We start from the raw sequence: 72,089 nt of genomic DNA on the forward strand, positions 1-72,089 counted from the left end.
CAGCACACAGTCAGAATCTAGAAAACATCTGCTTCACGTGTTGCAGGAGAGGGCTGAGTATCAACTGCTTGACATGGTGGAAAACATGGATGAAGGAGTCAAACAATATCATGCCGAGGAGGTGGTCAGGATGATAAAGATTGGAGCTTGGTGTTTGCAGATTGATCAGTCAAGAAGGCCTTCCATGTCTATTGTGGTTAAGGTTTTGGAGGGATTGATGGAGGTGGATATAAGCATCAACTACAACTTTACATATGCAACAGCATCTTCTTCGACAGTCAACAACCATGCTTCCACAGCACCACCAGCTTCAGCTCTTTCTAATCCTCGATGAAAGCAGAAGTTAAGGTAACCAAATAACTTATGTAATTCAGTTCTGAATTTTGATTATTTGGACAAGTTGGACTAGGTTACATGGGACTATTAGTCCATGATTAAATGTTCTTTGATTACCAATCCTTTAGGATTATATGTTCTATCCCATGTCTGGAATGCTCCTGGATTAAGAAGCGATTAATAGAATCATGTCATAACCCATGTTCATTTGAAATCACTAGACATGGATTACATGGTGTAATGACTATAATTTGAGGATATTTGATATTTTAACCGCTAACTCTAGACCCCTGTCAATCCCCCGTTTTTGTATCCCACCATCCTTTAGGGACTCAATAGTCCCTCAAATGGAGGATATACAATCTGGGAGGACTGTTAATCCAAAAGTCCACTTTTATATCTTAACGTGAAAATTCAGTATTGACCAGGATATATAATCCAGTCCAACACTCTTATTCCTCAGAACAAACACAACAAAGAAGTTCTACAGCTACAACCTGTTTGGACCATTGCTAGTCATATGAACCTATTTTAGAGTATAAAACAGGATAGCCATTACAAGTCATAGCCTTCTTAAATTACATTAATATGAGAAAAGTTGTTGATGTAGGATATGTCGAGACAACTCTGGATTTTGAAAACATAGGTTATTTGATGGCCTAAACAATGAGCAATTTAGGGTTTTGAAGGGTTAAATTGAAGGCTAATAGGTAGAGAAAGGGATTAGGGTTGATTTGGGGATGATTGGATGGGGTTTTGAGGTTGAAAATCTCACTTTCAGAGGACTGTGAATAGTAATCCGAAAATAATAAATTGAAAAAAAAAAAAAAAACATGAAAAGGATAGGTCTAGAAATTACTCTTAGAATCCTTAGGCATTACACTCGGGGTTTGATTGCATCACACAATCCATGAAGAAGCTTCAAAAGCTTTTAAAATTCTCTTTAATATTAACTCTAATTATTGGATTTATTACACTTTCTATCCCTGAACTATAGTCAAATTGTCTATTTAATTCTTAAACTATTGATTGAGTCTACTAAGTCCCTAAAGTATATATGAATCAAAATATGTCGATTAAATTTATTAAGTCTCTAAAATATTTAATTCAAGTCTATTTAGTCCCTGAAAAAATTATAAAATTAAAATATATGCCCGTAAGTATTATAAATTAGTAAAAAAACCCTAACTAATTTAAATTTTATTAAAAAAATTTAAATTTTTTATTTTATCTTTAAAAATTATTTTATTTAGTTGTGTGTTTAAATTAGTATTATAGTCTAATTTCTCAGTATTGCCTATAAAATTATATGAGTATTAGATATACTGAAAAAGTAGAATTAGATAGTTTAAATAATAACATTTTGTTACAAATAATAATAGGAAAAATAATATATTAATTAAATTATATAAAAATAACTTAGCGAAAAACTTAAAAATAATCAATTAGAAATTAGTTCTGACATATAATACCAGATAAAGGTAAGCACACATGGCTATTTTAGAATATAACTAACAAAATACTATAGATAATTACCTTTACCCTTATAAAGGAAATTCATCATAAGAGCTAATGCCTACTTTTTAAAGACGGAATAAAAATTAAAGGCTTTTTGAAATAAAATTTTAACTAGGTAGGGTCTTTTACTAATTTATAATGTTTATGAGCTTATATTTTATTTTTGTTACATTTTCAGGGACTAAATAGGTTTGATTTAAATAATTTAGAGACTTACTAGATTCAATTGATAGTTTAGGGACTAAATAATCTATATGCTTTAGGAACTTAATAGACTTAATTGATAGTTTATAAACTAAGTAGACAAATAAGCGATAGTTGAGGGGTATAGAGTGTAATAAATCCTAAATTACAAGCATTGCATAGCTTTATATAGAATTAGGAGACTTTCTAAACCAACTAAACAAAAAAAAAGAAAAAAGAAAACTACTACAATATCTTTGACTTCCAAAATCAATTTAAGACCAAATAAGAAATATAAATAAAATCTAATTAAATAAATTGACCTACAAGACAACTTATGGGCGACCCTACAACTCATGTCAGTAAGTATAAAATTACCAAAATACCCCTGATTTAAAAATTCAAAACAATATAAAATAATCATAAAATAAGACTCTAATAATACTAGAAACATAATTATAAATGGCTCCTATCAATTTTTCTTTTAAAGCATGTCAATTTCTAAATATCGCCACTTCTTTAAATTTACTCTTCCTTGAGTTTCTTATACTCTACATCAGTTGCATGCATGCTTGAGACAAACTAAAAACATTAAAGAAGAGGGGGGGGAGTAATTAAAGCATGGGATAATATGACATAGTTGTTGAGTCGACAAGGATCTGCAAGTCCATCAGACCTCAAGTACCTAGGAGAAGAGAAAAACTAATTAAAATGTCAAAGAGTAAGATGAGAGATGATAAACAATTAAAAGAAGACACAAATGTAGACATCACACCTAATGACGGGACACATAATACTCCAAATCAAATATATATTTTTTTATATTTTAATATGTGGATCCATCACTAAGCTCAATGTGTTGATCCACTCTTATCAATTAAATTTAAATACTTGCAAATCACTTAGTCATAAGTATATCATTTAAGTAATGACAATCAACAAAAATCAAAACTCAAAATGTCCTAATTTACTAAGTTACCATGCAAATTATATACATTTCTCGCCAAAATTATGCAATTGATAAAACTAAACTAGTGTTTCGAATCTAGTTGATTAGTTTATTCGTTTCAAATTGTTCATCCATTTTCACTATTCTAGACATCTAAAAAATTGTCAATATTTTTTAATTTATTAGTAATTTTTTGTCACGCCCCAACATTTTAACTAATCGGAAACATTACCAGAGCCTGTAATTTAGGCCCATTTTTTTTTAATTTTTATATCTATTACCCTTGGGTGATAGAAACATAATAATACATATTCTCTCTCTCATTGAAAACAACAATGTAATAATACATGCCAAGCTTCTACTGCGAAGCTACAAATGAATAATTACAAACCACAAGATACATTTTTCATTCCTTTATGAAATGTAATTTTCCTCAGTTCCCAGACATTCCTCTTCAGTCGGTGGTCAAACATGATTGGAGGTCAAATATGATTAGAGGATTGGATTATTATTCAAGTTATCGGAATGGTTTTCTGTTGCTGTAAGATGCAATGAGATTCGCAGTCCTTTTGGATTAAACTTCCTTTATTTATTGCACTGTGATAAGGTCAAGACTTTTCTGATGATGCCAACTCTCTATACTTAAAAAACAATTGAGGATGAAATTCCATTACTGTTGAGATTGTTAGTATGTTTGAATTATCCAGGGATATTGTCTGCTTGCAAGACCTTATCTCAAGGTCTTTTTACAGTCATCTCCTTTAAAATTTTGAAATCTCGCTTGATTAATAAAATAGAGATATAAAATATTGGTAGAAATAAACTTTCAATTTAGTTCCATATTTAATGTCACAATGGTGTTTGCCTAAAATATCATTTGATGTAAAAAGACATTCAGTTCGCTCCCATTTACAACATGGTCCGGGGGAGTGAGTAAGTAGGTAGCCTTAACCCACTTTTTTATGGTGAGGATGATTCCCGTGATTTGAACTAGCGCCATAATGTTAGAGGGGGTTGGTACTTGACATCGTGCTAGGTCGCAACCTATCTAAAATATCATTTAATGCTATCACTATTAAAAATATTTTATTTTTCGGACCTGCTTTTGTATGATAATAGCACAAGAATATTTCAGACATCACACCACAAGAAGAATAAGAGAGAGACAATGGAAATAAAACATTAAAAAAACAAAACAAAACAATTGGTTTGGATATTATAAGCTGTGTAAATATCTACTCATCTACTCTGTAACTCTGCCTATCTCTTCAAACTTTGCATTTTATAACTGATTTCTATTCGTTATTTATTCTACACAATCATTGAATGCAAAAAATTTGTAGTGGATAGCAGTAGTTTTTGTCAGAAATAATTTTAAACGAAGTTCTTTATACATATGTGTATATTTTTAATTCACTTTCACTTAATTTGTCATGTCCACTTTCCAGCACCTTGTTCCAGGTGATAATACTGTAGATGGCAGCATCATCAGCATGCCTAGTGGGAAGTGGTTTATCTACCCACAGTACTAAACCAAGTTTGGGCAAAGAGATCTATGGCAGGCGCCTTTTTCCTTCCTCTAGCCTTCTGTCATTGGGCAAGTTATTAAAAAAAAATTATGTAACAGCATCTCTGGACCAAAGGCACCATGAAGGAAGAAGAGGCTTTTTGAAGTTGTTACTCAGAAATGCGGGACTTAGTGTACCTGCCTTGGTGGTGGGAATGCATATGCTGATGACCAAGGGGTTTCTTCCTCCAGGATGTCTTATTCTAGGTTCTTGGAGTACTTGGACAAGGACAAAGTGAAAAAGGTAGATTTATTTGAGAATGAAACCATAGCTATTGTTGAGGCTGTTTCTCCAGAATTGGGGAATCGGGTGCAACGAGTTTGGGTCCAACTCCCTGGACTCAGCCAGGAGCTCCTTCAGAAATTCAGGGAGAAGAACATTGACTTTGCTGTGCACAATGCTCAAGAGGACTCAGGTTCTCTATTGTTCAACTTGATTGGAAATTTGGCCTTCCCACTAATCTTAATTGGGGGTCTGTTCCTTCTTTCAAGGCGGTCATCTGGAGGAATGGGAGGTCCTGGTGGACCTGGATTTCCTCTTGCCTTTGGTCAGTCAAAAGCCAAGTTTCAGATGGAACCTAATACTGGAGTGACATTTGATGATGTTGCTGGTGTAGATGAAGCAAAGCAAGATTTCATGGAGGTGGTGGAGTTTCTGAAGAAGCCTGAGAGGTTCACTGCAGTTGGAGCTCGTATCCCTAAAGGAGTGCTTGTTGTTGGTCCTCCAGGAACTGGGAAGACCCTTCTCGCCAAGGCAATTGCTGGTGAAGCAGGCGTCCCATTTTTCTCCATCTCAGGTTCAGAGTTTGTGGAGATGTTTGTTGGTGTTGGTGGCCAGGGAGAATGCTCCCTGCATTGTCTTTGTTGATGAAATTGATGCTGTCGGCAGGCAAAGAGGAACTGGAATTGGAGAAGGGAATGATGAAAGGGAACAAACCCTTAACCAGCTTTTGACAGAAATGGATGGTTTTGAAGGAAACACTGGTATCATTGTAATTGCAGCAACTAATCGTGCAGATATTCTTGGCTCTGCCTTATTAAGGCCAGGAAGATTTGACAGACAGGTAACACTACATCACTTATTGCATATTTGCTCTTTTAATATTGTGGGAATGCTTAATTTGAAGCTTTGTGCAGGTTACAGTTGATGTTCCAGATATACGGGGTAGAACAGAGATATTGAAGGTTCATGGTAGCAATAAGAAGTTTGATGCAGATGTGTCTCTTGAAGTGATAGCCATGAGAACCCCTGGTTTCAGTGGGGCTGATCTTGCAAACCTCTTGAATGAGGTAGCTATATTGGCTGGACGACGTGGGAAATCTGCAATCTCATCTAAAGAGATTGATGATTCAATAGATAGGATTGTGGCTGGAATGGAAGGAACGGTTATGACAGATGGGAAGAGCAAAAGCTTGGTTGCATACCATGAAGTGGGCCACGCAATTTGTGGGTAAGTATCAAAATATCCTTTGCTTTTGTCAGTAATTCTGGACGTTCTTCATTTTAGGGTTCTTGGTCGAGCCAAAGCATGGTTGTTTACAATGTTTTTATGATATCGTTGTGCTTTATTCTTCAGTATTCAGCTAATGATGTAAATGAATGTGAGTTGGCAAGGTTCATCCTCATCATGTTTGTTGGACTTGCATCTAGCCCTTTTGGCAAGGGATCTTCTCTCTGACTTCGATGGTGGCAAAACATTTTTGTGCCTGTGATTTAATTTTTTTTGAATGGTATAAAGATGGCATTGTCACAGGGCACTTATGCTTTGTACAGAGAAATGTGTATAAATTATTCAACCCTCAGTCCCATCCCTTCAGGCCCTTTCTTACAAATGCCGTGCCAACACGTTTTTACTACTCTGCTAGGTTTGGTCTTTGTAGTCTGAGGTTAGGAGAATTATAATGCTTAAAATGTTTTAATGTGCGTTGATGCTAGCAATAATAACGTTTTATGACCTACTTATGTATATCATAAATTGTTTCTTGTGGACATTATTCATAGTTGATTTCATTATGTTGTCTTCATTTTCTGTTTATCTACTCCGCCACTGTTGGATCTCTGTGTTTTCTCCAGTGAGATACAGTCTCTGGGGATGGGCATCACTGAATAACTTAAAGTTCTCTTGTTTACCTTGGTGGACTTCTTGTCTGCCATTCTCTTGTAATTTTTTTCGGTTCGCAATGAAATTTGTTATTCTAGTACTCTCGCTAATTGATTGGTTTCTTTTCCATGCAGGACCCTTACTCCAGGGCACGATCCCGTTCAAAAAGTCACCCTTATTCCACGAGGTCAGGCCCGAGGTCTTACATGGTTTATTCCTGCAGATGACCCAACCTTGATCTCAAAGCAACAACTATTTGCAAGAATTGTTGGTGGACTTGGTGGAAAGAGCTGCCGAGGAAGTGATCTTTGGTGAGCCTGATGTGACCACAGGTGCAGCCGGTGATTTGCAACAGATCACTGGTCTGGCCAAACAGGTAAAATCATTAAACTGAGGTTTTTAGTTTCAAAATGAACGTCAATTTCACCCCAGCCATATTTGAAAGCAATCCTCATCAAAACACTGAAATGAAATCCGTAAACTTCGTATATTTTACAGGGTTTATGGAGAAAATGGGTTTAATTTTTTTTTTCAAGTAAGTTTGAGGTGGCAAAATATATATCAACAGAAATAAAAATAAATAAATAAATAAATAAATAAATAAACTTACACCTTCCAGTAAGAGTTTATTCCAGTCTAATCAGTGATCTGTTTTTTCAACTAATAGCGAGAAAGCAATTGTTTTCCTTGATTAATCCACTTGAAAAAATTCTAGAAAATTTTAGGGGTTTAATTGATCTATATCTGCAGATGGTGACCACATTTGGAATGTCTGAAATTGGTCCATGGTCACTAATGGAATCTTCAGCTCAGAGTGCTGATGTGACTATGAGAATGATGGCAAGAAATTCAATGTCTGAAAAGCTTGCCGAAGACATTGACACTGCTGTGAAGAGGCTTTCAGATAGAGCATATGAGATCACCTTGACCCACATAGGGAACAACCGTGAGGCTATTGACAAAATTGTGGAAATCCTTCTTGAGAAGGAAACAATAACCGGTGAAGAATTCAGGGCGATTCTCTCTGAATTCGTTGAAATCCCAGCTGAAAATCGGGTCCCTTCACCTGTACCATCTACTGTCACTGTATAGGTAGCACAGGTCATAATGCAAATGCAATTTACAATTCTCATACATCTTCATATGTTTCAATGTATAATTTTGTAATCCTCATCATGTGTAATTAGGAATAGCCACTAATTCTATATTTGATCATACTCTCCATTTTCAATGTTATACATTAATACCCAAATGGTTTAATCTGATGTTTCTTGCTTTAATTCTTGAGCTTGCCTTTCTTCTTCCAATTTTAACTACCTCTGACTTCCCAAACTAACTACTGTTGTTGTTAACTATGTTCTACGAACTAATTACTATGGTTAACTTTTGCTCCATTGAGTTAGCTATTAGCTAACTGGGATATCTGTGATAAATGCTCTACAGGCTGAGTAAATGCTATATGTATATAGATTTCTACCTGCGATTTTTTTATTATTTATTATTTATAATTTTTTACATAGGAAGAGAACGAGGGAAGGCAAAACTACATTACACATTAAACAAGATTCAAATCTAGACATCACACCTAATAAGGATACACATAATACTCCAAATCAAATATAATTATTTTTTTTTTATAAATATGTGGTTCCATCACTAAGCTCAATGTATTGACCCACTCTTATCAATTAAGTTTAAATACTTGCAAATCACTTAGTCGTAAGTATGTCATTCTAAGTAATGACAATCATCAAAAATCAGAACTCCATTCTCAATTTCCTAACTTACCATGCAAATTAAATACATTTCTCTGCAAAATTACACAATTGATAAAACTAAACTAGGGTTTTGAATCTAGTTGATTACTCTATTCGTTTCAAATTGTTCATCCATCTTCACTATTCTAGACATCTAAAAAATCATCAAAATTATTTTTTTTAAAATTTATTAGTAATTTTTCAATGATTTTGAAGACTTCATCTACAACAAGAGTGAATCTTTTAATTTATGATTTTTTTAAAAAAATTAATGAAAAATTATTTATTGACTTAAAAAATAGTCTGTATTTTTTGCCATCGGCTTAATCAAAATTATGCATGGTTTGGGAAGAGGGTTTGGGGGTTTTTTTGGTTAAAATAGTCACAAAAAAACAAAAAAAGTTTTTTAGCCTAATAAGACAAAATATCACATCTAACCTATAATCATTACATTTTTTCTCTCACAAAAAAGTTAAAAAAGTCAAAAATTCTTCCCAAACCAAGCTTTTTAGTCCCAAGTTTGTAAGAGGGGCTAATTTGAGCCCACTAAATTATTTAGGCCCAATAGCCCAAGATTAGTGGGCCCGAATTTATCGCAAGTCCAAGAATCGGTGGGCCCAGATTTATTGCCATCAAACGGATTGAATCGTTGTAAGCCTCGAAAGGGTTCGGGTCCACGAACCTAGAGACTTACTCGGGCCCGGACTCGAAAGGGTATTAAGCAAGCCTAGAGATCCGAGGCACTCGGACTCGAAAGGATTCGGACCCACGAATCTAGAGATCCGAAGTACTTGGCTTCGAACGGATTCAGACGCAATCTAGAAGTCGCTCCGTTAATGAGTCCCAGAACACTTGCGGGCTCGGAGCTTTCCGGGATCTACGCACCAGAACCATGGGCGTAATGGAGTTCGAACAAAGGACCCGATCCCGAGGACGGTGAGTGGAGATAAATTCACTCTTCGGTTAAACTAGCCTATACCCGGGTCGAGGTGGCACGACCCCAGGGGGTCCATAAGACTCGGCAATATTTTGCGGCAGGACGTCCTCTGGGACTACCCCTGACCCTTTGGGATGATTGGGGATCATTGGTTAGGTGTGGCTAAGAAGAAGGGTTCGCCGAGGGATTGATCTCCTCTTCGGGGTTTTCTCATCCTCGGAGAAGTCACCTCCTCGGAGAGGTCACCTCCTCGGAGAAGTCACTTCCTCAGAGAGGTCACCTCCTCGGAGAAGTCACCTCCTCGGAGAAGTCACCTCCTCGGAGAGGTCACCCCCTCGGACAAGGTGGTTAGAGAAAATATCCCCCATGTGCCTTGCACATGGGCTCCATCCTACATCATGAGGTGCCTATAAATAGCACCCACCCATAGCTTTACAAGGGATGGATTTTGGAGATTTTTAACTCTTGGGAAAGAACTAATTTCCCTTCTCCATTATCAACCTTGAGAGTGAAAGTGGGAGATCCATGGGAGAGCCTTGCCATTATTCTATTCTCTAGCCATTTTGCCTTCTTCTTCACCCAATCTCTTATCTCCATCATCTCCTTTGTTGTTGTGTTCCTAAGTTGAGATTATTGAAGAATCTAAGCCTCTCATCATTTCTTCTAGAGAATTCGAAGTTGTTCTTCAAGGATCTTTGAAGATCTTTGAATTTTCCAACTCCTTTCTTGAACCCTCTCCTACATTTTGGCGACTCTGCTGGGGAGGCGGATTGGTTAATGGTCTCAACGAGATCTGGAATCCACACAACTCCAACAAGGATGGCGGGAGAAGATGAAGTTCACCAACAAGGATCCTCTAATGGTGGTGATGACAGAACCATGGCTCCAGATCAACCACTTTTGCTTGAAGCCATTCAAGGACTTCAGAATACTCAGCAAGAGATTCTTACCACTCTTCAGAATCTCACTCACACCATGTTGGTGATGAGTTCTAACTTTGCACCGGCGCCAAACGAAAATCAAACTGGTGGTGGAGTTATTCCCGCCGGAGCGCAAAATCAAATCCAAGGAGAAGTAGGCCCCAATCAGCCTATGACTCATGGCAACACGGCCACAGTAACACATGCTCAAACCACAGTAGGCGGCGGCAGTTTGCCCATACCCGGGCTCCATGGCGTGCCAAGCCAAGATCCAATGGTGACTAGGGGAGTCTCTGGTGTAATGAATGGTGCTCTGGCGACTGCTGGTGTCCAGGAAAACATAAGGAGCATGATGGCGCAAAAGGGAGCTATGCCCGTACCTAATCTTGTTACGCCACCAGTGAATGTTACCCAAGCACCAAGCGGGCCTCCTTTGGTGCCGACAACAAATCTGCAAGCACAACCCGGTATAGCGGCGCCGTGTGGTGGATTCTATGGGCCTCAATTCAATATCCCATCACCAACTGGCTTGTCTATAGGCGCTGATGGCCAGTATCGTCAAATGTCCTCACCAATGATGAATTCGCAGCACCAGAATGGCCAAGACGCCCCTAGCTCAGTCTTCGGGTACATAAGCCAAGTCCCGGGAATACCACCATCAAACTCTCTCCCTCAACAGTTTCTCACTCTCGCCGATGTGCAGGCCATGTTCGATCTCGAACGGGGCAAGAGGACCTTACCCTCTTTGCCTGATCCAGACGTCAAGCCGCCTTACCCCATTGAGATGCTGAGTTATCCATACCCTGAGGGGTATACAGTGCCGAAGTTCATCAAGTTCGACGGCAAACAAGGAAATGCCCGAGAACATGTTGTGCGATTCATCGAGACTCTAGGTATTCATGGTTCAAACCACGTCCTCCGACTGAGAGAATTCTCTAAGTCCCTCACCGACCGAGCATATAGTTGGTATGTTAATTTGGCCCCAAACTCTGTCCGAAGTTGGGAGAAAATGGTTAACAAATTCCACTCCAAGTTCTTTCAAGTGGCGGAGAAGGTGACCACACTTACATTGTGTAAAGAGAAGCAACAAGAAAGTGAAGACATCCTTGACTACGTCAAAAGGTTTCAGGACAAGGCCGTGGATTGTCATGAAGCAGTTGAGGAGAGTTATCTGGTTCAAATTTGTCTAGAAGGGGCATTGAGCAGGTATAAAATGTTTCTAGTTAATCACAAGCTACCCACCTTCTCGGCATTAATAGAAGCAGCTCGGAACATTAGCATTCCTCAGGCTCAGGAGTCCGGATTTAAGGCCAGTTACAAGACTAGTTTCAAATCATCTCGTGGACCTATTGTTGCTGCTGCCTCTGCCCCAGATACCCGAAATTCACAAGGAGGAGGTCATAGAGGCCAGAAGAGAAAGCAATATAATGGTGAAAAGGGGAATGTTTCTTATCCATGTGGAATCGAGGAAGTGAAAGCTCTAGTTAAGGAATGGGTGGCCGACGAAGAGCTAAAATTGCCTTATGTCGAAGAAATGCCATCAAAAAAGGACCGCGAGAGCCCTGAATTTTGTGTCTACCATAGTACATTGAAACATCCGACAGAGAAGTGTTGGACTCTCAGGAAAATCTTCAGAGATAAAGTCGAGGCAGACGAATTGAGGTTCAAAAAGCAAGGGACTCAAGACATCCGAGAACAACCATATCCTCAACACCGAGACAAGGGCAAGAATGTTGCTATGATAGCCTATGAAGGCCCAATGATCGAGGCTATCGCTAATCTCGATGACGATGACTATTATCTGGACGACATCCTCGAGCCAGAAAGTGAGCAAGTTTACTATGGAAGTGCTCTCGATCCAGAGGGCAGAACATTTATGACTCATGGCGAAGATCCCTTTGATCCAGAAGGAGGAGAAGAATACTATGGAAGAGGAGGACACCATGTTTATGTGGCATCTTATTTTGAGGAGACCGAGGAGATGGTTAACTACGAGCCTCCAAGAGTGGAAAAAGATCCGGATCACTATGCCAAAACCCTGCAAGACTGTGTAAAGTTCAAGCAGTTCTTTGACCAGCTTGGACTTTCCAGGGAGGCAAGAACGGAAATCACCAAGTCTATCATTAATATAGCCGAGGCACACCATGAGGAATGCATGTCGACTGAGGGGTCTATCCCGAGGAAGGCAAAAGAGCAATCTAGTGCCATTACTTTCTCCGAGGCTGATCGAAAGTATCCTTTTTCTCACAATCGCCCGCTTTACGTGACTGTTTTTATTAATGGGGTTGAGTTCAAAAGGGCCTTTCTAGATAGTGGAGCCTCTATCAACATTATGACTCGCGCTACTCTAGAAAAAGCCGGAATCTCAGAAGAACGCATTGTGAAGCAGCCGATAGTCATCACTGGCTTCGGTGGAGAAAGGAGAGTTACTATCGGATGCGTAACAGTTGATTTAGCCGTTGGAGAGATTCGCTCGGCCACCAAGTTCCATATTATCGATTCTGAGGCAAATTATCACATCATTCTCGGGAGGACCTGGATGCATAGATATGGGGCTGTACCATCAAGTTATCATCAGTGTGTTAAGGCTAAATGGGGAAAGAAGACGGTGACAATTCAGGCTACAGAAAGGCCGTTCGAGATCCATGAAGCTCATTATTCTGATGCCATCTACTTCACCGAACTGGCTGTCGAAGAAGTTCCCACCACCTCTAAGCCTCGAGGGGTCAAAATTCCTCGTTGGGAGGATATCAAAGATGACAAGGAGCCGATGGCAGAGTCAAGTAAGCGGGCGATGTCTAGACCAGAAAGTCCGCCTATTCCTCGGAAGGTGATGAAAGTTCGAGAAGGAGGCAAGATGGTGTACTATTTATGAAGGTGCGGGGAGTCGGTTTCTTCAGTCACCGACTCCGAGTCAAAAGAAGAGCCTCCTGACAATGATATAGTAATAAAACCTGAAGTGGCTCCAGAATGCATGCAAGATGGGCCGAAGCCTCAGCCTGAACAACTTATTGAAGTAGATTTGAGTGATGGACAAGATGCACCGAGGCCGGTATTCGTAAGTTCGAGCCTTAGCCCAGAGAAGCGGGAACAGTTGTTAAAGTTGATAAGCCGATACTCAGATGTGTTTGCTTGGTCATATAAGGAAATGCCCGGACTAGATCCTGACCTAGTCTCCCACTATCTTGATGTGTTCCCAAACTCCAAGCCAATTAAGCAAGCTGCTCGAAAGTATCATCCAGATCTCGAAGAGAAGATTAAGGAGGAGATTGAAAAACTTCAACAGGCTGGTTTCATCCGGCCAATACAGTACCCCACGTGGTTAGCAAACATCGTGCCAGTAAAGAAGAAGAATGGCCAAATCAGAGTATGTGTAGACTTTCGAGATTTGAACAAATCTTGCCCGAATGATGAATTCTCTCTTCCTCACATCGACACCCTCGTAGATACTACCTCGGGACACCAGATGTTCTCACTCATGGATGGATTCAGTGGATACAATCAGATTAAGATGGCTGCAGAGGACGCAGAAAAGATTGCTTTTAGAACACCTCTCGGAAACTTCTTCTATACAGTCATGCCTTTCGGACTCAAGAATGCCGGTGCAACTTACCAAAGGGCTATGACTGCAATCTTTCATGACATGATCCATCATGAGGTGGAAGATTATGTTGATGATCTAGTGGTAAAATCCAAGAAAGAAGAAGACCATCTCCGCGACCTTGAGAAGGTATTCAAGAGGTGCCAGAAGTTCAAAATGAGGATGAATCCTCTCAAATGTGCTTTCGGGGTGACGGCCGGGAAGTTCCTCGGGTTTCTTGTATATAGGCATGGTATCGAGGCAGATGAAGACAAGGTCAAATCTATCAGAGCAATGCCTCTCTCGCATTCTCAGAAGGAGTTAAAGAAGTTCCTCAGGAAGATGTCTTATATTCGGAGGTTTATCCCATCACTTGCAGAGATCTCTACCCCTTTCGGCTCATTGTTAAAAGGAGATGCCAAGTTCGAGTGGAACCAGGAGCACCAAAAGGCCTTTGAGAGAATCAAGGCGGCCTTGACCTCGCCTCAGACCATGATAGCCCCACAGCCCGGGGTGCCTCTAATGTTGTACTTAACTTCAACCCCCAAGTCCATAGGGGCATTATTGGTCCAAGATGTAGATGGAGCAGAACGCCCGGTGTATTATATCAGCCGGAAGATTCGAGGAGCAGAAGTCCGATATACTCCGGTAGAGAGACATTGTTTAGCTTTGGTATTCACTGCCCAAAAGCTCAGACATTACTTCGCAGCACATCAGATTCAGATTGTTACTAGAAGTGATCCAATCCGATACCTCCTCAGCAAGCCTGCTCTAATCGGGGAGGTGGCAAGATGGTTGTTAGCACTGGGTGAATTCGAGATCACATGTGTAGCCTTTGCTGACCTCCTTGCTCAATTTCCAAGTGGTGACTATGAACCAGTGAATGAAGAATTAAGAGGAGAGGTGCATGCAGCTATGGCTTCCGAGGAAAGCTTTTGGACGTTGAGCTTTGACGGAGCAGCAGCCGGAGGAAAAGGAGGAACCGGGATAGTCCTTACAAGCAAAAGTGGGGAAAAGTTATATTTGTCTTATAAACTGGATTTTCACTGTTCGAATAACGAAGCCGAGTATGAGGCTCTTATTTTAGGCTTGATAGCAGCTGAGAAGCACAGTATCAAGCTTGCCTAATTCACAATTATTCAAGGTGAACTTTACTTCCGAGGAGGTACCGGATTCCTAGCCTGGTGTGTTGGCCAACAAAAAACAAGTTTCCGACTACAACAGATTCATGAAAAAATCCTGCGGGGATGGGGATATCAGTCTGTACAGAAAGATCCAAAGACATGGCTATGATGGTATATGACGGCCACAACCCGAGCAGCTAGTGAAAGCTTTCCAAATGATCTTGCAACTCTAGGGGCAAATGTCAACATTCCGTAGAAGAAGTCTACCTATGACATTTACAGTTTGCATTTACTGCATTGTCCATGAAGTTCTATCTTTCTTATGTTATGAAGAAATTTATTTCCTCCATATTATGTATCTCCATTAAAAGTTATTTTTTTTCTACATTGTATATCTTCATTGTGTTATGTTGCTTGAAACAGTTTTCAATTTTTGTTGCCTCTCAAAGAAGAAAAAGGAATGGTAGACTCAGTTACCAACCTGAAGGGAGTTTTCTTGACACAGTAGAAGTATACTTCCACTCGGACCTCCGAAGAGCAGCCATGGCTTCCATCAATGCGAGCCTCAAGGATCTTTCTTGCTGAAGTAGAGTGTGTTCTCCGCCTCAGACTTTCGAAGAACAGATCTTGCTTCTATCAGTGCGAGCTTCGAGGGATAGCCTTTGCTTCCATTAGCTGCCGAAGTAGAAGTGCACATCCACTCGGACTTCCGAGAGATAGACTTGTTTCTGCTCGGACTTCTGAGGGAGAGCCTTCCGAGGGACAACTCTTGCTCTCATTAGTGCGGGTCTGAAGAACAGCCCTTGATTTCATCAATACGAGCTCCGAGGATCTTTCTTTTCAAAGTAGAATGAACTCTTACTCGAACTCCCGAGGGATAGCCTTTGCTTCCATTAGCTGCCAAAGTAGAAGTGCGCATCCACTCGGACTTCCGAGAGAAAGCCTTGTTTCTGCTCGGACTTCCGAGGGACAGCCTTATTTCTGCTCAGACTTCTGAGGGAGAGCCTTGCCTCCTGCTCGAACTCCCGAGGGATAGCCTTTGCTTCCATTAGCTGCCGAAGTAGAAGTGCACATCCACTCGGACTTCCGAGGGACAGCCTTGTTTCTGCTCGGACTTCCAAGAGACAGCCTTGTTCCTGCTCGGACTTCTGAGGGAGAGCCTCCCGAGGGACAGTCTTGCTTCTGTTCAGACTTCCGAGGAACAGCCCTTGCTTTCATTAGTGCGGGTTCTAAGGGCCCCCGAGGTCGTGGATTTCAAACAAGAATTCATTTGCCTGAAATAGCAAAGCCAACAACTGAGACAAACAATATTAATTTCAGATCATGATTCAGGCATTATCAGAATGGGGCAACATCAACAAATAATAATTATCTATTTAAGCTACAACAATTTTATTACTCTGAGCGAGTTCATGAAAATGCAACAATCAAGTTTTTGTCTCTCCGGGCTGGTTCATCTCAAGCCGACGTAAAACTACAACGGTCACACAAAATTTTGGCATCAGCTATGTATTTCTCAAGCATCCACAAGTTAAACAAGCAACAATATATCATCTTTATTATTCAACTAGGTATTTCATCATATCAACAAGTCCTACGATGAATTCTACATCAGGAGTTCGAGCATGATATCTAATATTCTCGGGGTTGCAACAATCAATCATTCGATAACAAAATTCATATTCAACATTACGAGTTTCATTACTGAAATCATTCCATCGAGTATCAATAACAGCAACAACAACAACAACAACAAATTTTTGTTTGTTCTACTCCTTTCAATACTATCAAACATGGAGTGATAAATATATTTATATATTCAACAAGAGGAAGAGGGAGCCGAATTTCATACTCACAAATTTGGGACTGTTAGAGGGGTGAAGTCCGAAGCCGATGTTGGAAATACAAGTTGAAATCAGAAAGGTTTTATAGATTGTAATCAACAGGACTGAGCTAGGCTGGGCAAGACCACGCACGTTGCGTTGAGTGGGCGAACGTGCGTGGTCGGTGTTGGACAGTTGAGGACGAAGGCAGTGTTGAAGACGTAGCGGAGTCGGCGTCGATCAAGATCAACAAGACCGGGCTAGGCTTGGCAAGACCACACACGTTGCGTTGAGTGGGCGAACGTGCGTGGTCGGCGTCAGATAAGTTGAAGCCGGAAGCAACGTTGGTACCACAGAAGAGTCAGCAACCACACACGTTGCGTTGAGAGGGCGAACGTGTGTGGTTTGCATTGGACCGTCGAAGCCGGAGGAAGAAGGTTTTGAGCAAAGATTCAACTAGATCTTGAAATCCAAAGATCAATAAATCTGAAACAGTGAAGGGAATGGAATTAGTTGAGTGAAAATCAAAACCCATATATATATATATATATATAAAGAGCTCACAGATCTGGACAATCAAGAAGATGAAGCCAATCGAATGAAGACAAGCCGAGGAAGAGCAGAACGACACAAGCGCCGCCGGAGTGAGCAAACGTCGAAGTCGGCGGTTCCAAATTGGCGAAGCAGCTGGGCAAACCAACGCCGCGTTGAGTGGGCGGCGTGGTCGGCGTTGGCCAGGAGCGACTGGAAGCGGTAGCGAGGCTGCAAGTGACGGATGAAAAGCACACAGGCCGTACGAGTTGACTGGTCGCGCGCACAAGACAGATCCACATCTGGTTCTCGCATGGAATGGGTAGATCTGCAGAAAATGTTTTGGGCGACGGTGTATTGGAAAACACTAGAAAGATTGGTGTTCCGACGGAGCTACGACAGCATACGGTGTGCAAGCGACGGTAGACTTCAGTGGGTGTGCCTGAATCTCTGAGATGTTGTGTCGTTAAACCAAAGTAAAATACCGACAGCGGCGGCACCCAGAGTTGCAACAACAGGCGGTATGCAGATGGCGATAGTCCTCCGGTATTGTAGAAGCAGAGCTGCTTGAAGAAGAAGAAAGCTGGGTGATCTTAGTTTAGAGAGAGCATGTGCCGAAATGGGTCCTTGGATTGTGATCTACTGTAAAAAAAAAAAAATGTGTTTCGTCGTGGTCTCAATTTTCTCGATTTACAGAAGAGGCGGCGGTGGTCTCCGAAAACAAAGCAGAGCACTGGTATATTATTTATAATAAACAAACCAGCCATTTGTTGAAGGCGTTGACGTGGCCCAAGAATGCATAAGCAATTATTCAGTGCATCTAGGGCTTAACACCTGCACAATCACCAAACCCAGATTGTTTAGATATTTATTTGGAGAAAATTGACCACACTTTTGACTTCGGTGGAGTGGGTAAGGTGCTGCTTTGTTATTATTTACTTGGATTAAAAAAAAATAAATAAATAAAATAAAATAAAATAAAATTTTTGCTTGTCAATTTTTTCTGTAAATTGAAGTGCGTCATCAACTTTATCCATAGACTCTGTCGTGACAAAACGTTTTTTTTTTGGGGAACGTGATGCGAAACAGGGTCGAAGAAATGACAGTATGCATGTCTGAGAAATTTAAAATTTCTCATACACGCAAGGGGCAAATGTAAGAGGGGCTAATTTGAGCCCACTAAATTATTTAGGCCCAATAGCCCAAGATTAGTGGGCCCGAATTTATCGCAAGTCCAAGAATCGGTGGGCCCAGATTTATTGCCATCAAACGGATTGAATCGTTGTAAGCCTCGAAAGGGTTCGGGTCCACGAACCTAGAGACTTACTCGGGCCCGGACTCGAAAGGGTATTAAGCAAGCCTAGAGATCCGAGGCACTCGGACTCGAAAGGATTCGGACCCACGAATCTAGAGATCCGAAGTACTTGGCTTCGAACAGATTCAGACGCAATCTAGAAGTCGCTCCGTTAATGAGTCCCAGAACACTTGCGGGCTCGGAGCTTTCCGGGATCTACGCACCAGAACCATGGGCGTAATGGAGTTCGAACAAAGGACCCGATCCCGAGGACGGTGAGTGGAGATAAATTCACTCTTCGGTTAAACTAGCCTATACCCGGGTCGAGGTGGCACGACCCCGGGGGGTCCATAAGACTCGGCAATATTTTGCGGCAGGACGTCCTCTGGGACTACCCCTGACCCTTTGGGATGATTGGGGATCATTGGTTAGGTGTGGCTAAGAAGAAGGGTTCGCCGAGGGATTGATCTCCTCTTCGGGGTTTTCTCATCCTCGGAGAAGTCACCTCCTCGGAGAGGTCACCTCCTCGGAGAAGTCACTTCCTCGGAGAGGTCACCTCCTCGGAGAAGTCACCTCCTCGGAGAAGTCACCTCCTCGGAGAGGTCACCCCCTCGGACAAGGTGGTTAGAGAAAATATCCCCCATGTGCCTTGCACATGGGCTCCATCCTACATCATGAGGTGCCTATAAATAGCACCCACCCATAGCTTTACAAGGGATGGATTTTGGAGATTTTTAACTCTTGGGAAAGAACTAATTTCCCTTCTCCATTATCAACCTTGAGAGTGAAAGTGGGAGATCCATGGGAGAGCCTTGCCATTATTCTATTCTCTAGCCATTTTGCCTTCTTCTTCACCCAATCTCTTATCTCCATCATCTCCTTTGTTGTTGTGTTCCTAAGTTGAGATTATTGAAGAATCTAAGCCTCTCATCATTTCTTCTAGAGAATTCGAAGTTGTTCTTCAAGAATCTTTGAAGATCTTTGAATTTTCCAACTCCTTTCTTGAACCCTCTCCTACAAAGTTAAAATAGTCAAAAAAAAATTAAAAAGTCAAAAAGTAATCCCCTTCCCAAACCATGCCTTAAATAATTTTTTTTTTTTCTCAAAATAAATATAATGAATAAATGACTCCAAATACTAGTAGAACAGAACTTCAGTTTTATTACACAGGTCATTAAGCCAAGCCAACCCAAATGTATGGGTCTGTCAAGGTCATGTGTGAGGCCTCTCACTCCAACCCCTCTTCGCTTTCTCTCCACAAACACCTCCAAAACTCCAAACGAATTCACCAACCCCTGCTCCAAAGGCCGCCTCAAAGAAGCATTTGAATCATTCACATCAGAGATTTGGTTCGACCCATCTCTCTTCTCTCACCTCCTCCAACGATGGATTCATACCCAATCTCTCTCACTCCTCAAACACCTCCATTCTCTGATCATCACATCTGGGTCTTCCTCAGAAAAGTTCGTATCCAACCACCTAGTCAACGCCTATGCCAAAATCGCAGAACTTTCAACCGCCGTTACACTGTTCGACGTAATGCCCAGGAAGAACATCATGTCTTGCAACATTTTGATTGGTGGGTTCATTCAAAATGGTGATTTAGAGAGTGCACGTCAGGTGTTTGATGAAATGCCGGAACGAAATGTTGCGACGTGGAATGCGATGGTTGCGGGTATGACCCAGTTTGAGTTTAACGAGGAGGGGTTGAGTTTGTTTTCCCAAATGCATGGTTTGGGGTTTATGTTGGATGAGTTCACTTTGGGTAGTGTTCTTCGAGGTTGTGCGGGTTTGAAAGATTTGAATGCAGGCATGCAGGTTCATGGGTATGTGGTGAAATCTGGGTTTGAGTTCAATTTAGTTGTTGGGAGTTCTTTGGCTCACATGTACATGAAGTCTGGAAGTTTGGGAGAAGGAGAGAGAGTGATCAAAGCAATGCCAATTCGCAATGTGGTTGCTTGCAACACGCTTATTGCGGGTAGAGCTCAAAAAGGGTTCTCTGAGGGTGCTTTGGATCAGTATAATATGATGAAAATGGCAGGTTTTAGGCCTGACAAGATTATGTTTGTGAGTGTAATCAGTTCATGTTCGGAGTTAGCAACACTTGGACAAGGCCAACAGATTCATGCGGAGGCAATAAAAACTGGTGCAAGTACTGTTGTTGGTGTTATTAGTTCATTGATTAGTATGTACTCTAGATGTGGGTGTTTGGATGAATCTGTAAAAGCTTTCTTGGAAGGGAAGAAGCCGATGTTGTCTTGTGGAGTTCAATGATTGCTGCATATGGGTTCCATGGGAAGGGAGAGGAAGCCATCGAGCTGTTTAATCGGATGGATCAAGTAGGGTTGGATGCAAACGACATTACTTTTTTAAGCTTGCTTTATGCTTGTAGTCATTGTGGATTGAAAGATAAAGGACTTCAATTCTTTAATTTGATGATAGAAAAGTACGGATTGGAGCCTCGGCTAGAACATTATACATGTGTGGTTGATCTGCTTGGGCGGTCTGGCTGTTTGGAGGAGGCAGAATGTTTTATAAGAACTATGCCTGTAAAGACAGATGCTATTATATGGAAGACTTTATTATCTGCCTGTAAAATCCATAAAAACATAGATATTGCTAAAAGGATTGCTGAAGAAGTTCTTAGGCTTGATCCTCAGGATTCGGCTCCTTATGTGCTGCTGTCGAATATTCAAGCCTCTGCTAAAAGATGGCAGGATGTTTCAGAAGTGAGGAAAGTGATGAGAGATAGGAGGGTGAAGAAGGAGCCAGGTATCAGCTGGTTTGAGGTGAAGAACCAGGTTCACCAGTTTTGTATGGGTGACAAATCTCATCCACAATCAATGGAGATTGATATGTACTTGAAAGAACTGACTTGGGAAATGAAACTGCGGGGTTACGTGCCTGACACCGGCTCTGTTTTACATGACATGGATGCTGAGGAGAAGGAACACAACTTGGCACACCATAGCGAAAAGTTGGCAATTGCTTTTGCTCTGATGAACACCACCCCCGAGGGTGTTCCAATCCGGGTGATGAAGAATTTGCGTGTCTGCAGTGATTGCCATGTTGCTATCAAGTACATATCGGAGATAGAAAACCGAGAAATTATTGTACGAGATGCTAGTAGGTTTCACCATTTCAAAGATGGGAAATGTTCTTGTGCTGATTACTGGTAGGGAGATTTTACACTGCTTTGGCCGATTATGGCATCATTTCTTTGTTTTATGTTTTGAACAATGGGATTTTTCTCATTTATTTATGTAACATGATTTTAACTCATCTCATATATGGAAAGAGATGAATTTGTTTTTATACAGACTTGTTGAAACTTTTTGTTAGTATTTTTCATGTGTTTTACAATAACAGAATAATTATTTTAGTTGCATCGACAACATTCCATTGTGTCAAAGGTGTGGTGTGATTCCGAAAATTTACTTAAAAAAGGCACTAGCTAGTGGCCTTCTGAGCCATTCAATTAACAAAGTTTCATGATTGCATGCTACATTGCCACGGCAGTAAGAAAAGTTTGTAAGATTTATTAGTTTGTATTGTATTTTTTCTCTTGTTATATGGTCCACATGACACGAACTATTGATAGCTTCTGTTGACCATTAGTGCTTGGCCAAAAGTAAGAGTAGACTTGGAATTATCATTGGCCATTTAGTTGATTCTCATTCTTTAGAGCCGAAGTCTAAAAATTTGAAGGATGGTTAAGCATTAAAATCTGATGGAAGTTTTGAGATTCAAATTTTCATTAAATATTGGGATTGCAGTCAAAATTTTTGTCAGCAATAGGAAATAAAAAATCAAGGACTAAATTGGTTTTGAAAATTCTATCTTAAATACACTCAAATGCTTCACCAATTTACATTTAGTGGCGAATCTAAAACTTGTCTTGTGGGGAAGAAAAGGTCTCACCATCCCCTATCCTAAACTACTTGTCTTACCTTTAAATTTATCTTTTAAACTGATTGTTTAGATTTTGTATATTAACAAAATTCAAAATTAAGAAAACCTGTATTAGTTGAAAAATTGGGAAGTAAATCATATTTTAACTTCTCTTATTTAAAAACAGAATTTTTTGGATTGTGTCAATTCTAAAGACTTACATATTCATTAAACTGAGTGTTATTTAATTTCTATTTAATTTAATTTTTATTTTAGTATTATTTTTTTGCATAATGGACAAATGGTGGGTGAGAAACCAAGAATTTGTTCCAAAAATACAAATATCACTACGTCCATGGAATTAAACCATATAAAAGTACCAAGAATGTACACTTTAGCATGGTCGGGCCTATCAGAGGTATCCTTAGCCTCATTATTTTCTCCAGAGGTAAGCCCCATTGTGTATTATTTTTTATTTTTTTGTTGTTTAATTCAGTGTACATAGACTTATTCTATCCATCATTACACACATGTATACATATATACCTCTCTGTGTGCAGGCATGCTCATTTACTTGGAAGTTATGATACCCATTGACATTCACATGGGCTCATTGGTCAATCTCTGCCCACAGAACCTGTGAAAAATTGCTCCACCTCCTTTATGAGACTTGACTTGTGATGACTTTTGTTCTCCCACCCCCAAGTTTACTCTGGTTACTCTTTATAAAGCTAGCAACAAAAGAGCGATAAAAGTAATTCATCAGAGATCATGGCTGGAATAATCATATTCTTGTTCTGCTCATTTGTTTTCAGTGTGTGTTTAGCTCATTTCCCAAACTTCTGTTGAGGCGGCTGGATCTTCTTCCTTACCTCCATCATTTGGTCCCATGTTCTACCTCAATTCAAGTTTTCCCTCAATTTGGTACAACAATGATTCTAATGGTAGGAGTCTCGTCAGTGAAGACAGCTCAACAACCGTGAGAGCCATCTTCTCAAGAAGGGGTAGTGTTGAGTTTGTTTGTGGATTCTACTGCTTCGGCAGTTGCACCTATTACTTGTTCTCAGTTGCCATTGTTGGTGGAGGCAATCACAGTGTAGTTTGGTCAACAAATGTAGGCCATCCTGTGAAAGAAGGTGCGACGCTACAACTTACAGAAGATGGAGAATTAGTGCTGTGAAATTCAGATGGAGACCACGTGTGGTCAACCAATACATAGGCAAGTCTGTGGTGGGAATGAACATGACAGAATGGGGAAATTTGGTTCTATTCAACAACGAAGGAGAAATTGTTTGGCAGTCTTTTGATTACCCCACGAATATATTGCTTGTTGGGCAGCGGTTTATATGAGGATCAAAAACTCATTTCCAGTTCCTCAAACTTATGGGCTCGTGGTTTGTACTTTGCCACATTGAAATTGGCTACAGGTTTTGCTACATACATAGGAGGTAAGGGTCAACCACAAATGTATTATCAGTTGGTGCCAGATCAAACCTCAACCACTAGCAGAGGACAATACTATGCAGAGCTTCAACAAGGAGGTTTCCTTGTGAATTTTGGTACATCTCAATCAATGTTTAAAATAAATCCCATCAATTTTCCTCCACTGTTAGCACTGAATATATAAAATTAGGTAGTGATGGGCATTTGAAGATATTTCGTCACAGTAATGCCAATGGGTGGAGGGAGATTGTTGATATGATTACCCATGATTTAGGTGAATGTCAACATCCTCGCCACTCTGGTGAATATGGCTTATGCAGACAAGGCCAGTGTAGTTGTCCAATAGGCATTGATAGGGTTCGATATTTTGAGCAGACACAGAGCCAAAATGGAAAACATCAGCAACAGACTCAGCTTCAAATACCCTATATGGGTTGCTCTAGGATTACTTCTTTGTCTTGCCCACCTCCCTTTGAGCAGAAGCATTATCTTGTTGAAGTTCGAAATGTAAGCTACTTCAACCTCATCGACGAAGATGCTGCATTTCCAAATATCAGTGACATAGAGAGAAGCAAAGAGATCTGTTTGCTAAATTGTTCCTGTGGTGCAGTCTTTTTCAGGTACAACAATAATGTTTCAGGTACAACAATAATGTTTCAGGGCAAATCCCAAACCGCAGTTTTGCATCTGCAACATTTGCCAAGGTCCAAATTCCCTATAAGGCAGCAAACGGACAAGTAAAGGGACTGTGCCTGACACATCTCCACCTGCTTCACATTCAAGAAATCGAAGAAATTTAAAAGCAATAATAGCATTGTTGTGTGCTGGTGCCCTTTTAATTTATGTTGTTACAATTGTTACATGCTTTGTGATGTTGGGCCCAAGCTGCTCAGAGGACGGGGAGGACTGTATGAAGCAAGTTCCAGGAAGTCTAGTGAGGTTTTCATATGAACAGCTATGTGTTGCAGCAGAAGATTTTAAGGAGAGATTGGGAGTGGAGCATTTGGAACTGTGTTCAAAGGGATGTTGGAAGATGGCACTCAGATTGCAGCAAAGCGTTTGGATAAATTGGGTCAAGGGATGAAGGAATTCTTTGCTGAAGTTGAGACACTTGGACACATACACCATGCTAATCTTGTGAGGTTGATTGGGTTTTTTGCAGAAAAAGCTTGCAGGCTTCTAGTATACGAGTATATGACTAATGGCTCTTTGGATAGCTGGATTTTCTGGAATAACGAGAGACCTTGCCTCAATTGGCAAGCTCGGAAGAAGATTATACTTCACATAGCCAAAGGGCTGGCTTACCTGCATGGAGAATGCCGGCAGAGAATAATTCACTGCGATATAAAGCCACAAAACATTCTCTTGGATGAAGATTTTAATGCCAAAAATCTCTGATTTTGGGTTATCCAAGTTGATAAACAGAGACGAAAGCCATGTTCTGACCATAATGAGAGGAACTCCTAGATATATTGCTCCAGAGTGACGACAAGCAAGAGTCACCATCAAAGCTGACATTTATAGCTTTGGAATTGTTCTTCTTGAGATAGTTAGTGGCCAGAGAAACTTTGACAGCACACAGTCAGAATCTAGAAAGCATCTGTGTCAAGTGTTGCGGGAGAAGGCTGAGTATCAACTATATGGTGGAAAACATGGATGAAGGAGTCAAACAATATCATGCTGAGGAGGTGGTCAGGATGATAAAGATTGGAGCTTGGTGTTTGCAGAATGATCAGTCAAGAAGGCCTTCCATGTCTATTGTGGTTAAGGTTTTGGAGGGATTGATGGAGGTGGATACAAACATCAACTACAACTTTACATATGCAACATTATCTTCTTCGACAATCAACAGCCATGCTTCCACAGCTCCACCAGCTTCAGTTCTTTCTAATCCTTGATGAAAGCAGAAATTAAGGTAACCAAGTAACTTATGTAACTCAGTTCTGAATTTTGATTATTTGGACAAGTTGGACTAGATTACATGGTACTATTAGTCCATGATTAAATGTTCTTTGATTACCAATCCTTTAGGATTATATGTTCTATCTTACGTCTGGAATGCTCCTGGATTAAGAAGCGAGTAATAGAATCATATCATATCCAATGTTTGTTTGAAACTAGACATGGATTACATGGTGTAATGACTATAGTTTGAGGATATTTTGATATTTTAACCGCTAAATCTAGACCCCCGTCAATCCCCCATAATCATATCTCACCGTCCTCGAGGGACTCAATAGTCCCTCAAATGGAGGATATACAGTTTGCGAGGACTGTTAATCCAAAAGTCCACTTTTATATCTAAACGTGAAAATTCAGTATTGACCAGGATATATAATCCAGTCCCACACTCTTATTCCTCAGAACAAACACAAAGAAGATTATAAGTTCTACAGCTACAACCTGTTTGGACCATATGAACCTATTTTAGAGTATAAAACAGGTAGCCATTACAAGTCATAACCTTCTTAAAGTACATTTAAATGAGAAAAGTTGCTGATGGAGGACGAGTAGGGACAACACTGGATTTTGAAAACAGAGGTTATTTGACGGCCTAAACAATGAGTAATTTAGGATTTTAAGGGTTAAATTGAAGGCTAATAGGTAGAGAAAGGGATTAGGGTTGATTTGGGGGGTGATTGGATGGGGTTTTGAGGTTGAAAAACACACTTTTAGAGAGCTGTGAATAGTAATCCGAAAATAGTAAATTGAAATAAAAAGAGAAGAGAATGAAAAAGATAGGTGTAGGAATCACTCCTAAAATCCTTAAGTATCACATCTAAGGTTTGATTGCATCACACAATCCATGAAGAAGCTTCAAAAGCTTTTAAAATTCTCTAAAATATTAACTCTATTAAATTATAGGGTTTATTACACTTTCTATCCTTGAACTATCGTCAAATTGTCCATTTAGTCCTTAAACTATCGATTGGGTCTACTAAATCCCTAAAATATATTAATCAAAATCTATTTAGCCTCTAAACTATCGATTAAATCTGTTAAATTCTTAAAATATTTAATTTAAAACTTCCCTGAAAGAATTATAAAATTAAAATATATGCCCGTAAGTATTATGAATTAGTAAAAGACCCTAACTAATCAAAATTTTAAATCAAATCAAACCAAACTAAGCCTTAAGTCCTATCAAATGGGGCCTAAGTAATTAAAATTTTATTACAAAAAAATTTAAAATTTTTATTGTCTTTAAAAAGTGTTTTATTTCGTTGTGTGTTTAAATTAGTATTAGAGTCTGATTTCTTAGCATTACCAATAAAATTCTATGAGTATCAGATATACTGAAAAAGTAGAATTATATAGTTTAAATAATAACATTTTGCTACAAATAATAATAGAAAAAATAATATATTAATTAAATCATATAAAAAACTTAGCCAAAAACTTAAAAATAATCAATTAGAAATTATTTCTGACATATAATACTAAATAAAGGTAAGCACACGTAGTCATTTTATAACATAAGTAAAAAAAATATTATAGATAATTACCTTTATCCTTTTAAAGGAAATTCACCACAAGAGCTGATGCCTACTTTTTAAAGATGGAATAAAAATTAAAGGTTTTTTTGAAATAAAATTTTAACTAGATAGGGTCTTTTACTAATTTATAACACTTTATATTTTATTTTTTTACCATTTTCAGGGACTTACTAGATACAATTGATAGTTTAGGGACAAAATAAACTTTAATCTATATACTTTAGAGACTTAATAGACTCAATCAATAGTTTAGGGACTAAGTACACAAATTAGTTATATTTGAGAGGTATAGAGTGTAATAAACCCTAAATTATAAGCATTGCATGTCTTTATATAGAACTAGGAGATTTTCTAAACCAGCTAGAACAAAAAAAAAAAAAGAAACTACTACAATATCCTTGACTTCTAAAACCAATTTAAGACCAAATAACAAATATAAATAAAATCTAATTAAATAACTTGACCTAAGACAACTCATGGACGACCCCTACAACCCATGTCAGCAAATATAAAATTACCAAAATGTCCCTAAATTAAAATTCTAGAAGATATAAAACAATCATAAAATAAGACTCAAAAATAATACTAGAAACATAATTATGAATGATTCCTATCGGTTTTTCTTTTAAAGCATGTCAATTTCTAAATATCGCCACTTCTTTGAATTTATTCTTCCTTGAGTTTTTATACTCTGCATCAGTTGCATGCATGCTTGAGACAAACTAAAAACATAAAAGGGGGAAAAATAATATCACATAGTTGTTGAGTCGACAAAGATCTGCAAGTCCAATCAGACCTCAAGTACCTAGGAGAAGAGAGAAACTAATTAAAATGTCAAAGAGTAAGAGGAGAAATGATGAACAAGTAAACGAAGACACAAATAGCTGAAGCACTTGAAAATCATTTTTTATGGTACCTGATTGAATAAATATATCTAAATATGCTATTGTAAACCAAATGCTCATAAGATCAAAAAACAAGGGGGAAAAAGTGTCATGTTTCGAGCGTAATTACTTGCAAAATTCATGGAATGGGTGTAACCCATAATACATGCAACAAAATGTCAGTTAGCCTTTTTCTTTCTTTTTGGGAAGCTAGTTGTCACGACCCCAAACCGCCCCTAGTAGTTTGGTGCCGTGATGGCCAGTAATCCGTAATTACCGAAGGCCAACTTTTCAAAACTTAACACAATCAGAGTATGAATATAGGGGGCTCACAAATGCGGAAGCAATGAATCAGTTGCAAATGGTCCATAAGAGCTGTGCGTAGATCAAGAGCAATGCCAAACATTTCCAGTTAACTTACAACTTAAATACAACAAGGTAAAATACATGTTACATCTTGATCAAAAGGCTTCTCGAGCCGACATATACAGAAGATACAACGAATACAAGTCAAGAAGCATGATTTTCAAGATCTGCCGACGTGCAAAACAGGTCATCGCCGACGTAAATACAAAAGTAAGGCCGACATATACACGGATCCAAAACAAGCATCCAAAACGAACTAGGCGTCGCCGCCGTCCTGCTCATCACCTACATATATATAGAGGGGTGAGTACAAAACTCAGTGAATGGTACTGAAAATAAAGGTTTGCATGAATAAAGCCGGAGTCCTTCAAAACGAAACACATCAAAACTTTAACGAGACAGAGGATGAACCGTATTCATCAATCAATTATTACAAGTATCCAGAGATGTTTACTGACATAGGCAAGACAAGGGATGAACCGTATCCATCATTCAAGTATCATAACATCGGCGAAACAAGGGGTGAACCGTATTCATCATTCAAGTATCATAACCATTCGAGTATCACAACATCGGCGAAGCAAGGGATGAACCGTATTCATCATTCAAGTATCATAACCATTCGAGTATCACAATATCGGCGAAGCAAGGGATGAACCGTATTCATCATTCAAGTATCATAACCATTCGAGTATCACAACATCGGCGAAGCAAGGGATGAACCGTATTCATCATTCAAGTATCATAAGGCTGTACGATCCGTAATCGTTTGGTCAAAAGTATTGCGAAAGTTTAGAGTCCTCCAATACAAGGGACTTGTGTTACTTAGGCCTGTAGCCCGATTTAACAAGGACCGTATCCTTTTATACTTAGTACTGCGAATGTTTAGAGTCCTCCAGCACAAGGGACTTGTGTTACTTAGGCCCGTAGCCCGATTTAACAAGGACCGTATCCTTTTATACTTAGTACTGCGAAAGTTTAGAGTCCTCCAGCACAAGGGACTTGTGTTACTTAGGCCCGTAGCCCGATTTAACAAGGACCGTATCCTCTTATACTTAGTACTGCGAAAGTTTAGAGTCCTCCAGCACAAGGGACTTTCCGGGGTTAACAATCAAACAAGGCCATTTATTCATGCTTAACAAATACCACGTCAAAACAAACAAAACAAGATTTATCAAAAGCAAGTGTAACATAGCTTTATTAGAAATACCACTCACCTAGTTCTTCAGGTGTAGACTCAAAGCAAAGATCAAGGTCCTACAAATCACACGGCAAACCACATCCTCAAAACAAGCTCTATATATACATGCAAATGATCTCGGCATTCTTGCCAGATCCAAGTCAAAGACAAAACAAAACAAGCTGGGAGCTTAAACACCGCTCCCGCTCCTCGAAAACACACTGGGTACCGCTCAGGACTAAGCCGAGGTCCCGTTATACAAAGTCAGGAAAAACCTGGGTTTTCCTTTGAAGAATAAGAAGAACATGACCATTGCAGGATGGATGCAAGCTCACAACTTGTTACAAAAATCTAAGTTTTCATGCCAAGAGTTCAAAATATATGGACCTGGGTACCCATTAAAGAAGGTCATGCAAGAACAAACACAAAACATGGTTTTCGTTCTAAACTTTTCGATCAAAATGAGACCTTTTTCAAGAACACATAGAAAACCGTTTTCTCTTTCCAAAACCAACTTCAAAACGATGCATGACATGCAAAACAGATCCGATCATGCAATGCAGCTAGATATTCAGCAAGAACAACCAAAGGAGATCAAGATTCTAACCTCAAAACTCGGATCTAACGGTTCAAGCCACAAGGATCAAGCTTGGAAGACTACTCTTACTCAAGAACTCTTCTTCCTCCTCTCTAGAGCTTCTCTCTCTAAAACAAAGATTTGAGACAAGGAAAATGATTTGTTTTAGGGTCTGCCGGCTGCATTAACATCAGCTCGGACATGTGGCGTGATCGGATTGGTTCAGCTCCAAAAAGGTGATTGATAGACAAGACAAGTTTCTGACAAAGCGTACGCTGCAAGCTCGGGTAAGACACATCGGCAACAAGATGACATTGGCTCAAAACAAGGATCCTGCAACAGGATAGAAAGACATCGGCTAGGGAGGACGACACTTGACTAAGCTGTGCCACACCTTGGCCGGGGTGTGCCACATCTCGGCCTAGGCCATACCTGCCTGCGGACAAGGTTCAAGTGCGAAACATCTCGGCAAAGAATGCCCGAGGTGAAGATGGGGTTGATCAAGATCTCAAGATAGTTCTAAGTACAAGGTTCAAGGGCGGACTAAGCTCAAGATGACCTCGGCTACGCACACACAAACACTAAGCAAAGAACAAAATCATGTAAGCAACTTTAAGCAAATCAAGGCAAGACAAAAACCTTCAAATTATCATAACAAGCAAGACCATGCAAGAATGTATACAAGTATGACAAGAGTAAGGTGAGGGTTGTTACACTAGTGCAATGTTTGCAATGCTGCTCTCCTTGGGAACAGATAAGCCTCTAAGGCTTTGCTAGGGATTTAAGCAGAGTAGTTGCACAAAACTCCATCTGTTGGTATATTTTTTGACCCTAGCCATGTGGAGATTAAAAAACTTGAAATTACATTTCCATTAATTCCATTATAAAAATATAAATAGCCAAAGTTCACTAACCACCATGGTTGTTTCAGGACATTAAGGGTTTGCAACTTTGAAGCCATGAGAACTGAGGTTCGTCTATCTTGGAATAAAATTTTGGCAGTAGAGGTTGACTGTATTATTCTTAAATGTATTTGTAATGTCAATCTAGTTGGCTTATTAATAGCTATAGAGGTCTATGTGGAGAAGTAATTGAATTGATGCTACTTGCTCCTACCATTAACATAGCTAAGTTCCTATACTCAAGAATCCTAGTTTGAGGGAAAGAAAACAGAAAACCAAAGCAAAAAATGAATTTGCATTTGATAATGAAAACCATCATGCTTGATAGAAACCATAGTTGATTTTTTATCACCTCCAAAATGTCAATGTTGGTGAATGTGATCATCTAGGTGAAGTATGGTAGATCTAAGACCTTATGAAAGCTACAAGAAAAACTAAAGTTTGTTGGCCTAGTGTAGAATTGCAACAATTTCAGTACTAAATGCAGGTATATTCTTCAGTTACTAAGAAAAGTGATAGGGTCATACCTACTTATGATCACACTGCAATTCTAGCTCTTCTTCCTCCACGAACCCATCAGTTCCAAGAAAATTGTTCTTGATCACATGCAACTGAGTAACAGCATGATTAATGGCTGGTCGATCTCTTGGTAGTTCCTGTAAACAAGCGATTCCAATATTAAGTATTGAGATCAAGCACTCATATTTTTTTGATTGCTAGCAGAGCTCTGATTCCGAGTATTGTTGGTGCTTGAGCTTGCCTCCCAAATTTCTCTTCGTTGAAATAGTGTTGGATCAACAATGCTTGTTACTTGTTCAGGTAATGCCATCTTAACAAAGTTATGGAGACTCAGATTATTAAACATGTTATCAGTAGGTCTCTTTCCTATAATCATCTCCAATGTCGTCACCTCATTTCCCGTACCATACTCTATAATTCATGTATAATACAAAGTAAATACAATTGTAAAGATGCTTGGTCAGAATCATATAAACAAATAGTAATGTACCTTCTATAAATAATTCTTTGTAGAAAACAAGTTTAGAGAATGACAAACTTTACTGTTTAAAGTATGATGGGAAACAACAGGCACAATATCTTGCCTCCTATTAGCTTATTGAAGTCAATAAACAGTCGCTTGAGGATAGACAGAGAACCAAGCTCCACAGGAATTTTTCCAGCCATCCTATTGCGATAACATTCATGAGCAACAAGGTTAGAGCAAGCAGATATATTGGCGGGAATTTCACCAGTGATTGAATTATTGCCTAGTTTCAATATTCGCAGTACTCGTAGATGGCCAAGTTCAGGGGGGATTTGATGAGTGAAGCTATTGGTACGCAACCACAGTTCCCTAAGGAAGGTCTGATTTCCAACATGAGGCGAAATGGAGCCTGTCAATATTCAGTCACCCTCTTGTGGTGACGGCCACATGTTACGCCAGCCCATTGACAGAAGTGGACAAATTCATTCCACAAATTCAGAGCTCCAAATAGATCACCGGTTATTTGAGCCTTGAATGCGAGCAATGCTAGCCGATCCGTCTCATTCCCGGCTACATGAACACGACGAGTAGTAGAGCCTGAACCATCCAAACACACCATGAGAACAAAAACAACATGCATGAACTGAAACAGAGTCCAAGACATTGTTGAAACTAATATTAAACTCATCTGGGGAAATAGTGTTGTCTTCAATGTTCTAAATCACTTCTTCTTCTTCTTCTTTTATTTATTTATTTATAAATTTATTTTTTCTATTAGGCTTAGAGGTTTCTCGATCAATCCCATCTCTCACTGCATTTATTCAAGAACTCAACAATGAAGTCAGTCAGTCCTGTAGAAAAAAAAGTCATGATCATGATCAAGATCACGCACCTGCCATCAATCTATAGTTTAAATTCATTCTAGAACTCACACTCCCGATTCAGTCTCCACCCCACAATCTAAATCTTCTTTCTTTTACTTTTCAAATTCTTATCCAAATCCATAATCCAAAAAAAACTTTAAACTTTTTTATTAAATTTAAAATCAAATGAAATTTCATTTTACTCCCCAAACTATCATTTAAAAATTAATTTAATTCATTTTTTTTAATAATAATTTTATACTTAAACTATTTGATTTTATATTAATTTCACTCTCTCGGTTAGCTACTGTGTATAATCAAATGAAAGTTGCTAATATGACACCGAAATTTAATTTGAAACTTCACTTTACCCTTTGAACTATTCAAAAAAATATCAATTAGACCCCTGAGTGTATTTAAAAAATTAATTTAAATTTACTCGCAAACTATCTTCTTCTTCTTTTTGGTTGAAAGGTAAATTTAAATTTAATCTCTACTTGCACAATCATCTTAGTTCCCCCTCTACTTGCAGTTTAATTTTTTTTTAGGGCATTTACACACAAGTCCTAATTTATGAACTTATACTCCATTAAGTTCTAACTAAGATTTTTTGGACCTTCAAGTCCCATTAAATTTTTAATAGTCGGAATTACCCTTCAAACAATGATTGTTTATCATTTATGATTATCTATTAAGATAATATGATGATTTGACATTTATTTTGATTTTCAAAATTTTAAAACATTAACTTTCAAATTGAAATTAAAAAAAAAATATATATATATATATATTGTTTTGTGTAAAACTGAAAATTTTGTGTCTATAAAGAAGTATGATAATGGAACATTGATGTGCAAAACTGGAAAAAAAAATAAAAAAAACTTCAAAAATAAAAAAAACTAATAATATTCTCAGTTTTAAAATTAGAAAAAACTGTTAACTTTCTCAGTTTTATTGGATAGTTGAATCAAACTAATAAGTAGAAGGACAGAAACATTTAATCTCACTCTGTTTTTTTTCATATCAATTAGTGAAACAATTATTTAGAATATTATTATGAAAATAATCTGGAGAAAAACCTGCACAAGACTGCACAACAAACTAATATGCCTCGTGAGTACAACAACTACCTCTCTTGCCCAATGTTTTACCATCTTATTTGTTATTCTCAAACTTTATTCTCCACAATTAACAGAGTACATATCTCCTGTCTCCTCTTTTTCCATCTTCTATTTCACACTTATCTGATATTACTACATCATGACATCAATAATTAAAAACAGCAGTGCTGCATACCCCCAGTGGGGGTCGCACCCCCAGTGAGGTGTCGCGGCCCCACTGGTTGAAACTTAAAAAAAAAAAAAAACAATTTTTTTTTTGGCCAATAATGGAGTGCCACCTCACTGGGGGTCGACCCCCAGTGGGTGTATGAGGCATTTTTCAATTAAAAAATATGAGACACAAAATGATAGATGATCTCATATCCAATAAAAGACCTAAATGTCTTGAGTCATATCCCATAGCCCATTCATGGTCATCCCACCCAACCCACTTAATTTGGGATTTTTCTAGAAGTTTACACAATTTGTATACAAACATGAAAAATTTACGAAATTTGTATTTAAAATGACAGGATTGTAGTGTGACTTATCTTTTTAAATTAAAAATCCCTATTAAAATAACATTTATTTATACAAGAAATTGTCACTACTATATCATTTTGTTAAAGAATTCTATATAAATAGTACGTATAAGTTGACATCAGTCAATAAATTTTAGTTAGATTGGATGCCTTATCTCATTATAATCCAAAGATAAAAAAAGATGGCAACAGGTTGCCATAAGTCCATAAACAATGGCTCTTGAGGTATCAATGGTTAAAAACACTATTATATATTTTTTACTCCTTAATCATATCTATGATGAACCTGGTAACTTAGTGGCATAAAATGGTCTGAACTCATTCCCCATTTTCCACAAGTAATCATTAATTATTTGTTAGAATGAGCAAATGGAAGGAATTCCATTCCAACTGCTGACAAAGATAAATATATACTCAGATTAAAAACAATTAAATGGATCTTGAGAAATCAAGGTTTTGATCCTATTTGGTGTAGGGAAATGTAGAGAGAAGGGAGAGGAAAGGGTTTTTAGAGAGAGATATACAAAAGTGATTTGAAATATCAGATTCACGAACTGATATAACATGGTCCGCTCGAGCATGGAAAGCCCCGCTCGAGCGTCAAATACACTTTCCCAGTACTTTTGCAGACATGTCAAACTTCTAAAACCAAACATTCTCTGCTCGAGTGGATAAGCAACTTCTAATGCATTTTGCGGACAAGCAGCTCGATCCCTGCCAGGGCGCTGCCATTGGACCCGCCAAGGGGCGCTGTCCCTTGGACCCCCGTGAGCTGACTGGGTGGCTCAATCCCCAACATACTCAACGAAGTGGCAAAACTGGGATCGCTACAGGGTGACAGCTTAACTTTATCCAATTAGGTTTATATTCATCAAACTTATTAACGTAAAAGAAATAGATAGGAGGATTGAAATTAGAAAAAGAGGATTTTCTAATCTCCTCTTTATGTTATCCTATGACTACACACATAGGAGATGAACAAAAGTTAGATATTGTACCTTGTTATGCTTTCACAATTTGAGCCAAGAAAAATACTAGGATTTCTCAATATTGTTACATCTCCATTGAAGGCAAAAATAAACGTAAATACAATTATATGGATTATGATTTGCAGACAACAAGATAGAAGACGTATGGAAAATCCTCTAAAAAATGAGTTGTATATTGGGTTGTATATTATAAGCAAGAAACTAATGAAATTAAAAACCTGCATTCCTTTGGGTTTCATATTTTTCAGACTAAATTATGTGCAACAGAAAAGAAAAAAAAATAATTTACTTTTAAATAACACAGTGGAACGTATTTGCCAAACATTGATTTTCATGCATTTGAAGGGAAAATGATGTTGCAAGAAATAAAACCAAAGAACCATCTGCTTTACTTCATTGATCGAAGGGGCGTACTTGATGGATATGCAAATCAGACTCTAAAGTATGTTGGAAATTGAAGGTGAAAAAGAATATCAGAAAAGGGCCTAAGAGATACATTTACTTGGAGCAGCATAACCAACAGACCCTCTTAAGCCAATGGAACTTTATTGAGTTGCAGAAGAATTATAGGTGCCTTCTGGAAGGAATCTAACTAACCCAAAATCGCCTACATGTCCAATCATTTCTATAGCGATCCCGGTTTTCCCTTCATTATTTAATTGTATTCCGGACTCGGTTTCGTGGATGTGTTGTTGTCTTATTCCCGTTTCCGTCCTTTACTCTTTGTATATGAGTCTTGGGTCGTGTTGGGCAGGTTTGAAATAGGTTGGTTGTGTTTGGAAACCAAGGGTTGATGTCCAGATTTTGGGCTTTACGCTCGAGCGGGGCTTTTGATGCTCGAGCAGACCTGTTTGTATATCAGTTCGAAAAATAGATTTTTGGATCGCTTTTTTGGGCCAATTTCTCTCTCTAACTTTTCAAAGCTTATTTCATACTAGATTCATCTCATTAAGTAAGATACATGTACATCAATTAGAAAGTGACTAATTATTGATGAATGCACCTATATATACAATGTATAGAAGACTAATGCTAATACATTGAATGTGATGGATTTATTATGAATGAATCTTAGAGATGTATTATGTATCTATTATGAATATGTAAGATACATTAATCTATTTAATGAATTCATTAATATAGAAGATGCATTATGTATCATGAATGTATGAGATACATTAATCTATTTAATGGAGTTCATTGAATGAATAACTTGAGAGCTTCTCACTCTAGACTACAACTTCTCTATAAAATCATCTAGATCACGTGATCTTCTACCTTGGTCCCTTTATATAAAGTGTGGGGTTTGGCTTGCTCTTCATTTTTGATCCGAAAATTATTGGGTTTGGAGCACCTTCGAAATCCTTCATCTTCTCCATTTGGTCTCTCCATTTGAGGTAGGGATAACTACTCATTTTTATGATCTTTGACATAAACTTTTGGTCATTTTGATTTAATGTTGAAGTTGAGTAATTTTGGGTGTTAGGGTTTCAAGATGTAAAAGAGGGGTTTTGTTATTATGACTCATTCATGTGTATTTTGGGTCTTAAAATGATGGTATTGATGACTAGTAATGATATTTGAGCCTTTAGGTCAATATTGGAAAAGAGGGGAGAAAAGCCCTAATTTTTGATAAATTTATTAATTTATATAATAAATTTTGGAAAGTTATGGAAATATGAATCTGAGTTGGTGTAGACGTCCCCGAACGCCCCGGGAGGGTTAAGTCCCGTTCTGTTCATTTTGGGGTCACTACAGCTCAGACTCTTAAATATCACGGTTCTTAATCTGAACCAAAGAGTCCAAATCCGGCAAATCGTTTTGAGAAACTGATTTTTAAAAAAAGTAGTGCCAAACATGGACTGCTTTGCCAGATACAGAGTCGCCACCTAAATATTTTATTTTGGGAAATTTAGGAAACCCTGACTCGGTGCCAAAAGGCCACGTGTTCGTCATCACCAAAGTTGCCTCGGCTCGGGAACTTGGGTACGATTGGGGAAGGTCACTTCGTGAGCACCCCCGCTCGCCCGGTCATAGACCGGCCTCTACTAACCATGATATCTATTTTTGAAAACATTGTGAGTTCTTATTCCGGTTATTAGCCTAGGTTACTATGTGATGCACACAGCATATAAATATAGACCGAGTCGCCTGAATTGGAACAAAACATTTCATGCTTGTTTTTGAAAATGGTTTGCTACCCGCAGGTAGGCTTGAAACATTTGATGATTTATTCCAATTCAGATAACCCAACCTTCACCCACAGGCATTCAGGCAGGTATATCAGATAAGCACACAGCCTCATGGTAAGTATGCTATTCATGGCAGCACTCACACGCATGCAAGGATGCTAAAGCATAAAGCTTACCGAGTACTCCAAGCCAAAAACAGAAACTACATTAGAAATCATGCATGAATCCTAAGTATACAAAAATGCCTAATGCAACACATGCAAAATGCAACTATAGCAGGCTCGGCTATTCTAAGATGGCATATGGAATGTTACAACTATCATGTATTCAACTTTGAAATTGAAAGCACAATGCAGTTAGTATGATGCGCCGAGTCCGGTGCATGCAATACAGATGAATGAATGCAAACATGTTGTCATACTGTATGCTAATTTAAATATGCCCTAATCTAACCATCATAAGCGGATAAATAAAAGGGAGAAAGACGTGGGGTTGGAAGACATACATCACACTCACGCACACTTATTACAGTTGTGCCCTCGCGCAGAGGGTCCGAATAAATATACAGTCCCAATATTACAATCCCGAATAAAAGAATATTACAGTCCAAAATATTACAAAATCTTAATTAATTAATGAATTAACTAAGAAAGCGGTAAAACTGGCATGCAAGCCAGGGACTGCCTTGCTTCTGATGGATGATGCATGTCCGGATTGTCTTGCGCGGAAATCCACCGGAATGCCCCAATTAGCCTCTGTTTACACCTGTTCTTGAAATGCGTGCCAAGCCCCAAAAGGTTGCTGGTTCTTCGTTTTGCTGCAACAGAGAGCAGGAAAGGGGCATAGCAATGTATTTGCACAGATATATGCATGTCTCGATCCTCGTGCCACCAATCACGTATACCGAGGCATGATGGCCGAGGAGTCGAAATGCACAACTCAATATAGGATGAATGCACATGAAACTACAGCTAAAACCTAACTCCATCATGGATAATCCGGAGTGTCGGTGACTGGGGAATTGAGACACATTCCGTCACTCCGAGTACGAAATGTACCTCGTTTTCCGTGCCCGGACTAACTCCTATTCCGGACATGATGCAATATGCATGATATACATGAAATGCAACTAATATACAATCCTAACATACACAATGCTATGGAAATGATATGCCTCGAAATGCGTGCACACGGGCATGCAAACCGAGAAAATGCATGAATGCAATCTAAGATACAACCTAGCATACACAATGCTATGGAAGTGAAATGCCTCGAAATACGTGCACACGGGCATGCAAACCGAGATGCCTCGAAATGCGTGCACACGGGCACGCAAATCGAGAAAATGCATGAATGCAATGAAAATGAGACGCCTTGAAATGCGCGCACATGGGCACGCAAACCGAGGCGATGGCGTACGCAATGCAATGAAAATGAGATGCCTCGAAATGCGTGCACACAGGCACGCAAACCGAGAAAATGCAGAATGCTACGAAAATGAGACGCCTTGAAATGCGCGCACACGGGCACGCAAACCGAGGCGATGACGTACGCAATGCAATGAAAATGAAATGCCTCGAAATGCGTGCACACGGGCACGCAAATCGAGGCGACGATATATGCAATGCAAGTGACTAAATGGCATGAAAAAGGTAACATGGACTTATACTAACATGAGAGAGCCTCAGCCATACTCACATAAGAAGCCGGTTGATGAAAATGAAGTGCCTCGAAATGCGTGCACACGGGCACGCGAACCGAGGCAATGGCAAATGACATGGAAACGTGATATGGGCTTATACCAACATGAGTGAGCCTCAGCCACACTCACACAGGATGCCGGCGGATAAAAATGGAGTGCCTCGAAATGCGTGCACACGGGCACGCAAACCGAGGCGATGCAAGAATGCGATGTAATGACATGAAAACATGATATGGGCTTATACCAACATGAGTGAGCCTCAGCCACACTCACACAGGATGCCGGCGGATAAAAATGGAGTGCCTCGAAATGCGTGCACACGGGCACGCAAACCGAGGCGATGCAAAAATGCGATGTAATGACATGGAAATGATGGCAATCATTCTAATGGAATTTCAGCAGTAAAATATGGGGGAAAACAGTCCCGAAATGAGGCGAAATGACATGAAATGCATGGAATTGTCCCGAAATGCGAATTTAGGCACCCGAAATGGCCTATAGCTATGCCAAACATGCACAATATGGACATGCAATGCAAACACAGAAGCTAGACAGTCCCAAAAAAGGCACTTTCACAGTTATAAACATGGCCAAAGAGCAAGCATAGGTATGGCAAAAATAGCATGCAAGAACAGGGGCCAAGAGAGGGGTAATGAAGCAAGTGATATAAGCAAAATCCAAACTGAAAAATTTCCTTCTACAACATTGAAGAGGGACCAAAAATATGAATGTTTACAGTATATGGAAAGCCTCGAATCAATATACACACATGCTAAAAAAAAGGCACAAGATTGAGGCTCAAAAGGTGCTATAACATGAAGTATACAAAATAATCACCAAACAGAAAAAAAGTGTTGATGAAACATGAAGTATAGGCCAAAATAAGGCCACTTTCAGTTCTGTGAAAAAGCCAAAAACAGAAGCAAAGGGGGCTACCAATTTATACAAAAAATGGGGCCAAATAAGGGATATAACTACAAGTGACATATGGAGGCACCAAATGGTGAGGGGCCCTTCAACAATATTGAAGAAGGGCCCAAAATAAGCACATTCACAGATTACATCATGCTCAAAAACAGATTAATCATGGGCCAAAAATAGCATGCAAGATTATGACATATAAGAGGATTAATGAAGCAAGTGCATCATGGAGGGCTCAAACAGGGTTGAGCCCTTAATGAAAAGTGAATATGAGCTCAAAAGAGGGTCACTTTAAGTTTTGGTCGGAGCTCAAATGTATAAGAAGGAGAGGCTAAGAAATATTGCAAAGAAAAGCTCAAAAAAGAGAAAATGGCAACTCACCTTTGGAGACAAGTCTTTTGTTGCTTCTTGGACCAATTTGCAGCTCCTTTAGCCTTTGAGAAGCCCTCCTTGCTGCTGGAAATGAAGTGGTGATGGTAGAGCTTGGTGGTGTAGAAGAAATGGTGATTAGGGACTTAGGGTTTTTTAGGAAAATGAGAAGGATGGAGGGAGAGATGGATCTTAAGGCTTGAAGAACAATTTTTCCAACCCTCAAATGTGATGCCACCAGCTGGTTATATGGACAAAAAGAGGGTGTAAAGGTGGGGCAAAAAGGAGGTAAGCTTTCCCCCACAAAATATCCCCCGAATTGGGATATTTTCTAGGGGAAACAGCTGCACAGCTGTAAAGTACCAATCATGAGGAACATGGCCGGCCATAAACTTTTTCTGCAGGTGGCCGGCCGGCCACCCCCCCTAGCCGGCCAGCTAGGGGTCAAAAGGGTCAAGTTGAATTAATGGCCGGCCACCACTTTTTAGTGGCCTCCCAGGTCTCCTCTTCACAACCCCGTGGTTCGAATTTGGAAATTCTAAAACAGGAGAGAGAACAAGCCAATTTTAGGAGGGGTTCAAAAGGGTCAAAAGGAATTAATGGCCGGCCATATGATATTAGGATCCTCCCAAGTGTGTACAACACAAATATGTGGTTTGGGTTTGAAGAAAATGGCTCCAAGGTGTTCAACATTAGCCCAGAAGGAGGGGTTCAAAAGGGTCAAATTGAATTAATGGCCGGCCACCACTTTTTAGGGTCCTCCCATGTGTGTACATCACAAATATGTGGTTCAAAGTTCGAGAAAATAGGCCCAAGGTGTTCAACATTAGCCCGGAAGTGCGAAAAACGGGCGCCGGAGGGCGTCGGAGGATGTATAACTGGTTGCTGCAACAATTGCTGGCCTCCCACCCTTCTACGGCCTTCCTAGTGATAAAACAGAGGTACCTGCCAAAAATGAACGAAAACCGATGCAAAACGAATGTTCGGGGGCCAAAACACGCAGTTCGGGGCCCCGGAAACTGCCCGTTAAACACCGAAAGTGGCGTTCGACCACGATGTGGGTTTCTCAGACCCCAGTGTCCCTCAAAAGGGAGAAAATAAGATGTATGCCAAAAATTAGAGCAAATGGAGATGGTTAAGCGGTCTCGAACCGAGGCACACGGCCAACGGTCCCGAAAAACCGGAAACCGGACTCCGAAATGGGCAAAATGGCGTGCGGCCACAAAATGTAGCCCACGGCCACTGAGAGATGGTCTACGGGACCTCTCCCTCCCCTCGGGAAAAGAAACAGAGAAAATCGAGTCTGGTTCGCAAACCGAGACAAGGCACAAAAGAGGGTTCGGAAATCCGGAGGCGGGGCTCGCAGCCAAGACTCTGAAACTTCTGAACGAGCACATTATGCAATATCACCAAGTGCTCAACTGGTGACGTCTGAGTCTCAAGGTCGGTCAAAAATGGGGTGTCTACAGTTGGAAATAATGAAATTGAGTAATTATGAGAATGAATAGTGGAGTTGGATTGATTAATCACTCACCTTTGAAATTGTTGATAATTTATCTATTGATGCATTTATTATCTATTTAGAAATAATTGCTTTGGGCTATCGGTGGAGGATAGTCTTGATTGTTGTAGACACTGCATGATGATTAGGTGAATTAAAACTAATTAGTTGAATATGTCATTAAATATGATGGTTGGAATAATACATCGAATTTGTGTATTGATTGATCGTGTATATGATAATTGTTTATATACATTGTATTGTATGGGAGGAGATAGGGGATGGACTCCTAAACCGGATTTTATTTGGGAGGAGATAGGGGATGGACTCCATGGATACAGCAAATTTGTGTATCATTTATGAAGTATGAAGTGTTCTAATATGAGTTGTTATCTCATGTGAATTGTGAAGCATGGAAGTGTTTTATTATGAGTTATAATCTCATTTAAATTGTTGATATTGGAAAGGATCATGGACATACTTGTCATGGATTTGGATTGTGCTGTATGTCGGTTTATATGAGTTAAACATTTATCAAATGCTAATGTTTTAGTTATTGCTCATATCATGTTTAGCATATCTCTACTAGGCGTTGGCTCACCCTATATGGGACATCCTTTTGAGGTTCAGGTGATATGCCACCTCCAAGGACGTAGTTTGGGAGGCTTAGAGGCAGGATGACTCTTTCTGTTGTTTTATTTTGTATTACATGTATATCAAGCCAAAGGCTTATTAGATGTAAGAGTTAGAACTCTCTTTTGTTGATCCCAAGTGTTGACTTGGAAAGTTGTAAGCTCATAGGGCATTTACTTATGATGTCAATATGTAATACTTTTGTAATGAATACTTTGATGAATGAAATTATGCTTTATTCTCTTACGTCTAAGCAAGTCAAGAATGTTGGGTTTTTATGTATTATTTTGAGGGCGTTACAATTTCATCATTTAGAAGAACATTGCTCGGCTTCAAATCACAGTGAACTATTGGTTCCCAGCAATGATGGTGAACATAATCAAGTGCAGAAGCAACATCAACGACAATATTTAACCTTTGTAGGAGGTTTAAATTTCTTGATTTGACATGCATCTCATCTTCATTTTCATTTGCATGTAACCAATCCTCTAGGCTACCATTGACCATGAACTCATAAACCAGAGCTTTCAAATCATTACCATTATAGTCAACACTTGAACATGCTGTGAAAACCCTGACAAGATTTCGATGTCTGATGCGCCTCATGGCCTCACACTCAGCAACGAAACTCTTGGAAGCTCCACGGAATTGAAGGTTTAGTACCTTCACTGCAACAACTTTTTCACCATGAGCAAGAATTCCTTTGTAGACTGAACCAAAACTACCCATGCCTATCATGTTGGCTAGAGAGAACCCATCAGTTGCCTTGAGTAGACTTTGGTAGGACAATTTCACATATGACTTCCCCAAAAATCTCAAAGAGGGTACTTTTGTTGTCTTTCTAAAGCAACAAAGACATAGTAAACACAACACTACTACTAGTCCCAGAAGCCCAAACGACGTGGGGATTATTATTTTCAAGATGAGTGTGAATCTTTTCCTATTGAATCCCTTGGTATTGCAACTGTGCAAATGTAGTTTAGGTATACCACCACAAAACTTGTTGTTTCTCCTAATAGAAATAGCCGTTGCATTTTTAAATATGCTTATTTCTGGTACCGCACCCTCAAAATCATTGAATGATAGATCTAATTTTTGTAAGAAGACAAAGCCCCCTAAGTAGTTTGGGATTTTTCCATAGAAATTATTGTGAGAAAGATCTATTTCCTTAATACCTCTCCGAAAACTTAAAGATGAAGGAAGAGTTCCCCAGAAATTATTGCTCTGTATGTATAGAATTCTCAATTTTACACAATTAGCAAGAGTGCTTGGAATTTTTCTAGACAACATGTTCCTAGAAACATCTAATTGTTCAAGATTGATTAAATTCCCAATTTCTAGTTGTATGGACCCAACCAAATGGTTATCATGTAGGTCCAAGTTCAATAATGATAAGAGAGTTAGAACTTGTTTGGGTATGGTACCACTAAGATTGTTTCCATCAAGAGCCAGGTACCCAAGGGGGCATTTTCCCAGATTTGGAGGAATGTTGCCATGCAAATTATTTACTTCTGAATAAAGATACTCTAGTGAAGTCGAATTTTTCAAAGACAATGGAATTTTCCCATAGAATTTATTACCTGAGAGATCCAAAATTTGTAGCTTTTGTAGCTTCCCAATATTAGCAAGAATGTTACCGATGAAATGATTGTCTGACATGTCCAAATACTGCAAATTGACCAAATTCGCCATCTCGGTTGGGATTCTCCCATCTATTTTATTGTTATCCAAAAAAAGGATACCAAGATTAGTGGACAAATTGCCAATTGATTCTGGCAACACCCCTCCAAAGTTGTTGGAGTTCAGCCCCAAAAAGTTCAAATTGGTGGCATTGGGCAATGAGCTAAGAAAATTCAAGTCACTAGCTTCCCTTGTTCCAAGATGATTGTCTTCAAAGTTTAACCACCAAAGATTGTGCATCATTCCCAAAGGAGGCACTCTTCCAATAAATTTATTTGTTCCCAAGTTAAGGGTAGACAGGTTGGTTTATTATTAGATTTCTGGTTTGCAATTACCTTGGCATAGAGTGAGGGTCAATTCTTGCTGAAGTGCCAGTTCTTCCAAGATTCCTTTGCATTTCTCGTGCACGAACTACTTTCTTTTAGTTTTAGCTTTGACTTCACACTTCTCCATATTTAGTTTCTACTAATGGGTAGGCTACTCTAATCTTCCAGGATCACTTTTCTAGTTCCATCATTTGATTTGCTTTTGTTTCCTCGTCGAGACATTTGATATTGAAATAGGAATGGATCCAGTAAACAAGTTCATTCCAACTGAAAACCATTGAAGAGTTGGAAAAGAAATTCCATGATCTACGGGAAGTCTCCCTTGAACTTGGTTCATTGATATATCAAAAGTTGTGATGGCAGAGAGATTAAAGATTGAGGAAGGAATAGTACCAACCAACTTGTTATCCACCAATGCAAGAAGGTTTAAGTTTGTCAATTGGCCCAGGGCTTTAGGTATACTCCCATTGATATTATTGGAACTTGCATAGAATCCAATAAGGGATGACAGATTCCCAAAAGTATAAGGAAGGCCACCTATTAGATTGTTTCTTCCAATGTACAACTGCTCGAGCTTAGATAGAGAACCAAGCTCCACAGGAATTTTCCCAGCCAGACTATTGCCAGAAAGCTCAAGGGCAACAAGGTTAGAGCAAGCAAATATATTGGCCGGAATTTCACCACCAATAGAATTATTGAGTAGTGTCAATATTTGCAGTCTCCGTAGATGGCCAAGTTGAGGGGGGGTTTGATGAGTGAAGCTATTGTTACGCAACAATAGTATCCTAAGAAAGCTCAGATTTCCAATGTGAGGAGAAATTGAGCCTGTTAATTTTTTATGATCCAGTATCAACTTTGTCACCCTCTGGTGTTGTCGGCCACATGTTATACCAGCCCATTGACACAAGTGGATGGATTCATTCCATGAGTTTAGAGCCCCAAAGGGATCACGGGTTATTTCAGCCTTGAATGCGAGCAAGGCTAGCTGATCTATCTTATTCTTGGCTACATGAACATGATGAAGATGAGTACTAGAGCCTGAAGCACCCAAACACGAACACTCCATGAGAACAACAACAACAACATGCATGAACTGAAACAGAGTCCATGACATTGACGACACTAATATTAAACCCATATGAGGATTGGACGCTCTCACTGAATTTGAGAGAGCATCCATCCCTATATATAAAGCATGAATACCTGTGGAATCATCATTCCATATGCGATGGTCTCATTGTACATCATACATCATCATACATTAGTTTTATCATTATTACTCAGCCACCTTTTTATATTATATTTTTTTTTATGGATAAATTAAAAGTTCAAAAAATGTACAGTTAATCGGATATTTTCGATATAATTATACTAATATCTTTTAAAATTTTAACTTACATAATACTTAGGCTATTTTTTTATCATCTCATCACCAATAATTTGTTATCATCAATAATTCGATAATTGTATGAATAAAAAAAATAATTTTATCATATTATCTTTGTTTATTTCATTATCTACCTACTATTGACATTACTTTTGATTGCTTAAACCATACAGAAAGGAAGATTAATATAATTATGTAAAAAATGTTAGGCTAATTATATTTAATTTAATTATGTTAAAAGTGTGACATTGTATTTTTTCTAAACCTCAAGGGTAGTGAATGTAATGGGTATGGTTTCCCTCCATACTATTATTCTCTATCCTTCCTAATACTTTATTTTTTAGGCTCCATTCTAGATTCATAATGAAGACCGTCTATGCAAAAAATCAGTTTCATCGATGAATACATAAACAAATCATTTTTTTTTATTTTTTTTATTTTATAGAATGAAATGCTTAAATTTAAATTTAAATTCACAATTACTATCCATTTTAAGAGATAGGGGTGTTGTGTAACATAATATTTCTCAAAATAAGTATTGGTAATAGTATTATAAGGTAAAATAACTAAAATTAATAAATACATAACTATAAGGCTGCGTTTAGAATTTTTTTTAATGTGTTTGGTTTCTTTCATGCTGGGGATTTAATTTGAGAGAGTATTTTGGGCTTACTGGGCCCATTGTGAGCCAAATCTGTAACGCCCCTAAAATAATACAATAAAGATAACCCATATGCGGAATAAATATAAGAAACAACATACTTTCATACATCAGAGTTCACTATTTAACAACTAGTTAAATGCCATGTAGGCTTACATCTTTCCAAGTCATTGTTTGGTTACACAAATTGAGTCTCGCTCATTACATCTTAAGCCCTTGGCTTTACAAATAACAATCATACACACAGAAGACATAAATAAGAAGCTCTTGTTTCTCGAAAGTTCATCCATGCTATTGCCTTGGAGGAAATATCTCACCTGCACCTGAAAAATGATATTCCCGTATAGGGTGAGCCAACAGCCCAATAGAGATAATCTAGCACAATATATGAGATTTAGCAAAGGGATAAATACCACGCATATAAACAATACCGATATGGAAGCATCCACAAAGCCTGCATATCCATATGCCACCAAGACCAATCTCATTTCCATTTTCCTTCAACTTATTTCAAGTTCATATATATACTACTCAATTCATGAGTTAATTTCATTATCTTTCAACAACCAAAATGAGACTACAACTCAATGGTTTCCAATTATGCAAAACACACATAAACACTTCATATCTGCCATTTTACGGATATTTCGTCCGAAGGAATCGGCACCCATTTATATGTGAAATTTCGGGTCTTTCACCCAGGACACTTTGGCCAACTTGTTTAAAATGGAGTCCATCCCCTTTCTCCTCCCAAACAAATATACATATGCAATATATTTATAACTATAGTCATATGCAATGACAACCAACATTTGATTAGCATTAAATCGCCTAATCCTCATGCAATTTCTACAACAATTATAGCAATCCTCCACCGATAGCCCAATACATTTATCTCTAAACAGATATTCAATCTCAAGATAAATAGTTTATTCAAAACTTACATAGGTGAGATATTACTTATCCAATACCACCAACTATACCCATAATCTTTCAATTTCACATTTTCAATGCAAATTCCCAATTATTTATACAAAATAATAATTTAATCAAAACTAGGGCAAAATCTCCCTCTTTCCAAGTATCAACCCAAACACCAAAATCAACTATTTTGGCACAACATGATTATATATTCAAGCCGCAAACTTATTTACCTCATATTTATCAAAACCCCTCTTTTCATTTCACACCCAAATCCTAGATTTGTCCAAACCACAACCAAATCTCATTATCTATCCACAATAGCAAATAACTAAGCTAAAAACCATATTAGAGTGTAGAAATTCCCTACCTCAAGTTTGAAGAAAGATTGAGATGAAACCCCAAAATTTATGGTGTCGAAACTCGATCTCCACCTCACACAACGAAGCCCTCGAGAAGTTACACAACTTTGACGAAGGAACTATGGTCAGATCCCAATGGATTTGGAGAAATCAAAGAAAGAAGATGGTTTTTAGAGAGAGAATATGAAAAACCTACGTTTGGAGAGCTTTAGAGAGAGAGTAGGTTGCAAAAAGTGTTATGAAATGTTTCATTCTCGATCTGATATACACAGGCTCGCTCGAGCGAAGGAGTTCTCGCTCGAGTGACCAGACACACAAAGGTCGCCTCGCTCGAGCGCAAAAAGCGTCGCTCGAGTGTAGAATGAGAAGCTTTAGGTCTGCCACCCAATGCAGACGCACGCTCGAGCGCAAGAAGCCTCGTTCGAGCGAAGAAATGTTTTCACAGGGCTCGCTCGAGCGTAGAAAGCCTCGCTCGGGCGAAGAACAGATTTATAGCGATCCCAATTTTTCCTTCATTGGTTGTTGTAGTCCGGACTAGGTTCCGTGGATGTCTGTTGTTGTATATGTTGTATTTCCATCCTTTAATTCTTTGTATTTGAGTTTTGGGATGTGTTGGGCAGGTTTGTAACAGGTTGGGTGTGTTTTGAAACAAATGGTTGCTGCCCAGATTTTGGTGACTTCGCTCGAGCGAGCTCTGTGTTTTAGTTCCTTCGCTCGAGCCAGGATTCCTTCGCTCGAGCGAGAGTTAAGCGGTGTGTCTGTTGGCTCGAGCGAGAAGTCTTGCGCTCGAGCTTGCGTCTGCGTCCAGTTTTGGACCTAAAGGTTGCATTTCTTGGCTCGAGCGAGCTTTCCTTCACCCGAGCGAGCAAGGACTATGTTTTGGGTTTCTTCGCTCGAGCGAGCTTTTCTTCGCTCGAGCATGCTTCTGGGTTGCAGACCTGAAGCTTCGTATTGTTGGCTCGAGCAAGACTCTCTGCGCTCGAGCGAGATTTCTTTGTGTCTGGTCGCTCGAGCGACCACTCCTTCGCTCAAGCGAGGCTTGAATATATCAGTTCGCAGCAGCAGCTTCTTCTTCATTTTTTCCTTCACCCCTTTTACTCAAACCCTAGAAAGGCTTCTCCCTCTCTCTCTGCATACCTTCTATCTACAAATCCATCTAGTTCTAGTGGTCTTCTACCCTAGTCCCTTTGTAAAAAGTGTGAAGCTTGGTGTGAGCTACATTTCAATCCGAGAAAGTTAGTGTTTGGAGCATTTTGGGTTTTCACCTTCATCTCCTTTGAGTCTCTTCTCTTGAGGTAGAGATAACCTACTCCTCTCTATGAGTTTTGACATAAATGTTGAGTATTTCGGATAGATGGTGTTGTTTGGGAATTTTGGGAAAGTTAGGGTTTGTCTTAAGGTTATAAAAAGGGGGTTTTTCAATTATTAAACTCTATGTGTATGTGAGACTTGGAAAATGGAATTATTGTTGTCAATATGATGAATTTGAACCTTAGGGTTGATATTTGAAAAAGGGGGAAAATGCCCTAATTATGTTGAATAATTAATTTGAATAATTAATTTGGGAAAATACGAAATTGAGTTGGAAATATGAAATTGGGAAATTATGAGGTTGAATGGTGGAGTTGGATAAATAAATCACCCACCTATGAAAATGTTGGCATTTTATCTGTTTGACGCATTTATTATCTATTTAGAAATAACTGCTTTGGGCTATCGATGGAGGATAGTCTTGATTGTTGTAGACATTGTATGTTGATTAGAGAAAACTGAAACTAATAAAATGTGTTATGTCATTGAATATGATAGTTGAATTGTCACATTGAATATGTGTCTAGATTGATCATTGTATATGATAAGCGTTGAAATACATTGCATATGTATCTTGTATGGGAGGAGATAGGGGATGAACTCCATGGTTTGAGAGGAGATAGGGGATGTACTCTCAAACCTGTTTGGGAGGAAATAGGGGATGGACTCCATTGATAACTAAGTTGGCCGGAGTGTCCAGGGTGAAAGTCCCGAAATCTAAATTACGATTGTATAACGTGGATAACGGAAGTTTTTTAATTTGAGTTGTAGTCTCATGGAAATTGTTTGGCTAGATAATGAGCCATGTTTATGAATTTGAATAGGACAAGTAAAGGAATGTGGAATGAAACACGAATGTATTTGTCATGGAACTGGGAACGTTGTAAATTGGTTTTACAAGGGTTAACCATTTATCAAATGCTAACGTTTTAGTTATTTCTCATATTTGGCTTAGTATATCTCTACTGGGCCTTGGCTCACCCTTTATGGGACATCATTTTCAGGTACAGGTGATATGCCACCTCCAAGGATGTAGCTTGGGAGGCTTAGAGGCTGAATGATCTTTTTGTGATTATCCTTTTATATTACATGTATATCAAGCCAAGGGTTTATTTTGTGTAAAGAGTTAGAACTCTCCTTTTGTTGAACCCAAGTGTTGACTTGGAAAGTTGTAAGCCCTTAGGGCATTTACTTTTGTTGTCAACATGTAATACTTTTGTACTTAAAACTCTGATGAATGGAAATATATTTTATTCCCTTATGTCTATAGATGTCATGAATGTTGAGTTTATATGTATTATTTTGAGGGCGTTACAAGATTACACAAGGCTCGCTCGAGTGCAAGAAGCTTCGCTCGAGCGAAGAAGTCAAAATCTGGGCAACAACCATTTGTACCAAAAGACAACCAACCTGCTCCAAACTCGCCCAACAAGTCCCAAAACTCAAATTCAAAGAATTAAAGGGATGAACAAGACATAGACAACAATATACAATCACGGAACCCGAGTCCGAAACACAATAAAGGTCGGGGTAAAACTAGGATCGTTATAAAATCTCTGTGATTCAAATCGTTTACTTTTTAGTACTCATTGATAAAAATATTCATATAAAAAATCAAGATGATTGTATTTCGATAGTTATATGTTTGAATCCCATTTATGTTTGAATTTTTATGGTGTTAATTTTCTTTTAAAGTTTTTTTTTTCTTTGCCACAACTATATTTTCTTTTTTTCTTCTCTGGTTTAGATAGCACTTTATATTTATAGTTTACATTGATTTCTTTACCTTATCTTATGGCTTACATTTTTAATCCTTAAGTTAAAATTTAAAATCAAAATTGGGGTTTTGACTCCTCTACTACAAATGGATATTTATATGAATAAAAAAAAACTTTTGAATAATTGTTTTAAATATTTTAAGAAAAAAATTCATTTTACTCATTTGTGGTTTAAGCCATGAGCACTTTATTCCTTTATAATTCAAATATTGTTAGAAAGTGTCTATATGATTTTGGACCAAAGTACAATTGTTAACTTCCTTAACTATAATTGTAAAATGGCTATAATACCCTCAAACCCCATCCATTTTCTCTTTTTTTTTTTTTCATCTCACATGCACATAATTTAATATTAATTTAATTAATCATAAATTCTTAATTATTTATTATAATTCCTCTTTTTAATCTAATTTTAATTTAGTTATATTTTAAATCAATCCTTAATTTTTATTTATTTTATATTTTAAATTAACTTTTAATTATATTTTATATTTTACATCAATCCTTAATTGTATTTTATTTCTATTATCATCTTAATATCATTTTACGTTTGGAGAAAATGGAGGTAAGTATTGTAGGCACCCCATTTTTGACCGTCCTGAAGACTTAGACATCATCGCTTGTACACTCGATGATTGTGCTTGTTTGTGTTCGTTTTGAGCGTCCGAAGTCCTCGACGAAATGCCCTGTTTTTGAGCCTCTAAACCTTGTTCTTTCTATGCCTTGTTTTGGATCAAAACTTGGTGTCTGGACCTCTTGGTGACCTGTCGGCCACCACTTCAGGCTGTCGACCATGGAGTGTGTAAGAACCCGAATAGAAAAATCAAATAAATAATTAAGAAATAATCATTTTACAATCTCAAATATTTTGCTTGTGAATCCTAAAATGCAAATTAAATAGTATGAGGGTCTTTTAATTAATTTTAAACCTAAAATAAATTTATGGTGAAAGTCTTTAATTTAGAGGTAAGATTTATTATTAAAAAAAAATAGAATAGAGGGTGTGACTTGAACTCTTGACCACAATGATTATAAATAAGACTCTTACCATTTGAGTTGCATATAACTTATATATATATTTTGTATATTTACCTATTTATTTGACCTATGTGTGCCCACCACTAGTATAAAATAAAATAAATACAAACCCTACTCTCTTATTTGTTCACCACCAATATAGCAATAGCCGTGAGGAGAAAAAGAGAGAGAGAGAGAGAGAGAGGGGTTGCTTCCGAAGGAGATTGAAGGAATGAGCAAGTAAGTACTTTATATATATTCACGTATGCTATTGTTTCTTTTAGGTAAGGCTATGGTGTATTCATTTAATTGCTGAGATCATTGTCTTGTGAGGATGATGGATGATGGTGTGAAAAATTAGTGGTCGGTGATGGGAGGTTTCAGGTGTAGTTGATTTCTTTTACAAGCAAGTACAAGTGGATGTTGTGGATGGAACTATGGTGCTGTGTATATATTTTCATTTTAAGGAAATGTTAAAGCAAATTAAGGAGCATAACTCGTGCTTCATTTTTAGAATTCTGCATATAATCACGAACTTTAAAAAAAAAAGTCAAACGTATAGCGATCCCGATTTTCCCTCCTTTGGTTGTTGTATTCCGGACTTAGGTTCCGTGGTGTTGGTTATTGTTCATATCTTGTTTCCGTCCTTTAATTCCTTGTATTTGAGTTTTAGGATGTGTTAGGCAGGTTTGTAACAGGTTGGGTGTGTTTGAGACAAATGGTTGCTACCCAGATTTTGGTGTCTTCGCTCGAGCGAGGCTTTTGTTGCTCGAGCGAGCTCTTTGTTTTAGTTCCTTCGCTCGAGCCAGGGTTCCTTCACTCGAGCGAGAGTTGAGTTTTGTGTCTGGTGGCTCAAGCGAGAAGTCTTGCGCTCAAGCGTGCGTCTGCGTCTCTTTTCGACCTGAAGGTTGTGTTTCTTGGCTCGAGCGAGCTTTCCTTCGCTCGAGCGAGCTTTTTTTTTGCTCGAGCGTGCTTCTGGGTTGCAGACCTGAAGCTTCGTATTGTTGGCTCGAGCGAGGCTTCTTTGTGTTTGGTCGGTCGAGCGACCACTCCTTCGCTCGAGCGAGCCTTGATTATATCAGTTGGCAGCAGCGAGTTACACTTTATTTTTTTTCATCTCTATTATCTTCAAACCCTAGATTCGGCTGCCTCTCTCTCTACACACACTCTCTCTCTGAGATTTCATCTAGTTCTTGTGATCTCCTACCCTAATCCCTTTGTAAGAAAGGTGGAGCTTGGTGTGGGCTACATTTTGATCCGAAAATCTCTTGGTTTGGAGCATTTCGAGTTTCATCATCTTCTCCTTTTGGTCTTATCATTTGAGGTAGGGATAACCTACTCCTTTCTATGGGTTTTGACATAGATGTTATGTATTTTGATTAGATGGTAGTGTTTGGTAGTTTTGGAAAAGTTAGGGTTTGATTTGGGGTTATAAAAAGGGGTTTTCAAATGTTAAACTCCATGTGTATGTGAGACCTTGGAAAATGGATTATTGTTGTTAAAATTGATGAAATTGAACCTTAGGGTTGATAATGAAAAAAGGGGGAAAATGCCCTAATTATGTTGAATAATTAATTTGGAAAAATATGAAATTGAGTTGGAAATTATGAAATTGGGAGATTATGAGGTTGATTGGTGTAGTTGGATAAATTAACCACTCACCTATGAAAATATTGTTATTTTATCTGTTTGATAAATTTGTTATCTGTTTAGAGATAACTGCTTTGGGCTATCGGTGGAGGATAGTTTTGATTGTTGTAGACACTGTATGTTGATTAGGGAAAACTGAAACTAATCACTTGGAATATGTCATTGAATATGACGGTTAGAATAATACATTGAATATATGTATTGATTGATCATTGTATATGATTGAATATTTAAATACATTATACATGTATCATGTTTGGGAGGAGATAGGGGATGTACTCCATGGTTTGGGAGGAGATAGGGGATGTACTCCATGGTTTGAGGGAAGATAGGGGATGTACTCTCAAACCTATTTGGGAGGAGATAGGGGATGGACTCCGTTGATAACTAAGTTGAAGTTGGCCAGAGTGTCCAGGGTGAAAGTCCCGAAATTCTAATTACGTTTGCATAACATAGATAATTGAAGTATTGGAAGTGTCTTTATTATGAGTTGTAATCTCATTTGAATTGTGGATAAAGGAAGTGCTTTAATATGAGATGTAGTCTCATTTAATTGTTTGGCCAGGTTCTGAGCCATGTTTATGAATTGAATCGGATAAGTAAAGGAAAGTGAAATGAAACATATACATATTTGTCATGGAACTCGATTGTGTTATAAGTTGGTTTACATGTGTTAGCCATTTATCAAATGCTAATGTTTTAGTTATTGCTCATACTTGGTTTAGTATATCTCTACTGGGCATTGGCTCACCTTATATGGGACATCATTTTCAGGTTCAGGTGATATGCCACCTTCAAGGACGTAGCTTGGGAGGCTTGAGGCTGATAGATCTTTTGTTGTTCTCTTTTTGGTATTACATGTAAATTCAAGCCAAGGGCTTAATATGTATTTGAGTTAGTACTCTCTTTGTGTAACAAAGTGTTGGCTTGGAAAGTTGTAAGCCCGTAGGGCATTTACTTTTATTGTTAACATGTAATACTTTTGTACTTAATACTCTGATGAATGGAAATATGCTTTATTCTCTTAAGCTTATGGATGTCACGAATTTATGATTTATGGGTTTATTTTGAGGGCGTTACAAAACGGATGAATTTTAATATGAAATTTTTACAGTATATTAATTACATATTGAATTGCATATCTGAATTTTCTCATAATGTTTGGGAGTCAAAATCTATATTAACTGCTGCGTTCAAATCTGTCCAGAAAACTGGGTTAAAATAGTAATTTTGGAAGCATCGTTCTCTTTGGATATAGATCCAAAAATTATCAAATTAGTGTTATTAGAACCGGTTACAAGTCTAGTTTCGTACATTTTTGGCCTTGCGTTAATTGCTCATGTAAACCACTTGTTTAGATATAATTAATTATAGATAATTATTTTGATAAGCAAATCAAGTAAAACCAATAGGATTTGAAACTTAGGATATATTAGTTGATATCTAGAGGGTTTTGAAATTTTTTGAACAGCGTGGAGTGGGTTTTGTAATTTTCAATGTTAGCGATTAGATTGGGAAAGTTTGTTTAAAATTCTGTTTATCTTAAAGTTACTTTTAATTAAGTTTCGATTTGAACCCATGTCTTGTGTGATTTTAGACCTTGAATAACATGAACTTAGGTATTATTTAAGAGTAACGATGAGTGGAGTTGAGCTGTGTTAGTGCGCTTTAGTTTGGGGTTACTTAGTTTATTATTCCTTTTAGTATGTTTGAATTAATAGTGACGTGTAGTTTTAATTTTTTGTTCAGGGCACTAGTTGGACTTTCATACTTTATTCGAGGATTATATTATTTTGTTTTCAAGTGAGTAGTTTCATGCTACATATTTTTATAAATGTTCCCCTACCCTGAACAGTTGGAAAATTAAATTGTTGTTTTAGGATTAAACTGTTTTGATAATCTATTATATTATCAATGGAATTAAATTATTTCTGAAACATGTGTAAATTTGGCATACTGTAAACTATTTGTTTTTAGTCTCATGTTTATAATGGTGAACTACCATGTTTTGCGAAACTGATGTGTATTGATTATCGGGACCATTTGTGTATTTTAGTCTAGGGAAATTATTCCACTGTGTGTGGTGACTCTGGCCACTGGGAAACAGATCCGGGTTGGGCCGCGATGACTCTAGTGCTCAACGATTATAAGGAAAAGACCTAGGTTAGGCTAGGTGACCTTCAATCGGATCGTCTTAGAGAAAAGGCCCGGGTTGCCACCCTGAGGATGACTCTTAGTTTGGTATTGGATCCAACAGGCTTATTGCCTTGAGAACTGTGTGGCATGTTACTTGTTATTCTTGGTACTCAGAAAATTATTGGTGTTCATGTTGTAATCTGTTTTAAGTGAAAAATGTCATTTATCATGTTCTTGAGAGACATGAGTATTTTAACTGTTAAACTGTGGAACCTTCTTTTTGAAATAGATTGTCTTTACCAAATTGTATGCCAATCTAGTTTCTGTGATGTATATCTTATTTTGGAATTGAACCCTGTTTTCAAAACTGTATTTACTATCCATGTTGCTACTCACTGAGCTATTAGCTGACTTAGTTGTTTATCACTTCCAGGTGTTAGAAGGACTTAGAGTGGACTTATGTCGTAGCGAGGACTCAATTGCATGGACCTCTAGGACATTCATTTATTTTGTTTTAGCTTGTTATGTCGGGTTTTGTGCATACATTGTGGTTGGATTTTTTATTTAGAATTATTTTATTTTATGGGCGGTTTGTTCCATTTAGTATATATTTTTGGAAATTGGTTATGGTTGGTTTTACCATTTATACTTGTGACTTGTCACTGGATTGGGTTTTGATTTATTTATTGATGGGCTATCATCACATTTATTCTTCATGATTTTGGATTCATGTTTAGGCTTACGTGTGCCTTGGGTTGAGTCCCTGTGGGCCACGGTGTGTCATGCCTAGATTTGGGGTGTGACAGAGTGTGCCTGTCGGCCATGGGTGTGGCTGGTCGGCCACCAGTGCCTTTTTCCAGATATTTATTAACAGTTGTGCCAGCGGTTGCACACTGAGCTGCATCTCCCTACACGTGTATGGTGGGATGTTTCTAAGCTCAAGGGGTGTTTTTCTATAAATAGTAGGGTTCCTCCCTCATTTTTGAGGGTTAGAAAATTTGGAGCAAAAATATATCTCTCTCTCTAGAATTCTCTCTCTCTTTCTCTCTCTTGATATTTTGTACACCTTTGCCTAGTTTCTCTTAGCTTTTGCATACCAACCCTTAATCAAACTTGACCATCATTGGGCCGAGGTCTCTTGGAGTCTTGTTTGAGCTTTGGAAGGTGGTTTGAGCTTGCATTTGTGCCAAAATTGTGCTTTGCTTCAAAGGTAGAGAACTTACCTTCTTTAAGCTTATTGTGCACACTTATTTTCCTATCTTTTTCAACTATTTTAAGGTTGTTTTTTGAAGTGTGAAAACCTCTGTTTTTGTGACATAAAAATGGTGGTTTGAGCCTTTTTGAGTTAGGGGGTTGTTCCCCCTTTTGGCTCTTTAGCTTGTTAAGCTTTTTGAGCTATCTTTCATCACATTGAAATCAACTTTTTTGGGCTTTTTAACCACTGAATCTCAGAGGTTTTTCAGTGTTAAAAATCAACTTTTGAAGTCCAAAATTAGAGGGGTTAGCCTCCCTTCCTTGTGTCTTGTTTGCGCGCCTAGTTGGCTTCATGTGTTAGCATGTTTTTCTAGCCTAACTTAGCTTTAGTCCAACATGTTTTTGCCTCTGAAATAACCTGTTTTGGCTCTGTTTTGGGCTGGTTAGTTCAGTTGAGGCTTGTATTGCATAGTGGTAGTGTAATTTCCTTCACTAACTTGTTATTTTAAAGCTTTAATCATCATTGGTGTGACTTGGTAGCATGTTTTAGTGTTGTTTTGCACTTTATTTCAGCACTTTAAATCTCTGCAATCTCCCTTTATTCTTCACTCTTTTGTTTGCTTTGAAAGTGGCTTTAAACCCATTGTTTGCTTAAGTGTGAAATTAAGACATTTGTGCTTAATGGTTTAATGCCTTTGGGGGTTCATTACCAACGACGTGACGTCTCTTTCATGCCTAAAGCAACCTTTGGTTTAAGCCATCTTCCCATTAGAGGACACTCACTTATGGACTTAATCAATTAAAGAATGAATCGGTAATGTAAAATGAGTAAACAAAATTGGACAAGTAAAAGAGGCAAAATAAGTATCTTTCATGTTGCATTGCATGTGTTTGAATTGAACGTTAATTCGAACACAAGGAAAATGGGACATTTCATACTCAAAAGTGATGAAATGTGCCACTTTCCTTGGTCACCATCACCCTTGATTATGCATGATAGGGTAGTGGTTATTTTGGTCTCATTTTGCATTTATTGAACTTGTACAATTGGTTTCACAAGCCATCATGCAATGAAATTGCTTGATTGATGGTTTGTAAACCAAGTTTTGGTCCCTCATTTGATTTCCCCATGAAAAGGAGAGGCAAAGTGTGCAAATATCTGTGAGAATACACTGTTTTGCTCTGTCTATTCTCTATTGCAGCAAAAAGAGGAGTCCATGTCATCAGTGGCCGATCGGCCACCACCAGTAGCCGACCGGCCACTAGTGGTAACTGACCGGTCACCATTGGTAGCCGACAGGCTCCCTGTCGGCCGCCAATGAAATTTGCACAGTGTGTTCCTAAGGTGGAGCAGAGGTGTTCTGGAAGTGGACAGCTTCTTTGGTGTTCAAGTGTGCAAACAGAGATGTTCAACAACAAGGCAGTGTATTTTTGGGTGGAAATCGAGCACGTACATAAGCCTCTCTTGCGTTTCAAGCTTAATTAGCACCTAATTAGTTATAGCTAATCGGAGTTGTAATTAATTAATTAGTGTAACTAGTTATTCGATTTGTTTTGTAATATTTAATTAGTTAACTAGAATAGTTAATTAGTTTCAAGTTGTGTAATAGTTATCTTAATTAGCGTTGCTAGTTAGCTTATTCATTCAGACCCTCCTTCGCGAGGGCGTAATGTTGTAATAAGTGTGTGTGCGTGTGTGTATGTCTTCCAACCCCACATCGTTCTCCCTTTTATTTACCCACTTTTGATGGTTAGATTAGGGATCATGTTTCAATTAGCATACCTTATGCTTGCATCCATTCATTTGTATTGAATGCACCGAGACTCGGCGCATTATTCAAACTGGATCGTCATTTCAATACTTCTTTGAATACATGTTTAAAAGCATGCTATCAAATTGTTGCAAATGTCATATTAGTAGCCGAGCCTATTAATCGCATAAATTGCATGTGTTCCATTAGGCATTTTGTATAGTTAGAAATCATGCATATTTCTTTCTAACTTATTTCTTTCCTAGCTTGGAGTACTAGGTGAGTTTTACGCTTTATCATGCTTGTATAAGTGTGAATTTTGCCATGTCTAGCATGCTTGCCATGAGGCTATGTGCTTAAATGCTAAACTATTCGAATGCCTGTGGATGAAGGCTTGTTGTTTGAATTGGAACGATTCAACAAATGTGCGTTTTAAGCCCACTTTGTTGAGTGACAAATCATGTTTTAAACCCACTATGTTTGGTGGCAAAATCGCATCTTTAAGCCTACTTGAGGTGGCAAATTCAAACCATTTTCGCAACCAAACATGAGTTGAGATGTTCCAAGTCTTGCAGACTAGTCTATTTTTGCGTGTGCGTATCACATAGTAAAACTAGTCTAATAACCAGAATAAGAACACATAATGTTTATAAAAAATCATATCATGATTAGTAGAGGCCGCTCTTTGATCGGGCGAGCGGGGGTGCTCATTTCAGGACCTTTCCCTCTCGTACCTAAGTTCTCGAGCCGAGGCAACTTTGGTGATGACGGACACGTGGCCTTCGGCATGAGTCAGGGTTTCCTAAATTTCTCCAAAATAAAATATTTAGGTAGTGACTTTGTATCTAGCAAAGCAGTCCAATTTTGGCATTATTTGATTTAAAATCGATTTTCCAAAAAGATTTGCCGAATTTGGACTCTTTGGTGATTATCAATTTCACATTGCACTTTGTGAGACTAGATTCAGAACCGCGGGAGTCCAAACTGTAGGGCTTTCATTCGAACCTTCCGAAAGGGGGGTGCGAAAAAGTCGAACTACAAGTATGTACTTTTGTTTTGTTAATTTCAATTTATAATTTCAAAAAATTAAGTCCGCTCTACAAAATAATGAATGTGATACACCTTTTATTAGTTTGGATGGAAAAATTAACGGTATCACTTTAGTTCCAAATTATATGGGGACTTTTTAACTGTAACGCCCTCAAAATAACAACATTAAACCCAACTGTTAAGACATGCATTTACATATAAACTAACCATATTCCTTTATTCTTTAGAGTTCCATTACATAAGTATTACATGTTCACCTCATAACAAAATGCCCTACGGGCTTACAGCTTTCCAAGTTAACACTTGGTTACAACAAAGAGTACTAACTCGTTTACACATAAAGCCCTTGGCTTGAAGTTACATGTAATACATCAAAAGTAAAACGACTACACTATGTCCGCCTCTAGCCTCCCAAGCTATGTCCTTAGAGGTGGCATGCTTCCTGTACCTGAAAATGATGTTCCCATATAGGGTGAGCCACAGCCCAGTAGAAATACACTAAACCAACCATGAACAATGACTAAAATATTAGCAATTGATAGATGGCCAACACTGATACAATCACATAAATCACATATTTATGTCATACGACTTATGAGTCCAAGTTTCCTTTCATTTTCCCTTTTTCAACGGATAGGCATATAAGCACTACCCACACTTTCAACAGATATATATAACAACAATATCCACAGATAAGCATAAAAGCTATATCCACATTCTACAACAGATATGTATAACAACAATATCCCACATTCACAGATAAGCATATAAGCTATATCCACACTTCACAAAGATAAGCATATGAGCTCTATCTTCACTTCTCCAGACAAGCATATGAGCTGTGTCCACGGAGTTCATCCCCTATCTCCTCCCAATACCTATCCGGTTTAGAGGTACATCCCCTATCTTCCCCTAAACCGCGGAGTACATCCCCTATCTCCTCCTCTACACATAACGTATACAAACACAATGGTTCTATATACAATCACTCAATACATATAATTAATGTATTCTATCAACCGTCAAGTTCCATGACACATTTCATTGATTAGTTTCAGTTTACCTAATCATCAAGCATTGTCTACAACAATCACGACTATCCTCCACCGATAGCCCAAAGCAGTTATTTCTAAACAGAAAATAAATGCACAATGGATATTCAATCAACATTTCATTCCTTCATTCCTCTCAATTAATTATCTCAATTAATTAAACAATGTAATTAGGTCAATTCCCATAATTAACATTTCAACCCTTAGGTCCCATTTTCATCAATGATTCAACATTAATTCCATTTCTCTATGCCAAACATGCATCTAGGTTTGTTATGAATAAAACCCCAACTTTTGTAAAATTACACAAAAGCCCCAAACTTTCACAAAATTACCAAACCAAGCCCAACATCTCAAAATACCAAAATTTAAAGACAAAACCCATAGAGAGGAGTAGGATATCCCTACCTCAAATTCGGAGTCCCAAAGGAGAAGACGACAAAACCCAACGTGCTCCAAAACCCGTGATTTTCAGATTAAAATGTAGCCCTCGACGATCAACAACTTTTTTGTAAAGGCCAAAGGTGAGTAAATCACTCCTACTAGATCAAAACCTAGAGAGAAGGTAGAGTCTAGAGTGAGAGGCTCAACAATGGTGATTTTGGAAAAGTAAGAGAGAGAAGAGAAAGTGAAAAAGTGATTTGAAGATTCACAAATTCGGGACTTTAACCCAGGTCTCCGCTCGAGCGTAAAACACCCCGCTCGAGCGGCCACTCACAGACTTCCGCTCGAGCGGCCAACCTCCCGCTCGAGCGCAGAATGCACTCGCCCAGCACTTTCGCAGAACCGGGCCTCCGCTCGAGCTCCCAACCCTACGCTCGAGCGTACAACACTGCACAACAAATACTGGATGGGTGTATTCCCCGCTCGAGCGCCCAAACCCCCGCTCGAGCGTACAGGCCAAAATCTGGGCAACTAATTTTGGTTTCTAAACTCAACCAACCTGAAACAAATCCGCCCAACACATCCTATAACTCAAATACAAAGTAAAGAGGATGTAAACACGATAATAACCAACTACCAACATCCACGGACACATGTCCGGATCACTGTACAACAAGGGTAAACCCGGGATCGCTATAACCTCCCCCCCTTAAAGAATTTCGTCCCCGAAATTAAGCACAGGTTTTCAAAACAAGTTTTTCTCCATTTTAATCAATGTTACACTTGAACATTCAACAATTAGACCCATTACCGGTCATCCCATCCCTTTAACAAGAGACATATCACAATATGTAAACCACATATGTATTATCAACATGCATCAACATTATGCACTATCTTTCCAATTTCAACAATATATTCAACACATATAGTATCACATTCAACTTCCGTATGAGGCAAGTTCCAAACATACTTCCAATAAACCAAACATTCTCAATGTTTCACAACTTAAGACATATATAAAAGCTCTTAAGTTCAACACAATACAAAAATTAAATACAAGATTACACATCAACAAACAAGTCCGGATATTTCTCACGGACTTCCAACTCACGTTCCCAAGTGGCTTCCTCCACTCCGTGATGTTTCCACAAGACTTTCACCAAAGGAATGGTCTTGCCACGCAGGACCTGATCCCGCCTATCCAAGACCCGAACCGGTCTCTCCTCATACGAGGCATCCTCATCTACCTCTAAATCGGTCCAATCCAGCACATGTGATGGATCTGGCTCATACTTCTGAAGCATACTCACATGAAACACGTCATGCACTCCGGACAACTGCGGCGGTAAGGCTAACCGATAAGCAACCTCACCAATCCTCTCAAGAATCTCAAAAGGACCAATAAACCGAGGGGATAACTTCCCACTCTTCCCAAACCTCATCAGACCTCGCCTAGGTGATATCTTCAGAAAGACATGGTCACCTACCTCAAACGCCAAAGGTCTCCTCCTACGGTCGGCATAACTCTTTTGTCGACTCTGGGCTGTAACAAGCCTCCTACGGATAAGCTCAACTTTCTCCGTCGTCTCCCTAACCAACTCCGGACCCAACAAAGGTGCATCACCCACCTCGGCCCAACAAACTGGAGACTTACAAGGTCGGCCATACAAGGCCTCAAACGGTGCCATACCGATACTAGACTGAAAACTGTTGTTGTAGGCAAACTCTACCAATGGCAAGTGCCTCTCCCACGTCCCACTGAAATCCAGGACACAACCCCGAAGCATATCCTCGAGGATCTGAATAGTACGCTCGGACTGCCCGTCAGTCTGAGGATGATAAGCCGTACTAAAGGTCAACTTAGTGCCCAAGGCACTCTGCAAACTCTGCCACAACCTAGCAGTAAAACGAGGATCTCTGTCTGATACGATCGTCACTGGGACCCCGTGCAATCTCACTACGTCCCGAACATACAAGTCGGCAAGATGATCTACCGAATCTCTCACGCGCATAGGAATAAAGTGCGCCGACTTAGTCAACCGGTCTACAACCACCCAAATAGCATCACTACCCCGCTGAGTCCTCGGAAGACCTACAACGAAGTCCATAGTGACATGCTCCCACTTCCACTCGGCAATAGGCAAGGGTTGCAACAAACCCGCTGGCCTCTGATGCTCGGCCTTCACTTGCTGGCAAGTAAGGCACTTCGATACGAAAACAGCCACATCTCTCTTCATACCCCGCCACCAAAACTGGCGAACCAAATCCTGATACATCTTAGTACCTCCCGGATGCACCGCAAGGCGCGAATGGTGAAACTCTCGGAGTACTTCCTCACGGCAAGACTCCGGTACAAACAAACGGTCTCGGTATCTCACACTCAGGTCGGGATACACCGTCAAACCCTTCTCAACTGTCCCACTAGAAATCTTCTCTCGGAGAAATTCTGCCTCAAGGTCACCTCTCTGTGCCTCTAACACTCTAATCACAAGTGTAGGTTGTGCAACAACAGAAAACAAGGCCGCAGCCTTAACAGATTCGCCCAGTAGCAAATCAAACTCATCAAGTGCTCCCAACATCTCCCATTCCCGGATGGCTATAGTAGCTACATCACTAATGGTCTTCCTACTAAGGGCATCAGCCACAACATTGGCCTTTCCCGGATGATAGTGCAACTCAAAATCATAATCCTCGATGAACTCCATCCACCTCCTCTGCCTCAAATTCAAGTCTCTCTGTGTAAACAGGTACTTCAAACTCTTGTGGTCCGAGAATACCTCGAATTTCTCACCATAAAGGTAGTGCCTCCAGATTTTCAAGGCAAAGATCACTGCTGCTAACTCTAGGTCGTGTGTAGGGTAATTCTTCTCGTGTATTTTCAACTGACGTGAGCCATAAGCTACCACTTTTCCCTCTTGCATCAACACACAACCCAAACCCTCTCGTGAGGCATCACAATAAACCGCATAACCCAACCCTCTCTCCGGAATAATCAACACCGGAGCGGTGGTCAATCTAACTTTCAACTCTTGGAACGACTTTTCACAAGTCTCACTCCACACAAACTTGACTCCCTTCCGAGTCAGTCTAGTCAACGGTGACGCTAACCTGGAAAAATCTTTCACAAACCGACGATAATACCCAGCTAATCCCAGAAAACTGCGGATCTCAAACACACTCTTAGGCTGTGCCCAATCTTGCACTGCCTCAACCTTGGATGTATCAACAGACACCCCTTCCCTGGATACCACGTGGCCTAAGAATTTGACTTCCCTCAGCCAGAACTCACACTTCCCAAACTTGGCATACAACCTATGGGCTCTAAGTAACTCAAGCACCACTCTCAAGTGTGCCTCGTGCTCCTCCTCAGTAGGCGAATAGATAAGAATGTCGTCCACGAAGACAACCACAAATCGGTCTAAGAACTCCTGGAAAACCCGGTTCATCAAGTCCATAAAGACTGCCGGTGCATTGGTAAGCCCAAATGGCATCACCAGAAACTCATAATGGCCATACCGCGTACGGAATGCCGTTTTCGGAATATCCTCATCCCTGACCCTCAACTGGTGGTAACCCGATCTCAAGTCTATCTTAGAGAAACAACGGGAACCCTTCAACTGGTCAAACAAATCATCTATACGGGGCATAGGGTACTTATTCTTAACCGTAGCCCGATTCAACTTCCGATAGTCAATACACAATCTCAAGGCACCATCTTTCTTTTTAACAAAGAGGGCCGGTGCTCCCCACGGTGAAACACTAGGGCGAACAAAGCCCTTATCTAGCAATTCCTGGAGCTGAACTTTCAACTCAACCAACTCTGCTGGAGCAAAACGGTAAGGTGCCATAGAAATCGGCGCCGTGCCGGGCACTAAATCAATAGAGAACTCTATCTCTCGGTGAGGTGGCAAACTAACAAGATCTTCGGGAAAAACATCCGAATACTCACAAACCACCCTCGGCAATATAACTTGGGTCTCATTACACTCACTACTCTCAAAGCTAGCAAGTAAACCATTAAGCTCACTTCGCCCTCGCGAATCATACCCCGGTGGCAAAACACTACCAACCCGGTCTCCCAAGAAATGGAACCACTCCCCGCTCAAGGTACATAACGTGACCCTCTGGCGGTAGCAATCGATAACAGCCCGGTATGACGATAACCAGTCCATACCCAAAATAACGTCAAAACCCCTCATGGGCATGACAACAAACGGAAAAGGAAGCCTATAGTCGGCGACCTCTATATCACATCCTCTAACACCCTGTTTCAGGATCAACTCACCACCCAAAGGTGATACCACACAAATAGGAGATGCTAACTGTGCTAACTCCAATTCCAAAACAGATGCAAATGCAGCAGATACAAAAGAATGAGATGCACCCGTGTCTATCAACACATTAGCAACTGAGTTGCAAAACAGAAAAGTACCTCTCACCACTGATGGAGCCGGTACTAAATCCTGCGCGGTAACAGCATATACGCGCCCCGTAGGCCCCTGGTCTACCTGCTCACCTCTCGGAGCAAAAGACTGCTGTACAGACTGGGATGGCGAAACTCCCGGATTGGCCCTCGAGGCCTGCACAGACTGAGCTGGCTGAAAACCCTGCGTCTGCCTAGAACCAGACGCTCCCGAAGTGGCACTCAACTGCGGGCAAAACCTCTTCATGTGCCCAGGTTGTCCACACTGATAACAAGTCAAGAGCTGCCCCCTGCCTAAACTCTGACTCTGTGGTCTAGCTGAAGAAGAAGCAGCTTTCTGACCCCCACCCTTCTGCGGGCAAACTGAAACCTTGTGACCCAGCTGGCCACACTTGTAACAAGTGAAATCCCCCTGACCACCTCTCCCTGAGCCCACACTCGGCACTGGGAAGGTCGATCTAGCAACACCACCCTGCGACTGCTGAGGGTTAGAACTCCTCTGCCTCCTGCCATCACTCTGACTATCCTGGCTCCTCTTGGAGCCTCTCTGCCCCTCATCCTCCTCCTGCATCATAAGCTCCATATGAGCTGCAGCATCTACCAGGTGTCTATACTCTCGGATATAAGACCCACCAACTCTCAACTTGAGGCCCCGCCTCAACTTCCGCTCAAACTCATAGCAACGGCGTTCCTCAGACGCCACCAGTTCCGGTGCAAACCTGGACAAACTGGTAAAAGTAGCCTCAAACTCGGCCACTGACAAGCCTTGCTGATTAAGCCGGCTAAACTGATCCCTCAGCTTCTCTCTAGCTACTGCAGACAAAAACCTCTCCTGAAAAGCATTCACAAATGCCTCCCAAGTACCACCAACACGAGCCTTCTCGTACTTCCACCACTGACCCGCATCTCCTTTCAGCTGGAAGGATGCCAAGGTCACTTTCAGTGCTCCGTCCTCGATGCCAAGCATCTCGAACGTCTTACTCATCTGTTCTAACCACTCATTAGCCTTCAGTGGCTCCTTCGGATCTCCGACAAACTCATCCGGATTAGACCGGAAGAACTCCCTCTTCAAGAAGGAAGGCCCTGCCTCAACTGCCTGATTCTCAGCCCTAAGAATACCCAAAGCTCCTGCTATCTCTCTGGCCAAGGCACCCATAGCCTGCTGACCTACTGGCTCAGCCACACTGGCCTGACCAACTCCCTCCTGTGCTGCCGGAATCTCACCCGGTAATGGTACTTCCTGCCTCGCAGGTCTACCACGCCTAGCTCCTCTTCCTCATCCTGACATCCTAATAGAGGCAACACAGAACGTTAGCACATTCACGAATGTGCCGAAACTAAACACTCACGTCCTAATGCATGGACAACTGTAATTCACTCCACATAAGCACATAAACACATAAGCACTTACGAATTTCATTTCCGGATAATGATAGTCCCAAGGCGTTACTAGAGTTCCGGTTAGAAACAGCATTGATCAAGTGCTTTTCCAACAAGACTCCCAGAAACTCAAGGATCCAATCAACATCCTAGAAATTAAATCCCATACCCACATAGTCACATAAGCATGTTAGCATTTAAGCACATAGCATATGATACTACATCTAAGTCTCTATCAAGCGAGACAAACCCATTGTGATACTAATCACTTCCCACGTACCCAAAGTATTCGAACCCGGTAAGCTCTGATACCAAGTTGTAACGCCCTCAAAATAACAACATTAAACCCAACTGTTAAGACATGCATTTACATATAAACTAACCATATTCCTTTATTCTTTAGAGTTCCATTACATAAGTATTACATGTTCACCTCATAACAAAATGCCCTACGGGCTTACAGCTTTCCAAGTTAACACTTGGTTACAACAAAGAGTACTAACTTGTTTACACATAAAGCCCTTGGCTTGAAGTTACATGTAATACATCAAAAGTAAAACGACTACACTATGTCCGCCTCTAGCCTCCCAAGCTATGTCCTTGGAGGTGGCATGCTTCCTGTACCTGAAAATGATGTTCCCATATAGGGTGAGCCACAGCCCAGTAGAAATACACTAAACCAACCATGAACAATGACTAAAATATTAGCAATTGATAGATGGCCAACACTGATACAATCACATAAATCACATATTTATGTCATACGACTTATGAGTCCAAGTTTCCTTTCATTTTCCCTTTTTCAACGGATAGGCATATAAGCACTACCTACACTTTCAACAGATATATATAACAACAATATCCACAGATAAGCATAAAAGCTATATCCACATTCTACAACAGATATGTATAACAACAATATCCCACATTCACAGATAAGCATATAAGCTATATCCACACTTCACAAAGATAAGCATATGAGCTCTATCTTCACTTCTCTAGACAAGCATATGAGCTGTGTCCACGGAGTTCATCCCCTATCTCCTCCCAATACCTATCCGGTTTAGAGGTACATCCCCTATCTTCCCCTAAACCGCGGAGTACATCCCCTATCTCCTCCTCTACACATAACGTATACAAACACAATGGTTCTATATACAATCACTCAATACATATAATTAATGTATTCTATCAACCGTCAAGTTCCATGACACATTTCATTGATTAGTTTCAGTTTACCTAATCATCAAGCATTGTCTACAACAATCACGACTATCCTCCACCGATAGCCCAAAGCAGTTATTTCTAAACAGAAAATAAATGCACAATGGATATTCAATCAACATTTCATTCCTTCATTCCTCTCAATTAATTATCTCAATTAATTAAACAATGTAATTAGGTCAATTCCCATAATTAACATTTCAACCCTTAGGTCCCATTTTCATCAATGATTCAACATTAATTCCATTTCTCTATGCCAAACATGCATCTAGGTTTGTTATGAATAAAACCCCAACTTTTGTAAAATTACACAAAAGCCCCAAACTTTCACAAAATTACCAAACCAAGCCCAACATCTCAAAATACCAAAATTTAAAGACAAAACCCATAGAGAGGAGTAGGATATCCCTACCTCAAATTCGGAGTCCCAAAGGAGAAGACGACAAAACCCAACGTGCTCCAAAACCCGTGATTTTCAGATTAAAATGTAGCCCTCGACGATCAACAACTTTTTTGTAAAGGCCAAAGGTGAGTAAATCACTCCTACTAGATCAAAACCTAGAGAGAAGGTAGAGTCTAGAGTGAGAGGCTCAACAATGGTGATTTTGGAAAAGTAAGAGAGAGAAGAGAAAGTGAAAAAGTGATTTGAAGATTCACAAATTCGGGACTTTAACCCAGGTCTCCGCTCGAGCGTAAAACACCCCGCTCGAGCGGCCACTCACAGACTTCCGCTCGAGCGGCCAACCTCCCGCTCGAGCGCAGAATGCACTCGCCCAGCACTTTCGCAGAACCGGGCCTCCGCTCGAGCTCCCAACCCTACGCTCGAGCGTACAACACTGCACAACAAATACTGGATGGGTGTATTCCCCGCTCGAGCGCCCAAACCCCCGCTCGAGCGTACAGGCCAAAATCTGGGCAACTAATTTTGTTTTCTAAACTCAACCAACCTGAAACAAATCCGCCCAACACATCCTATAACTCAAATACAAAGTAAAGAGGATGTAAACACGATAATAACCAACTACCAACATCCACGGACACATGTCCGGATCACTGTACAACAAGGGTAAACCCGGGATCGCTATATTAACTATATTTTGAATCATAAATGGGACTTTCTAGTTATATTTGAATTATAAAGTGGTAAAATACTCCAATCTCAAATCGCTGGGGTAATATGAATTTTGCCCATGATTTTAAATTTGTAAATGATTTATAACTCAACAAATGAATATGTAAAAAAAACTAATATTTAAAAAAAATGAGTTTGATTATTTATTTATAATTTATATTTAAACTAAATTTTAACTCAACTAATATTTTTTTTTAATTTTAAATTGATTTTTTCAATTGAGTTGTGACCAATAGGTTTTACTCCTAAATTTTGAATGTTTAAAAGACCTTACAAATAGAATTTCTTTTAAAACAAAAAAAATTGATGTTTAGTTTGGGAATAGACTATTGTAGTAATTTTTTAACTAAAATATAAGGTGAAAAAAATAGTATATTTAGAATGATTTTTAATTTTTTTTTTAAAAAAGTGTAAAAAATGGAGAGAAAAAAAATCTTTTACTTTTGTATAATTCCTTGGCTTTTTAACATTTTTAGTGATGTTTTTGAATTTTTAACTATCTTTTTGTTACAAAAATAAATAAAATAAATGATCAATAAAAAAATATATCTAATTATCTCACTCACTTATTTTAAATTATATATTTTTTGTAATGGGCATCATTTGCGCGCATAGCGCGCAGCACATCCACTAGTAGTATATAATATTGTCTTCAGTGATTCTATGTCAAACTAGGGCGGTAGTTTGGGTGGGTCCGGTCGGATTAGGAGGTTGTTCAAGTCTAGTCTAAATTGTGCTGAGACCTATTCAGGCTCGCCTAGGCGTAAATTGTAACCCGAGACTGCATGCCCAAGCCCGACCCAAGTTAAACTCGAATTGTTTGAGTTGCCCAAATTATAAATGAATTTTAGTCTAGTTTAGCTTTTTTTTTTTTGCCAGCTACATTATTAAATTATTAAAATTTGATTCTATTTACATTTTTTTATTATAGAAAATAATTAGTAATGTCAAAACAAATAATTTATATAATGTATAAGAGAGATGCCACTATAGTAGTCTTTACGATTTATGAGTGAAAATAAAAAAAAAAATATTTTATGTTATTTGTATATATAATATATATTCAATATGATTTAATAATCTAAATTATTTTAATATCATGTAATGGCTAATAATTTATATGTATATTTAATATTTTTATATATCTATATATGTATAATTCAGGTGTCAGGTTGCTCGGGTTGTTTGCCCAAATCCGTTCAAATTTAATTCGAGTTTCTGAATTTTTACCTAAGCCCGTACCGAATTTGAAAATATCTTGTCCAAGTCCTAAAAAAATTTGAGTTGGGTCCGAGTTGCTCGAGTTGAGCCCACCCAAGTTACACCCATATGTCAAACTTATGGGAACAGTAAACAGAGTATTTGAATTAGGAAAATGCTAACAAGTAAAAAAAATACTAATCTATATTTATCTATATATATTATATAAGAAAAATGGGGTTTCTAGTAAGAAAGTAATTATATATTTTATTTTTTGTGATTTTAAAAATATTTAAAAATAATTCTATCGGCTAACAAAGTAATTGTAGATTAAAAAATAAATAAAAAATCACCTAAAATTTTGAATTACAAGTTCCTAAAATCTCTCCACCCAATATTTCTCTCTTTCCTGAATCTCATCTTATAACAAAATAACTATACATTAAAACACATTATACATTAAAAAAAGAAAAACACAAATCTCATCTTATAACAAAGTAATTGTATATTTTTTAAAAAAATTATATATTGAAAAGAACGTAAAACCACAATTGCTAATTTATATATTTTTTAAAATAGTATTATTGGCTAACAAAGTAGATTAAAAAAAAAACAAAAAAAAAACAAAAAATCACCTAAAATTTTGAATTTCAAGTTCCTAAAATATCTCCCCCAATATTTCTCTCTTTCTTAAATCTCATCTTATAACAAAGTAACTATACATTAAAAAAATATTATACATTAAAAAAAAAAACACACAAATCTCATCATATAACAAAGTAATTATATATTTATAAAAAAATATTATAGATTGAAAAGAACATAAAACCACAATTGCTAATTTTTATAATTTTAAAAATATTTAAAAATAGTACTATTGACTAACAAAGTAACTATAGATTAAAAAAA

At 38.8% G+C, this 72,089-nt stretch overlaps 2 protein-coding genes and 3 pseudogenes across 4 annotated transcripts; 3 read left to right on the top strand and 2 right to left on the bottom strand.

The window, feature by feature from the left end:
- Positions 1-246: 246 nt before the first annotated feature.
- LOC114299588 (ATP-dependent zinc metalloprotease FTSH 2, chloroplastic-like) lies at positions 247-7,935 on the top strand (annotated as a pseudogene). Its single transcript, XR_014338329.1, has 5 exons — positions 247-348; positions 4,435-5,617; positions 5,691-6,004; positions 6,790-7,031; positions 7,406-7,935. The product of XR_014338329.1 is annotated as an ATP-dependent zinc metalloprotease FTSH 2, chloroplastic-like (transcript).
- An 11,839-nt stretch (positions 7,936-19,774) lies between these two features.
- On the top strand, positions 19,775-24,344 carry LOC114282059 (pentatricopeptide repeat-containing protein At2g41080-like; annotated as a pseudogene). The gene is made up of 2 exons (XR_014338330.1): positions 19,775-21,796; positions 23,073-24,344. The product of XR_014338330.1 is annotated as a pentatricopeptide repeat-containing protein At2g41080-like (transcript).
- LOC145798115 (G-type lectin S-receptor-like serine/threonine-protein kinase SD2-5) lies at positions 23,402-26,059 on the top strand (annotated as a pseudogene).
- Positions 26,060-43,440: 17,381 nt separating this feature from the next.
- On the bottom strand, positions 43,441-45,078 carry LOC114282040 (uncharacterized). Its single transcript, XM_082885591.1, has one exon. It carries the CDS (start codon positions 45,076-45,078, stop codon positions 43,441-43,443), a length of 1,638 nt encoding a protein of 545 aa, XP_082741717.1.
- A 273-nt stretch (positions 45,079-45,351) lies between these two features.
- Positions 45,352-46,344, bottom strand: LOC145798116 (uncharacterized). Its single transcript, XM_082885592.1, has one exon. It carries the CDS (start codon positions 46,342-46,344, stop codon positions 45,352-45,354), a length of 993 nt encoding a protein of 330 aa, XP_082741718.1.
- Positions 46,345-72,089: the final 25,745 nt, after the last annotated feature.

The sequence above is a fragment of the Camellia sinensis genome, chromosome 8 (genome assembly GCF_055761805.1).
Source record: "Camellia sinensis isolate YWXY chromosome 8, ASM5576180v1, whole genome shotgun sequence".
Lineage (NCBI taxonomy): Eukaryota > Viridiplantae > Streptophyta > Magnoliopsida > Ericales > Theaceae > Camellia > Camellia sinensis.

What these genes read in the sequence shown, in the direction of transcription:
- LOC114282040 (XM_082885591.1), bottom strand. Translation starts at nt 45,078, where the DNA reads ATGCACAATCTTTGGTGGTTAAACTTTGAAGACAATCATCTTGGAACA.
- LOC145798116 (XM_082885592.1), bottom strand. Translation starts at nt 46,344, where the DNA reads ATGGATGCTCTCTCAAATTCAGTGAGAGCGTCCAATCCTCATATGGGT.